Consider the following 71,199-nt stretch of genomic DNA (forward strand, 5'->3'; position numbering starts at 1 on the left):
CCACCGCTGTGCTTTGAAGGGAATCAAGAAGACAGTTAAATGTGTCATAAATACAGAGTTGTTGCTTTTTTATTCTATTCCTCAATGCTTGTCTAAACATTCTTTAGCAGCAGTAATGGCTACTGCGCTCTTTGAATCAGCAGCATTTTTGCGCATGTGCAAGTTTGCAAAACTTCAGTGCAAACCCCTTCATCAGGAATTTAAGTTGTTCACCGCTGAACTGAACAGACTTGCTGAATGGCTCACATCTGATCATCACAGTCAAAGACAGTAAGTTTGACTGTCAAACATGTGTACTGCAAAATGTGCCACAAAATGTGCAGCATCCACGCTTTCAGGTAGTTGCATCTTATGATACCCACTCCCCTGCCAAATTGCTCTTCCTCCTCTTGGACTGTTCATTTTCCTATCTTTTCATGGACCTTCTGGAGGCTCATTCCCAGCATCACGGGATCCACCTGTGTTTTCTTTTAATCACCCCATTTGCTGGTTCTCTGTTCCCTGCTTCCCATCTTCCATGAATTCACAAAGACAATCACTCACCATGATCTTTTCCTTTCTGGATACCTCCAGTGACTCCCTCTCCCAAATCTCACCCTTCCCCTGTGACACTGTCACCCTTTCCTTTGGAGGTCTCTGCATCTCCTACATGCCTCACCCTGAAGTCCACATGTCAACTTCCCAAATTTTGCCACTTGCAGGCCCTACCCTCACCCCCCATCTCACTGCTGCACAATGTATGATTTGGCCCTGAGCCACCTTCATAAACAGTCTGTCAAGAACGGCCTGTAGTGATCAATTAGATAGCCCTGAGCAATTAAGAACAGCTCAGCCCCCACAGGAGATTGCTCAGAGGCATTTTATTTCTTCATTCAGTGATGTGGAATGAGTGGCTTGGGTTGTAAATAAATAAGGACGCTGCTTTGTAGCCGTCTAATTTCTGAGAGGCTGGCCCCACTTGGTTAGGTGACATCCAGTCTGTAGGAGCTTGTTATGAAGGTTTTTTTTTTATTCTGCTTTTCACAATACATGATTTCATTTTCCTTGCCTAGTACATCATTGCGTTGAGGTCAAATTTTCCTTGTTTAAAGTCCCCTCAATTGATCAAATGTTTGTAAGTAATTTGTAGGGAATTTTTTTAAAGTTTAATTTGCATGATACTTAACTCAGGATGTGTCACTTTATAAAACAACCACAAACATCCATTCTGTAGAACTCTTCTCCCCTCTCTGCAACTGTGTGTTGCCACTGTAGATTGTCCCCTCCCTTCAATCTGCAATCTCGGGCACACCTTCTTCCTCTCTAGTACCCTTGGCCATTGCAACATCCATGTTGATAATTCTTTGGACCCAGCTGTCTCCTTCTCCTAATTATGTCCTTCAGTCTCCACTTTTACAATGACACCCACACACACTTCCTTGGGAAGTCTGTAGAACTTGTGTTGAAAAAGAACTCGTGCACAGTAACATCTATTTGACCATCATTTTATCTCCTTCAGCACTGCACACACCGCCCACCATCCCCATGCTCTGCCTCTTGCTCCTTCCACATCCATTGCTTCAATGGCTTCTTGAAAGTGTTTCTCCATATTCTGTCCTAACCGTGGCCCCTTGTCCAAAGTACAGGTTGTGCATCAAAACTATCAGATGTTGTGGCACGCCCATTTCCTTTAAAACCAGCCATAGCTTTTCGTGATCAACACAGTCAAAAGCTTTGCTGTAATCTATGAAACACAAGCTGATTTTCTTCTGAAATTCTCTCATATGCTCCAGTAACAGTCTTTGTTGTAAGATTTTGAGCATCACTTTACTTGCGTGAGAAATTAATGCAATGGTCCAATAGTTGCTGCAATCTTTGAAATCTCCTTTTTGGGGAATTGGGATGTAAATTGATTGTTTCCAGTCTGTGGGCCATTGTTTTGTTTTCCATATCTGTTGGCATATTATTTTCAAGATTTGTATGGACTCTGTTTCTGTGGCTTGGAATAGCTCTATTGATATCCCCATCTGCTCCTGGTGATTTGTTTCTCCCACTTGCTCTCATCGCAGCTTTCTCTTCACTTTCTAAAACTGTAGGTTTTTCTTCTAAAGATTCTTCTTTGAAGGAATCTGTCATCCTTTCATCTCTTCTGTATAGTTCCCATCTTTTCTTTATTTTGTCTTGTTCAGTTAATGTATTTCCATGTTGATCATTCAGCATGCCTAACCGTGCTTTAAATTTCCCTTTGATTTCTTGGATCTTGTGGAACAGATCTCTTGTTCTTCCTTTTTTGTTATTCTCTTCTATTTCTTTACACTGATTATTATAATAGTTCTCTTTGTCTCTGCGTGCGAGTTGCTGGAATGCTGCACTTAGACTTTTGATTCTGTTTCTGTCACTTTTTACTTTTGCTTCTCATCTATCGATAGCAATTTTAAGAGTTTTCTCAATCATGCTTTGAGGCTTTTCATTTCTTTTGGCTACAGGAATAGTCTTTGCACATTCTTCCTTGATAATATCTCTAGTTTCCACCCAAAGTTCTTCTGGTTTACATTCACTTGAACTTAATAATGCAAACCTGTTCTTTACATGGTCTTTAAACTTGTGAGGAATGTTGCTTAGATTGTACTTTGGTGCTATGAATGTTCTGGTATTTTTCTTCAGCTTTATCTTGATTTTCGACATTAACAATTAATGATGTGTACCGCATTCGGCTCCTGGTCTTGTTTTAGCAGAGAGATTAGAGCTTCTGCATCTTCTGCTTCCAATTATACAATCTATTTGATTTCTATACTGGCTGTCTGGTGATGTCCAAGTATACAATCGTCTATTTGGTTGCCTGAAACATGTGTTTGCAATGAACAGATTGTTGTCTTCACAGAATTCTATGAGTCGTCCTCCTACTTCATTCTGTGCTCCTAACCTAAATCTGCCAACAACATTTGATTCTGCTTTGTTTCCTGCTTTTGTATTCCAGTCACCTATGATTATCAGCACATCTTGTTTAGGTGTGTGATCAATTTCTTCCTGAATACTTGCATAAAAACTTTCAGTTTCTTCCTCATCAGCATCTGTAGTTGGGGCAAAAACTTGAATGATGATTGTGTTGATAGACTTTCCCTGAAGTTTGATTAATATTATTGTCAGACTTTGCGTTATAGTTCCTGACTGCCTTTGCTACATCTTGCCTCACTATTAACGCAACTCCGTTTCTTCTGTATTTGTCATTCCCCGAGTAAAACACTTTGTAATTTTCTGATTGAAAATGTCCTAATCCAGTCCTCTTTAGTTCACTTACTCCCAGGATTGAAATGTTTAAATGTTCCATTTCTTGTTTTAAGATTTCAAGCTTACCTTGATTCATGCTGCTCACATTCCATGTTCCTATTATATGCATTAAACAGCTTTGGACTTTCCTTTTGCAGTCACATCATTAAGAACAGCACTACTCATACTTGTCCTCCACTCTTCCCCAGTAGCTGATTGATAGGGTTGCCAACTTCCAGGTAGTAGCAGGAGATCTCTCGCTAATTCAACTGATCTCCAGCCGATAGAGATCAGATCACCTGGAGAAAAATGGCCGCTTTGGCAATTGAACTCTATGGCATTGAAGTCCCCCCTCCCCAAACCCCACCCTCCTCAGGCTCCACCCCCAAAATCTCCCACCGGTGGCGAAGAGGGACCTGGCAACCCTACTGATTGAGTGCCATCCGACCGGGGGTCCCATCTGTAAAGAAAAATAGCCTTTCTTTTATTTTAAATGACCAAAGATTGGTCTAGGCTTAGTTTTAATGTTTTAATATCAAAACTATGTTTTAATTTCAAAACTATGGGAGCTGATGACCGAAACAGCTCTCTCACAAACCATTCTCGTGGGAAGTCACTCCAGTTTGGGGGGAAGGTGTGAAGGCCGGAGGCTGCGATCTCCTCTTCAAAGCAAACCTCCCTATTGTAAAACAACTATCTGTTCTTGAGGTGACAATTCTGTCAGAAGCCTGGCATCTCTAGAGCCTGAAAGAGCCCAGATGTTTTGCATTTCTGCAGAAATGCAAATTCATCCTTAGCTTCAAAGGCATAGAGATGACATGCCAAATATTTTACAAGCTTACTGCGTTCTCAACGATTCCATTGGGTGACTGGCCATCACCTGATGAGACTGAAGAGATAAATATGAACCCTGTTCTGATTACCAACCATGGAGCTGGGACATGGAGGCATGTCCTCAACTTTCATCAACTTCTGTGACTTGTCCCCCTTCAGGGACAACCGGGCATAACTGAAACTCTGCTTGATGGAAACAATCCTTGCTTTTGGACTCTGGTAACTTTGAATCAACTAAAGTCTTTTTCTTTGTAACTTTCTGGCAAACCCTGCCTATTTTGCCTGAACTTAAGAATTACTGTGAAGTTAGAAATTATTAAAAGCTTTCTTGTTTTATGCTATCTGTTCCACGAATATTTTACTTTCTGTAATGAGCACATTTCTTTAGAATAAATCTTTGACTTTACTTTAGAGTCTGTGAAACCTTTTTTGGGGTCTCAGGGCTAAATTTAAGTGCCTGTGTGTGTGTGTGTGGAAACCACCTACCTAGTGTTTTGTGGCAACAAGCCTCCTCTGGCAGAAGCTCTACTCTGCAGGGACAGTTTTTGCCTGTTTTGACTTTTGGAAACTGGCTGTGGAAGAGTAGCTCTCAGCTCATCCCTGGAAAAGCCAGCCTTTTGGAATTGGGAGCTGGTGGCAGACTACCTTTACTGCGCCCTAGGGGGAATCCTGGAGCTCAGCAGGTGATTTTGGGTTTTCTTAGGAAAACATTTGGTGACTTTTGACCCAAAGAGGAACCGGCTTGGCGGAGGTCAGACCGGGTCTCCTCTGTACCATCTTCCAGCACTATGTCTTTTTTCACTTTGGATTGTCTCATCATATATAGATATAGATATATTTGTATGTAAGTATGTATGTATATAGATATGTCTATGCCTGTTATATTGGAGTAGCACCTAGTAGCCTATACATTTAGACCAGGGAATTATTATTGTAATGTATTAATAATATTAGACAGTTTTAGCACTTTTTTTGGTATTGTAGCAGATTCTGCTGGTCTTTGACTGTAAATTCATTTTCATTTTAATTTACCTATCCCATAATTTCCCTCCTCTATGCTCACCACTTGAGGCATTGCCTTACTCCTCAAAGAGAAAATTTAAAATGTCCACTCTGATCTCTCTATCCCACCCTCCTTTCTGAGCCTCTTCCTGCACCCCTTTCAGTCCCCTTCACCTCAACTCACTTGATAAGTGGCTACTCTGTTGACTTCATCCGACCCCTCCACAATGCCCCTTGATCCTGTCCCCTGGTGGTCCTTTCCTCTGCTGTTTGCCTTCCCATCAATTGCATAATCCATCTCTCCTCTGGCTCCTTCCCCATTGCATACAACATGCAACTATTGCTCCAGTTTTCAAAAAGGTGTACCTCTCAAAGTTCTTTTCGCTTTGTCTTTATCCTCCTTGGTCTAACTGTTGCCTTTGATACAGTCAATCATGACTTGACTCCCTTCGTATGCTAGGCTTGCATGATCCTGTCCTTTCCCCATAACTGTCCAGTCTTTCATGTATTTTCCATGGGAAGAAGCTCTTCTGTTTCCTTCCCTTCACTGGGGCCTCCACATTTCTATTCTTAGCCCTTATATTTTCTTCCTCTATAGGTGCTTTCTGGTTGTCGAGCCCAAGGAGAATAGGTGGGATAGAAATGTTGTGAATAATTAATAGGCAGAGTCCCATGATTGGCATCTCACCAATACCACAATGTCACTTTTGGCACGAATCCAGAAGTGACATCACTGCATTGAGGTGACACCTCATTTTTTTCCGTAGAGTTTCAAGTGAATCCTAGGGTGTCACCCTGATGTGGCGATGTCACTTCTAAGTTCATACCAGACATGACCATATCTACTGATTACACTACTTAAACACCCCCATAGTAATAATAATAAAAAGGCTTGAAAAATCCTCCTGGTTCAGGAAATGGCAGTTCTGGAGCTGAGGCAAGAAAAATTACAGCAATCAGGAGGGACATTTAAAAATCTTCACTTTCCTTTCCTCATAGCATACAAAAGGACTTTGATTGCAGTATTTTCAAAATGATCATATTAAGCCAGGTTTGAGAAAAATTCCAGTTTCCCCACACTTTCCTGCAAAGTGGACAATTTGGGGACAACATTGTGTGGACTGCTGGGATAGAACTCATTGAACAGAATCAAGAACAGCAAAACTCTTCTTGGTTAACTACTCCCAGTGCACATATAAAACAATTGCATTGATCAGATCCTATAATGGCAGGACCACAATCCAATGCAGAGTTGAGCAAGCAGACCGGATTCTGTGTCTGATTGTGACCTGGGAATCAGAAATGAATGTGTAAATGATAAGCCAGAGGTAGGCAAACCTTTTGACCCAAGTGCTACAAATAACTTGTCTACCTGTGAAGATGTTGGTGCATTAACCAACATAAGGGGGGAAGGGAGGATGGGAAGGCTGTACTTGGACAGACACACCAGGAGCAAATCTGGGCCATTGGTAAACTGCAAGTATCTCAGGTGTTCACCTTGGGCCCAGCTGGCTGCCTGGGTCTGGCAGGCTATGATGGACATAAGCCATCTCCATCTTGGAGCTTCTCCTGTTGTGCTGCGGTCACCTCAGGGGCTTATCTTGGTTGCTTGGGCAAAGAACAGGCCTTGCAAAATGAGCAAAACGGCTTTATGTGTTGCTGTTTGGCACACATGCAGGCTTTCCTTGCAATAATGTATTTTCATTCTTGCTATCCTCTGGACAGAACAGATTTGACTTCTGAAGTGACCTGAATTCAGCTTCTTTGAACGGCTTCCCCTATAAAATGTGAAGGCTCACTTCATGATTCATGAAGAATCATTAAGGAAGACGCTTTCTTGGGAACATTCATAGCAAATATGCATTGCTAATGTTTTAAAAGTTGCATATGTTTTTTGGGCTTTACCAGAAACGAGGTGCTTGGCTGGCTGAAGTAGACCATGGAGACCCTACATGTCCGGAGTGTTCTGGTGACCGGTTCTGATCGGGGAGTTGGGCTGGGACTGGTCACTCGGTTCCTGGAAAAGCAAGACCCACCAGAGTGGGTTTTTGCCACCAGCCTAGATCTTGACAGATATTATGGGAAGGTAAGATTGGTACTGCAAGAATAGGAATAAATGTGTGAGAGAAGGTGCCAGTCAGCGTTAGACCAGTAACAAGAGTTCTGGTTACACAGATTTTTTTTTCCAAAGTAATTTTTGTTTAAAAAACATCATCAACATATTTAGATCGATAACCCCTATGAAGGTGAACTTGGTATAAAATTAGAGGTGATGTTATCAAAGACTGAGGCCAGAAGCCGAAGAACACTGCAGCCAGTTCAGTATTCTTGGGGGGAAGGAAATTATTTTGGCCTTGTTTTCTCAAACACCAAACCATTGTTGTTTTTAATGGAGAGCAATTTCAAAAGCACTTTGTGAAAGGGTTAGCAAGAGGGTGGTGACAAAGCTGCTTTAAAAAGATTTATTTGAGTTAAAGCAGTTATTTGAATCCTGTCTAAATGAAGTAAGTTGAAAACCCGGACTTCATTTGTTCTCTCAAAGGAGATTGGGTCATTAGACCTATCTAGCATGGTCAAATTGTTTGTAATCCCAGTATTTTTTAAATTTCATTTATAGTCTATTTCTCATAGAGAAGTAAAACAGTTTCTGCTAAGCTGTGGCAGATATTTAATAGTCCAATCCTAAGCAGAGTCTTCTAAATCCATTGAAGTCAATGGGTTTAAATGGGTATAACTCTGCTTAAGATGGCGCTGCAAATCTTCCTACTTTTATGTTTTAAAGAATACTTCCCCTTCCCAGGCCCCTACCCACAATAATTTGAGGAGCAGGAGAAAAAATGGGGAAATGGCGTTAATGGTGCTGCTCTAGCAATTTCTCCCAATCTGTATGGTAAAGACCATAGAAATCAGGATAGGGGATTCCTTGAGTGTCACCCAGAAGTGACATTATGCCCATTGCCCGACCACCTGGAAGGAACATCACATAAATACACACAAGCTTGAACCTGTGACCCCTTCCCTTAGAGATCAGGCAACTTAATTCACATGTCCTAAGTGTGTATAGCCCTGACCTGCACGGCCCAGGCTAGCCTGATCTTGTCAGATCTCAGAAGCTAAGCAGGGTCAGCCCTGGTTAGTATTTGGATGGGAGACCACCAAGGAAGTCCAGGGTTGCTATACAGAGGAAGGCACTGGCAAACCACCTCTGTTAGTCTCTTGCCTTGAAAACCCCATAAGGGGTTGCCATAAGTCGGCAGCGACTTGACGGCACTTTACACACACCCAAGTCTGTGTAAGGTGGGAGTGCCCCAATCTCTTGCCCAGGTGGCTGAATCTGATTGGTGACATGGTAAACTGATCCTAGGCAGGTGACTAATGGGGAAAATAGAGGAAGAAACAGAATGGATTGCAGTATCAGCACGGTCGGGGGGGGGTTCCCCCCAAAGTGTGGGGGGCAAGAACAGTGGCCCAAGCTGGTGGTGGGAGAAACTGATGCTTTTGGAGGTGAACCACTGTGTAAGAAAGGAAAAAAACAATCACTCCAGATTTTTTTAAGGGGAGAAGAGAAAACTTAGTAGCAATGTCATGGGGTGAACAAACAAACACATTTTACAAGCAAACATCTCTTGGTTTGGATGTGTTGATTATAAAGAGTTGGAATTTTGCCTGTCCAGGCTTATGGACTGTTCTTCTCTCTGGGTTTTTAGGAGCTCCCATACACTGACACTGTTATTTCTTTCCAGAAGTTAAGGAGGCTGGCTTTGTGTCACCCAAACCTTGTTGTACTACAGCTGGGTATGTGTTTCTTTCCATCCCGATAATACTTTGAGGTGCTGCTGTATGGAAAAAAAAATGTGACAAGCTTTTCTTAGGTATTCTCTGCTTCTTCTCTTCAGTGCTGCTGTTTCGTGGTTAGCACCAAAGTAAGGGGTGACACAACATGCTCAATTGGACAGATTATTTAGCAAGACTGCAGGAGGTGGTGATGGCCAGCTGGCAATCACTTAATGGTTGCAAAACTACCACAAATTGGCTGCAAGATGAACTTGCTAACCTTTGGGAAATTGCATGTGTTTTATGAAGTAGACAGATAACAATTTCACCACCCAGTGATCAACCGCCTGCCAGAACACACCCTTCTTACACATCGATTTAATTGTATAGATTGGAAGCTCTGATGCTTCCAATCTATTGTTTTCTCTTCTCCCCTTGAACAATTCCTTTTTTCTCTTCTCCCCTTGAACAATTCCTGCTCAAAGTAGATTAAAAAAATGGAAAACAATTCTCCGGTAACATGCAAAATCAACCAAGTAACACCATGACTAATTAGAACAAACATAAATTAGTCGTTTCAAGATTTCTCAGATTGCTCCCCGCTGGCATAGGGTTGCCAACCTCCAGGTACTAGCTGGAGATCTCCTGCTATTACAACTGATCTCCAGCAGATAGAGATCAGTTCACCTGGAGAAAAATGGCCGCTTTGGCAATTGAGCTCAATGGCAATTGAACTCTCCTCCCCAAACCCTGCCCCCAAAACCTCCCGCCGGTGCCGAAGAGGGACCTGGCAACCCTGCCCCAGCAGCATCAGTTGCAAAGGCTTTGCTTCCTGGGGGGTTGGGAGAAGAGAGAGCCCCCAATTGGGTTGTAGGCCCTGCAGGCTTAGGTGACAGTGCATTTGCTAGTCTTTCAGCCTGTGAATGCCACGCTTTTGCAAGTGGGACCATGTGTCAGTTCATGTTGTTTTTAGGGCCCACCTGCAAAGCGGTTCCAGTGCTGCTTTCCCTCTCATCAAGATAAAACACAAGAAGTTCACATCAGCTAACACTGAACAAGCTTATATTTTATTTTTCACCTTTAATATTTATAGAGAGGGTCAGCGTGGTGTAGTGGTTAAGTGCGGTGGACTCTAATCTGGCAGACCGGGTTCAATTCCATGCTCCTCCACATGAAGCCTGCTGGGTGACCATGGGCCAGTCACAGTTCTCTCAGAACTCTCTTTGTCCATGGAGAGGCAGCCAATGGCAAATCACCTCTGAACGTTATCTTGCCTTGAAAACCCTATGAGGTTGCCATAAGTCAGCTGTGATTTGACGGCACTTTCCACCACCAATATTTATAGACTACATCAGTCATCAACAGATTATAATTCTTTTACTTTATTTTAGACTTATACGCCACCCCGCCCCTAGGTCACAGGGCTCGGGGCGGCTCACATCCAATAAACAATCAATCAGCAAAGATAAAAACAAACAAAATCTTAAAATACAATCTGTAAAATAATATCCTAACTCTAGCATCAAAATAAAACATAATTCAGATACATTGTATCTCTGTGGAGGAGGGGGCAAACTTTCCCACTGTTTAAAGCCTGGCTCCTCCATTGAGATACATAGCAAAGATCCCACTACAGAATCTGAATACAGCCACTTTGCTATATCTTTTCTATGGAGGAGGATGGGGTGACACCTTTCAGACCCCATAACTCTGGACCCCTGACCCAATCTTCACCAAACTTGGGGGTTCTTGCAAGGAGAGTCCCTTGGAGCCACGCTGAAAACGTGGGGGCTCTACTTGCAAAAATTCTCCCCCCAGGAGCTGCAGAAAGCCCCATAGGTTTTATTGAATCCGAATTTTTTGGGAAACCTGGAAAAAAGCCGAATTCCCACATCTACCGGTATGGGAATTCGGCTTATTTCAGGTTTACCGGGAAAAAAATTGGGACCAATAAACCCAAACCCGAATTTGACCTTTTTTTTTGTTTTTTTGCATAGCCCTAGTGTAGTGGTTGCCCTGACCTGGATGGCCCAGGCTAGCCTGATTTCGTCAGATCTCAGAAGCTAAGCAGGGTCAGCCCTGGTTAGTATTTGGATGGGAGACCACCAAGGAAGTCCAGGGTTGCTGTGCAGAGGAAGGCACTGGCAAACCACCTCTGTTAGTCTCTTGCCATGAAAACCCCAAAAAGGGTTGTCATAAGTCGGCTGCGACTTGACGGCACTTTACACAGTGTAGTGGTTAAGAGCGGTGGTTTGGAGCTGCTTCCTCATTTGCCAAAGGCATTTTGCTGGCTCATGAGGTATGATCCAGGATCCCTTGCGAAGTTGCCGGAGATTCCAGAGCCAGAATCTGGAATTGTGGGGAGCTGTGGGCCATCCAGGAGTTTGTACCCCCAGACTCCTCTGTGACAGTCGCAATAGATCCTGTGGTGCACATCTTAGCTTGCATGTGGCTTCATTGGTACCACTAGCAGTGCAGCTGCTCCTCTTACGTGTGCAGTGGCGGAAGGCTGCCTGATCTCTTTCTCTTCTCTCCAAGTAGATATCCGAGATCTGAAGAGCATAGAGGCTGCTGTGCGGAAGGTAGAACAGCACGTGAAAGAGAATGGGCTGACTCTGCTCATAAATAATGCTGGCATTTTGGTCAAATTCACCTGCTTGGCTTATGAGACAGCAGAGGACATGGCGCGCCTGTACGGCACGAACACCATTGGGACCTTGCAAGTCAGCCAGGTGAGAAGCCTTACAAGCCCAGAGGCTCACATAATGATACACAAAGCAGGGAGGGGGTGGGGATGAGTGTTTCATACTAGTGCAGGATTCAGCTACCCAAATAATAGCATAGCAGCCATAGGATGAGATGACCTGGCTGTGGGCCTGGTGCCTCTTGTGCGATTCCAGCTGAGTGACTGCTGAGAACCTTTTTCTGTCCATTTCTCTTGTACTCTTTAATTGTAGGTCATTTTTATTTTATTTTATTGAGAGCCAGTGCGTGGTGTAGTGGTTAGCGTGCTGGACTAGAAATTGGGAGAACCAAGTTCTAATTCCCACTCTTGTCATGGCAGTTTGCTGGGTGACCTTGGGTCAGTCAGCCTGGCCAACCTCGCAGGGATGATGTGAGGATAAAATGGAGGAGAAGAGAAGATGTAAGCTGCTTTGGGTCCCCATTAAATGAAGTAAATAAACAATAGAAAGGTGGTTTAAAAATGCTTTAAATAAATAAAGAACAAGTTTATTAGTGTAACCCCCTTCCCTAATTGGAGCAGCAGCAGCCAGGTAAGGTGTCTGCATCCCCACCCTGCAATGACTCCTGCCCACCAGCGGGGGCACTATGGCTGCAGCCCTGGTTGACTTTGGGCGAAAACGCATGGTCGCTTTAGCCTCCTTTATTCCCTGCTTCAGCCAGGATTCAGCCAGGATCGAACGCACGTTCGGCGAAAACACATACATTCGATCCTGGTTGAATCCTGGCTTAAACAGGGAATAAAGGAGGCTAAAGCAACCATGCGTTTTCACCCTTTGAAGCAGCAGCCAGACTTGGTGGATGGATTTAGGTTGGCTACACAAGCTGGCCACCCATCTAAGATCCTAAGCTCAGGCCTGCCTGCCCAAAAATGCCCTGGGTGGCGGGAGGGCCCAGCAGCAACTAGTTACCAAAATAATAAGACTTGCCATTCTACTACTGGAATGTTGTGAGGGCAGGAGAAGAGAAGACTTTGATATGGACACTTTTTTAAAATAAAAAAGAGGAAGTAAAGGTGATCCTTCCAACTAAACTCAGCCCTGGACATAAAGGGGTAAACTAGGGTTGCCAACCTCCAGGTAATTAGCAAAATAAGAAAAGAGCACCTCCGTGCTGATACCTTCATTAACTGCTGCCTACACTTGGGAGTATCCTACCGGAACTGGTGAACTGATTTCATGATGATACATAGAATTTAATTCAGCTTGGATACTTGTTTGGAAATGGGGCTGAAGAAATTTTCTTGAAACGGCCGTCCCCCACCCATCATGCTTAATGAAGATTTCTTGATCATTTATACATGTACCTGATGGACTTTTAAAATACTTTTCTACATACTAAGAAGATTCTACTATTTATCGACCGTACTATTCACAGACTGTATCAAACACGTTTTATATTTTGTATATATTGTTTATTGTCACTTGTTGTAGTCCATTGTACTTGTTGAAATATTTTGATACACAATATACACTTTTTGTATTATTGTACTATTTTCTTCCCGTGCCAGTTTCCAAACCTCCAGGTAATAGCTGGAGATCTCCCGCTATTACAACTGATCCCCAGGCGACAGCGATCAGTTCATCTGGAGACAATGGCTGCTTTTGCAACTGGACTCTATGGCACTGAAGTCCCTCACCTCCCCAAACCCCATCCTCCTCAGGATCTGTTGGATGTAAATATACACTTTCCTCTGTGACCAGATTTATTATCACAAAGTAGAGACGACGCCAGGTTTAAGAAGCAAAGGGAGAAAAAAGCTTTTTTTTATTTTGCCAGGCAAAAGAGGAAGACATTTCAGCCCTTTTCGGGTTCAAAAGTGAAAGTCTCCTAACAAACTCCGCCTAGTCCTCATATTTATACTTTTCCAGAGTTCTTTGTTCTAAGAGGATTTGAATATCTCCTCCTCTCAAATCCACCCTAACTCTGATCTCATTTTGTGGTCACATGTATATGATCTCATCTGTTATTTGGTAATATCCTGTACCAGATACGAAAGATCACCTGCTTTGTTCAGTTTAAGTTAAACAGGACTATTTTCTACTGACTTATATAAATAACCACAGCTTACAAATATAATAGAAAAATAACATTTTTCTAATATGCTAGAATTAAATTAATTAAAATCTTACACATCCCACAGCTCCACCCCAAAAATCTCCAGGTATTTCCCAACCTGGAGCTGGCAACCCTAGGGTAGACACACCAGACCAGACTCAGAGAACAACAGCACTGTCTTGGCACGGTTTGAGGACATGACAACACCACAGGGGTGTAAGGCTGAAGCCACGTTCCCCCGAGCACGACCATCACAAACAGAAAAGGGCTGTCATGCGTCTGGGGGGGGGCACAAAACTCCCCTTGTCCACCGAACACAAAGTCCTTGTGTCATCCAACAACAAACAAAAGGGTCTTGTAATGTGTAGCAAGGCCCTCATTAGTTTTCCAGGGCTTGCAGGCTGGCTGCTAGTTGAATGCTGCCATCTAACAGATACTGGTTGGGATTCTCCCCAGGCATTCCTGCCCTTGCTGAAGACCGCTGCCCTGGGAAGCCCCGAGGAAGGCCTGAGCTGCAGCAAAGCCGCAATCGTCAACATCTCCAGTGACTTCGGCTCTATTGAGAAAATGGCTGGCTGGTCTCTCTCGCAAGTCATCTCTTATCGTTGTAGCAAGGTATGGGAATCGGTGCCATACAGAGCAGGGCCATTTCATTAATATGTGAAATAACCTTGTATTGCACCAAATAGTAGGTTACACTAGTTTACAGGGTGCTTTATGAAGTAATTAGCTAGTTTGTGTAATATGTGGTTTTTATGTAGGATGTTGGTTGGAGCCTATTTAAGGCATACAAGAGAAAATTCAGGACTCTGTTCGTATTTTCTTTGAGATATTTATTAACTGCATTGTCCACAAGATGCTCCAAGTGCTTTATTATTTATAATTTTTTAAAAATGGAAAGCGTCACAAAACTAAAACAAATTCAGTATCGGCCATCACTAAAACCAATAAAGCAGAAAAGAATAAGGGGAGTGGTTACTTTGGATCAAAGCTGTGACCTAAGCACAGGTGACAGGTGCCCCACCCCATTTAGTGGGCATCCTGTTTCACACTGTTTGTCCTAGAACTCTTTTTCTCCCCTACGAGGAAATGAAATATGACCATGTGACTTTGTAGCCATATTGTAGGAAGTGAGGTGACCAAGTTATGGATCCTTAATGGCCTGACCCATAGGAATGGGTTAAGTCTGTGGTCTATTCTGGCACTTCCTCAAGGAATGCTTCCTCAGGATTGAGGACCATGTCACCCCTTTAAGAACTCACACCCCAGTACCCCTAACCAACTGGTGCTGGTTTCGACCCTGTGAAGGCATTGGTTGCAATCCTTTGACATAGGATGGTGCTGAGTCACATTACACAGCTCCCCAAGATTAGTCAGTCAGTCAGGCATGTGACCCCTCCCAGATAGGGTTGCCAACCTCCAGGTAGCGGCTGGAGATCTCCCGCTATTGCAACTGATCTTCAGCCGATAGAGATCAGTTCACCTGGAGAAAATGGCTGCTTTGGCAATTAGTCTCTATGGCATTGAAGTCCCTCCCCTCCCCAAACCCCTCCCTCCTCAGGCTCTGCCCCAAAAACCTCCCGCCGGCGGCAAAGAGAGACCTGGCAACACTATCCAAGAGCACACCCTGCTACCCCCTAACCAATTGTTATAAGTTTCAACCCAACAACACTGTTAGTTTCAACCGTATAGCATGGCTAGGCAAGGAGTTTACGGGAGGGGATGTGGCTCAGTGGATGAGCCTCTGTTTTGCATGCAGTTTCAATCTCCAACATCAAGGGACCAGTTTCAATCTCCAACATCTCCAGTTAAAAAGGACCAGGCAGTAGGTGATGTGAAAGACCTCAGCTTGAGACCCTGGAGAGCTGCTGCTAGTCTTGTCTACTCAGACAATACTGACCTTGATGGACCACTGGTCTGGTTCAGTATAAGGCAGCATCATGAGATATATGACACCTATCCCCAGTGTTGGTCCAAGGGTTCATGAGCACTCTAAGAACTTGCCCGGATATGCTGAGCATTAGGGTTGCCAACCTCCAGGTAGCGGCTGGAGATCTCCAGCTATTACAACTGATGTCCAGCTGATAGAGATCAGTTCACCTGGAGAAAATGGCTGCTTTGGCAATTGGACTCTATGACATTGACGTCACTCCCCTCCCTAAACCCCACCCTCCTCAGGCTCCAACCCAAAAACCTCCCACCAGTGGCAAAGGGGGACCTAGCAAACCTACTAAGAGTGTGACTTGGGGCTCCTATGTTTTTGTTCCATTCTGTTGACATTTCAGGAATAGGAGGCAGAACACCTGCTTGGCAGAAAGACACGGGGAAAGGATCTGTAGGGTGCTGGTGATCACAAGCGGAACATGAGTTAGTGGTGTGATGCAGCTGCCAAAAAAGGCTAATGCGATTTTAATTCAGTTAATGCATTAACAGAAGTGTGGCATCCAAGTCACAAGAAGTAATAGTTCCACTCCATTTCACACTAGTCAGACCCCATCCATGTCCAATTCTGAGTGCCGCAATTTAAGAAGGATATAGACAAAAGGGTTCAGGGGGGGGGGAGGGTCCACAAAACAAATCCTAGAGGGAAAGGTTGAAGGTGTGTTTAGCCTGGAGAAGGGAAGACTGAGGGGGGGACTTGGTGGTGCTGAAGAACTGTCACAAAGAAGAGGGCAAAGTCTAGAACTCACCACCAGCACCCCCATCTTCTTCTCCCATCCATGCACGCTGCTTACATTAAGTGTGCAGCCATGGCTCAGTGATAGTACACGATTGCTACATATAGAATGTCCCATGCTTCATCCTTCTAATTTCTAGAAGAGACTTGGGATATTTTCACAAGTGAACAGTCATTGTCAATCAGCAATGGCTCTTGAAGTCTCATACATTTCCCGTTCTTGCCCCCTGCAGTCCAAACTCAGGATTCTATCTCAGCCTGAGATTCTCAGGCCCTCCCAGATGTTCACTTTATATTTAATTTTATCAGCTGTTTTGATTATCTTATGCACTTAATTGCTGTATAAACATGAGACAATTGGGTGTCTGCATTTGTCTTGTTTTTTGCAATGTGCTTGTGGGCACTCACTGGCTTCAAGACCTCTGGCCGGAACATGTTTTCAGCCCTCTCACATGGTGCGTTTATCTCTTCATTACCTGACTCACCCTCAGGCAGCTCTGAACATGCTCACCAGATGCCAGTCTTTGGAGTACAAACAGTTTGGGGTTCTCAGCCTTTCCATCCACCCTGGCTGGGTGAAAACCGCCATGGGATCACTGCTGGTAAGTTACTTTGTTTAGGAGGGGGAAGAAATCAGGGTACTTGGGCAGCAGTTCTTCCCCCAAGGAAGTCTCCTGGAATGGGCCTGGTCTGTGGGATCCTCTTGCTCCAAAGCAGCAGCAGATGGTACTCATAGCAAGGGGGTTCTCAGGGCAGATAGATCTGTGCCTGTGGTAAACACAGAAGAACCCAGATGTAAGCAGTCGGACCTCTCCTCATATTAAGGGGTGCCATGGAGGCACGGGGAGGGGGCAAGACTGGTATAAGAACAAGACACTGCGATCCACAAAATGGGAGGCCCTCAGAGAGTTCTGGGATCCATCTTGTGTGTCAAACTTGTGCAGTAAGAAGGTTGGCTGCTGAATTTTCCCCTGGCCTTAAGGTGTGCCTGGCTGGACAATGGGGCTAGCTAATCTCTATTGTGTCACCCTAAGGTGATTTAATGAGCGCTCCAAGCAGACCATTACTTACCCTGTCTGCACCCATCCCTGCAATCATTCAGTATTCAAGAGAATAGCCCGGACATTCTCTTGGGTCCTGATGACTAATCAAGCCTCTCCTATCTTGTTATTGGAACCCTGGAAAAGCAATCAATTCTTTGTCTCTGGCTTTGGCTTTCCTTTGGCTTTCCTTTGGCCATTCATAGTGTGTGTGTGTGTGTGTGTGTGTGTGTGTGTGTGTTATGGATCTGTGTACGCACCCCCACTTGCATGTGGACTCTTTCTTTTGCCCCTGGAAACGCTGGCCGTTTTCCTCTTCAGCGCTGCTTTTCCTGGATGTCCCTTCAAGACTGGTAACTATCACCCATCCCTGAAACCCTATTCAACTTCCTCCCTTTTATCTTAGTCAGCTCTTGTATGCTTCTTGTGTGTATGCTCATTGCTTGAGATAGATTTCTTGATTTTATTATTTAATTCTTTAATAAAACCCATTTCAACTGTACAACCACCTGCTCATTTGAGAGTTTTCACCCAGGACTATCCTGGTATACATAGGTTATTGATCCCAGTTACCCCCTCTTATTCTCTGTCTCCAGCTAATTCCCCCAACTAACGTGGCGACTGCCTACCTAGACTGCCTACTTATGGTAACACAGAGGCTGGGCAAAACAGCCAGTCCCACCTTCTAAAATTCTTCACCAAAATGTACCCTGCAACTTGCATGCACACCTGGGACCACACAAAAACACACCTGTGTTTGCCCCCTTTGAGTGGCAATCAAAACCCCTACCTCCAGCATAAAGTGGCAGGATTCAAACCAAGGTACGCTCTGATGGGCTTTGGTAAACCAGTCTGCATCCACTGTCCTACTGTTTGTCCACAATAAAGAAGAGAATAAAATCCATAATGACCCCCAAAGAAGATTAAAATGGCTCTTTTAATAGTATTAATTCTCTGTTGCTAGGTGTTATGACTGTAATCTGCCTTCGAAACTAATAGCTGAGAATATGTGGGTATATACTTACAAATATATAATAAAATTCAACTGTTAAAAGTCTCCTGAAATAAGATGTTTCTTATCTGCCCTCTAGAGGCCAGAAAGGAAGGTGCCATGTGCGTCTTACTAGGCGCATGAGATCACATGAAAGCATCAAGCTATTTCATCCTGAGTCAGGCAATTGCTCCATCAGTCATGTTACTCTGACTGGCAGCAGCTCTCCAGGGTCTCAGGCAGAGAAGGATCTTCTCACCACCTGCAGTCCAACTGGGAGATGCCAGAGACTGAAGCTTCTAAATGAATAAGAACATAAGAAGAATCCCACTGGAGCAAACCCATGGTCCATCTAATCCAGCATCCTGTCTCACACAGTAGCCAGCCACTTACTCTGGATGGCCAACAACAGAGCACAGATACCAAGGCCTTCCCTTGATTTTGCCTCCTGGCACTGGTATTCAGAGGTTGACTGCCTCTGAATGTGGAAATTCCTCTAGTCACCTAGCTATTAGCCACTGATATCCCTGTCTTCCATGAATTTAGCTAATCCTCCTTTAAAGCAATCTATATCTGAGGCCATCACTATATCCTCTGGCAGCAAATTCCACATTTTAATCACTTATTGAGTAAAGAATTATTTTCTTTGGTCTGCCCTGAACCTACTGCCCATCAGCTGAGTTCTGGTATTTTGGGAGAGGAAGAAAATTTTCTCTCTGTCCACTCTGTCTGCCCCATGCATAATTTAATAAACCTCTGTCATGTCCCTCCTTAATCATCTCTTTTCTAAACTGAAAAGTCCCAGACTCTTTAGCCTTTCCTTGTAAGAAAGGTACTCCAACTCACTAACTCTTCTGTACTTTTGCCAGCTCTACCATGTCCTGTTGTGAGGTACAGTCTCCAGAACTGCGCACAGTATTCCAAATGAGGCCGCACCATAAGTCTATACAGGGGCATTATAATATCGGCTGTTTTATTTTAAATCCCTTTCCTGATAATTCCCAACAGGTATCAGCTCGAGTATCAGCTGATTTATGGCAACCCCAACAAGGGGTTTTCGAGGCAAGGGAGAAGCAGAGGTGGTTTGCCATTGCCTTCTCTGGCAGAGCCTTCCTTGGTGGTCTCCCTTCCAAGTACCGAACCTGCTTCGCTTCCAAGATCTGACAAGATCGGGCTATACCAGACCGCCTTCTGTCCCAATCCCCAAAATAGAGTTTGACTTTTTCACTGCTGCGGCACAATGGGTCGACATTTTCATTGAGCCATTCACTGTGACGCCAAGGCCTCTTTCCCTCTCAGTCTCAGCAGATACCATGGGCATGTACTTAAAATTGAGGGGGGGTTGTTCCGATGTACAGCACCTTACTTACATTGAACTTTGTTTGACACATTGTTGCCCACTCACTCAATTTGTGAAGATCCTCCTGAAGCTCTTCACAGTCATCCATGGTTTTTACCACCCTGGATAATTTTGTGTCATCTGCAGTCTTGGCCAGTACACTGCTCACCACAAATTCCAGTTCATTTATGAACACATTAACCGGCACTGGCTCTAATACTGATCCTTGTGGGAACCCACTGCTTACTTACCACCATTGAGAGAACTGTCTATTTGTTCCTACTCTCTGCTGGTAAATTTACTCAGGAGTCTTTGGTGAGGAACTTTTCAAAAGCCTGTTGAAAGCCCAAGTATATAATGTCTACCACATCAACATTATATAACTGTTTGTTCACTTTCTCAAAGAACTCCAAAAAAATTGGTGAGGTAGGACTTCCCTTTGCAGAAGCCATGCTGATTTTCCCTCAGCAGGCTTTGTTCCTCTCTTGACTGGCCCACGAGCCAGCCAAGGCAGGCCACCCTCCCTCAGTCTCAATCTGGGCTGGCGAGGCCTGGACTGACGAAGTGACATTTATGTCATATCTGGCCCTTGTAACAAATGAGTTTGACACCCCTGCAATATACTTTCAGGGCAATCTTAAGAATGATTTGCTGGGAGTAAGCCCGTGAAATAGACCCGAGTAGGATTCTGAGTAGACCAGCTTATGATTGCTGTCGTGGAGATACCTTGGATCAGTGCATCAGACAAAATCTATGGCATTTCTAACCGATCTCCCTCACTATTTTATAGCTTCCAACTACAGTGGAGGATAGCACCACGGGGATATTGAAAGTACTCTCTGCTGTCACCGAGAGAGACACGGGATCGTTCCTTGACTGGGAAGGGAACACTGTTCCTTGGTGAACAACCAGATCGCCTGTAATGAATCTGTTCTACAGACAATAAACAGACTGCTCTCCTGCCTCTTTGTTGTCCAGTATTTTGAATGTCTGACATGGGATACAAACCTGGTCACTTGATATCTTCCATTGAACTAGTTTCTATTGGCAAAAGTGTTGCAAGCTTTTGATTTACACAGAGCTCATTAGAAAAAAAAAGGGGGGGGGAATGCACAGTGCAGGCTTCTTTCCAGTTTCCTTTCCTGAAACCAATGGGGTGAATTCAGTCATCATGTGGATCCTTGCTAGGAACTGGAGGAGAAAGTGTATCCCTTCTGGCCCTTCCCTATCCTTGCATGTTTTGCTGCTGATAAAGAGCTTGCACTCATAATGACCACCACCAGCATCAGCAGCCTACTCATGAGTCAAGAGTGCAGGCTGAGCTGTTTGCTTATACAGGGAACTACTGGAAAGGAAGGATCCTGTCTCCTGCTTTTGCTTTCTGGTTTCCAAGCTGTGCAACAGATGTTCCCTGCAGAGGGCTTAAAAGGAATATGGGAGGTTGGCCTCCTCTCTCCAGAGACCTTCTGCTTGTGGATGAAACTGACCAAAATCTGTCTTCGGTAACTGTTCGGTATATTAAAACCCACCCACCCCCCGCCTTCTTAGGGAGCCTTTTTAGCTAGCATGCTTTTTGTGGTTCTTTCTGCATGCTTAAAATGTTCCAGCTGGGCAGCTCACTGTCTAGTAATGAGAAAATACAAAGAGAAAGGGGGAAAGTAGGGAAGAGTTAAATGCAAACTTTAGTAAAGAGGGGTAAAAATCATGAGATCCACCAATTTAAAAAATAGAAGGGAGGAGAATGAAACACGTTCAGTTGAGGAGGAGGAGGAGAAGGGGGAGGAGGAGGAGGAGGAGAGGTTTTAAAATGCTGACTTTCTCTACCACTTAAAGAAGAATCAAACCCCCTTACAATCACCTTCCCTTTCCCTCCCCACAACAGACACCCTGTGAGATAGGTGAGGCTGAGAGAGTGTGACTAGCCCAAGGTCACCCAGCAAGTTTCCATGGCAGAGGGGGGATTCGAACCTGGGTTTCTGTTGTGGGGAGGGGAAGGGAAGGGAAGGTGGTTGTAATCCACTTTGAGACTCCTTAAAGGTAGAGAAAAGTGGGGTATAAAAACCAATTCTTCTTCATTCTGTATAATCATGGGCTTCCCACCAATAGAAATAAAATCAAATATCTAAAATACTAGTTTGAAAAAAACTAATTTAATGAAAGTGACGCAGGGTTTTTTGCACAGGTAATAGGGTTTCACTGTACAAAATGGTTTACAAGGGACTGAAGTTTATATTACTATGTATAAAGGTAAAGGTATAGGTCCCCTGTGCAAGCACCGGGTCATTCCTGACCCATGGGGTGACGTCACATCCCGACGTTTTACGAGGCAGACTTTGTTTATGGGGTGGTTTGCCGTTGCCTTCCCCAGTCATCTTCCCTTTACCCCCAGCAAGCTGGGTACTCATTTCACCGACCTCGGAAGGATGGAAGGCTGAGTCAACCTTGAGCCGGCTACCTGAAACCGACTTCCATCGGGATCGAACTCAGGTCGTGAGCAGAGCTTTTGACTGCAGTACTGCAGCTAGCTTGCTCTAAATAGGACCCTCTTGAACTATGTGGTGATGCTAAAAGGAAATGTGCACCCTCTTTCTGGGGAGAGAGCACCCCATCTTTTCCAGTGCTTCCAGATTATCTAGAATTCTTAACCATTCAAACCTTTCGAAGAATTTTAGTCTTGGCCAGACTTAATGCCTCACCCCTCAACGAATTATTTGGCAGATTCTTAGATAGTCCAGTCAAACAGAAAGTCTGCCCTTGCGGAAAGGCAAAGACAGAAACACCTATCTATTTTTTCAGTTGTGATTTATATTCTTCTATAAGATCTTCTCTTATTGCTCCATTGTTTTCACACTTCCCTGTATGTTCTCACAACTATTATTTAATCTATCTGCTGTCTGGTAAAGATAAGCTTGTTACTCGATCCGTAGTTTATTATTGAACGGCCACTTGCTGAATAGATGCTCAGCTCTGTAAATTCCAATTTTCTGTTTGGCGGAGGGGAGAGAAAGAATGATGCATTGGTACTGACAACATTTCACACACACACACACACACAATTTTGGGCACACCCAGTTAAATACATTGGTCTTTAACATCTGCAAAGATTTAGGATCCTTGTTGCGCTTCAGTATATTTGGCCAGGGGCATGCAGCAAACATACAAACATCTTCAGTGGACAAATTGAAGGAAGATGAGGCCTATAGCAGTCCTTGATGGTTTGTGATCCCCAAATCACAAAGGTCTCTTTATCCACTCGCTTGGCAGTTCAACTTGGAAAATGCAAGTTCCACCCTCCGTGCAAGAGAGCGCTCCGGGCTGTTTATTCTGAGCTGCCAATCTCCCTGGCTGCTTCCTAGCAAGGGTGGACTGAGCTTTCATAACAAAGAACATGATATTTCTATGCCGCAAGTGGAAAAGAGGGCGGGAGCTTTAGCAGAGCGAGGAAGTGACTGCAGCCCCACTTGAAAGAAATCTCAGTGCGAGAGACAGCGGGATCGGCAAGAGCAGCAGCAAAGCAGTGGTTTCAAAGGAGTCATGGCGGGACCTCAGTGCTGCAGCGTCCTGTTGACAGGGGCCAACCGTGGCATTGGCCTGGAGATTGTGAAACGACTCCTTGAGAAAGCAAATCCCCCCAAGATGGTGTTCGCAACCTGCCGTGACCCAGAAGGGGCAAGAGGACAGGTGAGTTTCAGCTCTTGCTTAATAAACCTGGAAGGCAGAAAGTGCAGCAAGACCTCCCTGGGCACTGCTGGGATATCAGTTCCCCACGCCGCCTCCCTCCTTCCTATCACAGCAGCAAACTACTTCCAACTGCACAAAGATCTCCTAAGGCGAAGGCCCAGGACTTAAACTTATGTAACTCTGGCTTCTGTACTAAAAGATGATTGTGGTGGATCTTTAAAGAATGTATGCTAAAGGATTCCTGCCTACAAAGCTGGAGCAAACCAGTGGTCCTATTTCTCATGGCCTGCCACCACTTCCAGGAAGCCTACAAGTAAGGCAAAATGTCAACAGCCCTCCCCTGCTATTCCCCACCTCCGAAATGTCTATTCATTGGCATGGATAAGGAGGTACAATTTAACCATCGTGGATATCCTGCTCCATTAATATATCAAATCCCCTTTTAAAGCCTGAACGTCTCATTGCAATGAATTCTGAAGGTATATCATGTGTTGTATGAAAGATAATTGTGTTTTCTTTGGCCTGTGCTGAAGCTACTGGCCTGGATCCAACCACATTAAGAAAACTGAAATGCCCTTAAGTTTTCTTAAAGAGGGGCAGCAGTTTTTGCTTATTCCCCCCTCCCACTGGAGATCTCCACTATATTGTCACTGGCTCCCTAGAATAAAATTTCAGGGGTCTAAGAAGGCTGCAGTGGCAGGAAATAAGCTGCAATATTTGGACCCCCTCTTAAGAAAACTGAAGAATGCTTAAGTTTCTTAGCTGGTGGTTAGATTTTGGTGACTATCAATTTCCTTGTATGATCCCAAGGTCTGACTGGAGCAGGGGAGGGAGGGATCTGTGATACTTCGCACTGTTTTACAAAACCTTCTAAATTGAAAAGCACCAAATATTTTAGTATCTCCTGTGGTTGCTTCCACACGGTACTCATGGCTTTTGCCTGCCAAATTGCTGTGGGGTTTTGAAAGGGGGTTCTGCATTACATCATTGTTCGGGCGGGGGGGGGGTGCTCCCAGATTTGCTCCAGCCCTGCCGCAACTTTTCCCAAACCATCTTCGGTATGATCTTTCTTAAATGATCATATCCAAAGCAGGTTTGGAGAAACTGTGGAAGGGACCACAAATCTAGCACCACATCTCCAACTGCAATCCCCACCCCCAGTGAAACTTTTTGCCTTTTCATAAAATTATTGGTAGTTGGGATATTGCTATAGTGATAACTCATTGTAGTCATATCCTAACTATTGATAACAAAGAGATCTGGCCAAAAGCCCACTGGTGGTGGTGGTGGTGGTGGAGAATGGCACGTGGGAGGGGAAAGCATGGGGCAAACCTCTGTGTAGAAGTTGCTTTGCTGCTGTGAATATTTGTTGCATTGAGTTACACTGATGTATTTTTGCCTTTCACCTGCACAGGGCTAAATTTCTATCTGATTCAGTTTACTGACTAGCCTTAAGACTGCGCTGGAGAGTAGTCACCATTTTGTATTGGCAAGCTCTTCTGGTTGCTTTCACAAGATTTTGCTCTGGTTTGGCATGCAAACTGTATCAGGTTTGTTGTTATTTTGAAGCCCACCACACAACGTCATCCCCTAATCAGCCACTATCTGGGATTCCCCTGCTTTTCTGTGCTCTATCCCAGACCTAGTTAGATACAATCTTTTTGCAAAGATTGCAAACATAGCACCTTTGCATGCTGTGTGGACACAAAGGCGCACATTTTTGGAGGTCCCACCCACATCAACACCATTTTTCTTGCTTCAGCCCTGATAGCCACCATTCCACCTACCCAACCTGTGATACTTGGTATATCTCTATATCATTACAACAATCCATCTCTCCGTTATTTCTTCTGAATTGCCAGCTATCATTTTTTAAAAGAGTAAGTTTCTAGCACATTTTGTTGTGTAGCATCTTGTCAACAAAAAAAACATATACTCTAAAAAATATGAAAACTTGAAATTCAAAGGAACTAGTAGATAGATCATTATAACGCTGTAGCAATATACCAAGTACTAATTCTAGGGGTGGGGATCCCAAAAAAGCTCTCCAGTGGTGGTGGTGGTGGTGGTGGTGGTGGTGGAGAAAAGGCAAGCTCTGGCAGCTGAAACAAGGAAACTGCAGGAATCTGCCATGTTGATGCTCTGTTGCCACTGCAAATGTCTAGCACCAATAAGAGCTACACAGAAAATAATTGCCAAATGGAAGCAGCCTCTCCCCACATCTGCAATATGAGGATAATGATTCTGACCGACCTGAAAGGATTGCTTTAAAGATTATGAGAAGATAATGCATGTGAGCTGCACTGAACACTATAAAGCACTTTATAAATTATGACTACTTTCTTGCAGGAATTGAAATCTCTGGCTTCCAAACACCCCAACCTGAAAATTCTGCAACTTGGTAGGTCCTCTTGTTCTCCCTTCTCTCCTTTATATCAAAAGATCCTTTATTCCCATCAAAGATTCTCATTCACTATCCTTATTTTCTGTCTTTGCACCCAATTCCCCACCAACAGATATCCATCCACTTCTGAAGGCAGTCTGTGGAATGCCTTCTAGGAAAGTACAAGTAGGGTTGTTGCTCTCTACAGGTTTTACTTGACTGCCAATATACCTCACAGTTTGGAGAAGGCAGATATTTATTTGTTTGCTTAATAATGTATAGGCCATTTATGCAGGGGTATTTAGCTCACAGCCTGACCTGGATGGCCCAGGCTAGCCTGATCTCGTCAGCTAAGCAGGGTCAGCCCTGGTTAATATTTGGATGGGAGACCACCAAGGAAATCCAGGGTTGCTCTACAGAGGAAGGCACTGGCAAACCACCTGTGTTAGTCTCTTGCCTTGAAAACCTCATAAGGGGTCGCCATAAGTTGGCTGCGACTTGACGGCACTTTACACACACACATTTAGCTTGCAATCCCCTGCACTGTTTTCCAAGGCTGACATGGCCCTGGTGAATCACCATTTGCACAGTCCAGATCATGTATGTTGGGCTTTATAGAACCATCTCAAAACCCAGAACACATTCCACATAATGCCTTTTATTAACCATCCCAAAACCCAGAACACAATCCACATAATACCTTTTAACTAGCTAAAAAACCAGAACATAATCCATATAATACCTTTTATTAACCATCCAAAAACCCAAAACAAAATCCATATAATTTTTTTTGCCATTAAGTCACAGCTGAATTGGCCCCATAGGGTTTTCAAGGCAATAGATATTTAGAGGTGGTTTGCCGTTGTCTGCCTCCGCATCATGACCCTAGTATTCCTTGGGGGTCTCCCATCAAATATTAGCTAGGGTCAGGGCTGAGAGTGTATGAATGGCACGAGTTGAGATTTGAACCAGGGTTTCTGAGGTCCTAGCCCAACACTTCAACCACTACACCACACTGCACTCTCAATCCATATAGTACCTTTTATTAAGACCACCCAAATGACACATAACAGTGTACAATCGTTCCAGTTCTCCAGAACTCTTCTTCAGGTTGGATGTTACAATAAAAAAAAAAAAAATAGGGAAAGGAAAATGCCCCCAAATGAAAATGCCCTGAAGAATTTTCTTTCACCTGTTGTATTTCATTTTACTCCAACCAGAAGAAGAGTTCTGGAGAACCTGAAAGCTTGCACAGGGTTACATTTCATTTTTTTTGGGGGGGGGGTCCCATTAAAAACTTATGTAGGTGGTGTTCTGGTTTTGCTTTCTTGTTTGGACCAGCACTGCCGATTTCTTTATAGAACCAGCACTTGGAATTGTTTTCTGGGAAGCACAGCTCTTAGAAATCCGAGCCTCCTCCTAACAATGCTGTTCCATCCTAAAGTATACTTAACCATTTCACCTCAGAAACAAACAAAAGCAGAATTGGATTAAAGCCATGTTAGGAGAGAGGAGAAAGGCAGTCTGGCAGTCAACCAACCTTCTCTGAGGACTGTTTGAACATCGCACTCTGATGCTTATGGCCTTGGGTATCTTTCTTACCTCATGCTCAAAAGGGTGGGGTGTGGCTTCGATGGCAACGGTGTACTGTTGGCTCTCTGGAAGGCTGGGCCTTGCAAGGGATCAATCAACAGAGATTAGCAGTTCAATGGATTTAGAAGGGTGTAACTCTGGGTAACTCTGCAGTGAGTCAGTTTACACATACACAGCTCTGCTCAAGACCGCGCTGCAGGAAGCTGGGCAATTCAGGGGCCCTCCTTCCCAAGTCCTGACAAGTCCCCAATGCTTTTAAAAACTTAATTAAGCTTGTATTATTCTCTGATTTTTTAAAACGCGAACAGCACATCGTGATAGCCTCGTCAATGTAATCCCTTCTTATCCTTTCCCCCATTCACTCTCGCACACCTGGTTGAACAAAGTGACATTTGCAAAGACTTGCCAACATGACCCTTTCACCTGCACGGATCAGAAGGTAACAGCAGAGACGATGAACGTAGGCCGAGCACGCCGAGTCAAGGATGAGGGGACTGGGAAAGGATCTGTTTTTTCCAGAAAGCAGGACAACATTCCTTTGTACTTTTTAAAAAATACCTGTATTTACTCAAAGCCCTGACCTGGATAGCCCAGGCTAGCCTGATCTGGTCAGATCTCAGAAGCTAAGCAAGGTTGGCCCTGGCAAGTACTTGGATGGGAGATCTCCAAGGAATACCAGGGTTGTGACGTGGGGGCAGGCAATGGCAAACCACCTCTGAACCGTCTCTTGCCTTGAAAACCCCACTGGGGTCGCCATAAATCCGCTGTGACTTGACATTAAAAAAAAGTACCTGAAAGGAAGGCAACCCTAAATGTAAGACAACCTGCCCACTTTAAAAAAGTATACACCAAAAATTGTTTTACCAGACCTGTCCCTTGTAAATGGATGTAAGTTGATCTCTCCTCTACTTTTCTTCTTACAATTTTTTTGATGGCAAACTTGGAGGGAAAAAAAGCTAGTCTTGCATTGGAGTCAATACTGTCAAAAGTCAGTTGTAACCAAGCCAACTGCAAACTTGGCTAGCCCTGTGGATTCCTAATCAAGTTGGTATTCAGGGAGGATTAGCTGTGTGCCAGCAGCAAGGAGGATATCAGCTTTTCAGCTTCTAAGAACAGCCTGCAACTTCAAACAGTACCAGGGAGTGCCCTTAGGGCTGGCAAACTGCCCACAACGACATTGACTGAAGAGAACACGCAAACCCATCCCAGACCCCCCAAGCTCCGAAATAAAAGTCCTTTGTGTTTTCCAGCTCTGATTCTGACCAACTGGTGTTATAAGAAGTTCTGCTTAGAGATGGCTCCAGTAATGTGCTCCCCTCTTCTCAAAGCAGAAAGAAGTTCAGGAGCTGCCCATGTTGGTTCCTTTGGGAGGAGAGAGAGCTCTGGAAACTAGCCGTGGTGTCTTTGTAATGCTTGCTTTGTTTAAAGTGTTGCCACATTTGGTTAGCTTTTCTCTTTCCCCCTCTGTACTGGCACCAAGACCAGCTCTTCTTGGCCAGTGACATAAGACCCAGAAAATGAGTTTTTGCCACCCATGGTACAAAAACTGAGACCCAAACCAGCCCATCTCATCTCTGCATAGGGTTGCCAACTCTAGGTTGGGAAATTCTTGGAGATTTGGGGGTGGAGCCTAAGGAAGGGGGACAGGATGGACCAAAATGGGGTATAATCATAGAATAGAATCATAGAATCATAGATTTGGAAGAGACCACCAGGGTCATCTAGTCCAACCCCTTGCACAATGCAGGACATTCACAACTATCACCCCCACATACCCCCAGTGACCCCTACTCCATGCCCAGAAGATGGCCAAGATGCCCTCCCTCTCATGCAGGACATTCACAATTATCTCACCCCCACACACACCCAGTGACCCCTACTCCATGCCCAGAAGATGGCCAAGATGCCCTCCCTCTCATGAACTGCCTAAGGTCATAGAATGCTACACAGTCCACCCTCCAAAGCAGCCATTTCTCCCCGCCGCCCCCCAAAAAAAGAATGGATATCTGTAGTCTGGAGATCAGCTGTAATTCCAAGAGATCCCCAGATCCTACCTGGAGGTTGGCAACCCTACCTCTGCATCCAGACAGCAGTTGTTAGGAACTTTATACATCATTGCGGATGGCCAAAATTACTGCTACTTTACATTGTAAAGATATGGAGGAATTTAAATCAACATGGTTAAAGGCTACCGCATATTGGGATAAGGTGGCAAAAACGGATTTTAAAAGTATAGTTAACGAATTATAGTACAATATGATTTTAAATATGATATAATTATAGATATTTTATTTTGTAATGTCATAACACTCCATCGGAAGTCCAATGGTGAAGGGCACTGTGGTGGGGGGGGTGGGATTTGGATTCAGGGCACGATGGAATTTAGTGAATTGTATACTGTATTAATGGATATGTAGTGCGGTGAACATGTATTTCTTTTTTCTTTTTATATGTATTATTATTTTTCTTTTCTTTTTTTTTCTTTTTTGTGTGTGTTTACGTTTTATTATAAAAACAATAAAAAAATTATATATATATATAAAAAGGAACTTTATACATCAGGACCAGAGCCCATGGAAAAAAAGGGTTTCAGTCTTCTCCCCCTGTGCCATTTTCCTGAGCTGAAACAGCCACAGAGCTGTTATTTCCCCCTTGGTGGGATGGCTGTATGTGTAGCTTTTGAGGAAATGGCAGGGGGGTGGGAGTTCCCCACAGCTACCATTTGGCTGCAGGGAAGGTGAGTTGGGTTAGGAGAAGCCCCTAACCAACTAGATTGGGCCACGGAGCCTGCAAAGAAGGGGTGGCACAGGCAGAATTCCACCTAATCTCATCCATGTTCACTGGAGACAATGATGGTTCGGGAGAGAAACAAGCTTCTTTCCCTTTAGAACTCAAACCTAGCAAATTCATTACAAAATACAATAAAACCAGACATAAGTTTCTCGTCACATGGTGGCAACCAGCCGTGTGAGGGCTGAAGCAACATCTCCTTTTAATCCAGTCGTGCCTTACTCAGAAGAAAGTCACTTTTTCCTTTCTAGAAACCACGGACCCAGCGAGTGTTGAGGCAGCTGCCAAGAAGGTCAAGGCCCACCTGGGAGACTGTGGCCTGAACCTGCTCATCAACAATGCCGGCGTCATGCCACCTTGTACCCTGGAGTCGGCCACCGCTAAAGACATGCTGGACGTCTACAACACCAACACTGTTGGGCCGATGTTAGTCACCAAGGTCAGTGGCTCCACTCTTACTTAAATGTTGTGGGAAAGGAATACCTAGTAGGGAGGCAGTAGTTTTTCTTTTCTTCAGCCCCATAACTTTATATTGATGCCAGGAGCAGGACATCTTCAAGTACTTGGAGGGCTGTCATATAGAGGATGGTGCCAAGTTGTTTTCTGTTGTCCCAGAAGGTCGGACCAGAACCAACGGGTTGACATTAAATCAAAAGAGTTTCCGTCTAGACCAGTAGGTCCCAACCTTTTTTTGGGCCATGCCCCACCTAACCATCTCTAAAATCCTGATGCCCCCCCTGTGACATATAATTCTTAGAGGGCTTTCCCCCTCTCCATTGTCACTAGCTGACCACCGTGTACATTCTGATTTTAATTTTAAAAATATGTATGTCACAATATATATTTATATACTGTATATGAGGCCCCTAGTGTTGGAAGAGTTGCAATGTCTGGTGTGCAAAGGAACTGAGAAGATGACCCAGCAGGGGGCGGGCAAGTAGTCAGCTAGATAGGGCCGTGAGGTTAGACACCTTTCCACCCCTCTTTCCACCCCTCTTGCCTGTCCTTAGACTGATATTCTTAGGGCAATTTCCTCCTTCTTCTCGGACGTCACTCTCTCTCTCTCCCTCCTTAGTCAGTTAACAAGCTAGAGGCTCTGTCTCTTAGCTTTCCTATCCTAAATGTAGTTCCTTCAATAAAAGCAACTTTAACTTTAATCAGTGAGACTGCTCTTCACTGCGCACTTAGCATACACTGCCAACACCTAGAACCATAAGAAATGCAAAAAATTCACTGTTAATAACTTATTCTCGAATTGCCCCCCTTAAAAATCAAATTGCCCCCCTGTGGGGCGTGTGCCCCACATTGGGAACCACTGGTCTAGACATTAGGAAGAATTTTCTAACTGTTAGAGCGGTTCCTCAGTGGAACAGGCTTCCTCAGGAGGTGGTAAGCTCTCCTTCCCTGGAGGTTTTTAAGAAGAGGCTAGATGGCCATCTGTCAGCAATGCTGATTCTATGACCTTAAGCAGATGATGAGAGGGAGGGCATCTTGGCCACCTTCTGGGCATGGAGTAGGGGTCACTGGGTGTGTGTGTGTGTGTGTGGGGTGAGGTAGTTGTGAATGTCCTGCATTGTGTAGGGGGTTGGACTAGATGACCCTGGTGGTCCAACTCTATGATTCTATGGAGTGAGGGGGTTTGAGGCACTGATTAAGCCCAGTTCCTCTCCTGGCATGCCAGTAAGGTTGCCAGCCTCCAGGTGGTAGCTGGAAATCATCCTCCGATCTCCAGGCAATAGAAATAAGTTCTCCTGGAGAAACTGGCCACTTTGGCAATTGGGCTCTATGGCATTGAAGTCCCTACCCTCTCCAAACCCCTCCCTCCTCAGGCTACTCCCCCAAAATCTCCAGGTATTTCCCAGCCCGGGGCTGGAAATCCTACATGCCAGTGGAGCTGCCCATTTCTGACTCTAGGCCAGTGCTCCTGTGTGGTGCCAGCAGGGGTGGGGCTCTGTGCTGGCATATCTCCCAGTGACCCTGGCACGAGGCTTGATTGTTATCCTAAGCATTTCATAGGTTGGCATTGGGGCTGTGCCCCCAGTGTCTTCTGATCTTTGGCCAATATAATAGAGCTGCAGCATCTAGATCCCTTCTCTTTCAAAGTAGCCAACAAAGACACTGCAGTGAATAAAGTGAGGTGTGTAAAAAGCAGGGCTGCCAACCTCTAGGATTACAACTCCTCTCCCGGCTACAGAGATTAGTTCCCCTGGAGAAAATGGAAACTTGAGAGAGTAGACTCTATGGAATTATACCCACACTGTGTTACCCCCACCACATACTCCTCTCTCCCCCAGGTATTGTCCCCAATCTCCTAGAGTTGGTAACCCTAAGGACGAGCAGGGCCAGGGTGTTTGGTTTTCTTCTTAAGAGTCTGTGTAATTTTTAAGATGCAGATTCCTGTCCAAAGCACCTTCACATCCCACATTTATTGTAGTCCAATGGAAAGCTCAGATGGATATGATATGGAAAACACATATGTGTATGGAAATGCTACCAGTGGTTCTTCCTCCTCCCTCTAGGCCTTCTTGCCTTTACTGAAGAAGGCTGCACATGCATCCAAACAGAAAGGCATGAGCTGTGGGAAAGCTGCCATCGTCAATATGTCCACCATCCTGGCATCTATTGAGAAGACCCCTGAAACCTATTTCTTCATCCCTGTGGTCTCCTATCGCTGCAGCAAGGTAAGCATCCCTGTTGCTTCAAGAAAAGGGGAATTCTTCATGCCAGGAACCAGAAGGATGTTATGGGTGGTGCTGCAATTTCAAGCTGTGGCAGGGGAAAGCCAACTTATTTTCCACAGTCCTCCAGTCTTGCCCAATTCCGCTGCTTATTACAGTCTCTGTCTCACTTGGCTTTTGACCCTGCAAGCCCTGTGATCCCCAGAGTAATCAAAGGTGACCCTTCCTTCTTTTTCACCAGCAAAAAAGTTGGTTTGATCCACCCCCATGGCTTAGTCCTCAGATTCAGTTCCTAGGAGGCAAAGCTGAGAAATGTATTTAACTCAGACATAGCTTAGAGATAGGGTTGCCGACCTCCAGGTACTAGCTGGAGATCTCCTGCTGTTACAACTTATCCCCAGCCGATAGAGATCAGTTCACCTGGAGAAAATGGCTGCTCTGGCAATTGGACTCTATGGCATTGAAGTCCCTCTCCTTTCCAAACTCTGCCCCCTCAGGCTCCGCCCCAAAAATCTCCAGGTATTTTCCAGCCTGGAGCTAGCAACCCTACTTAGAGAGCTATGCTGAGCAGCTGTTGAACATACAGTGCTGGCTAGTGGTGGAAGGGAACAGTTGAGTCCATGTCCTAGGCAATGTCAACCTTACAATCCTAAACCAGGGTCAGCTGACCCCTTCCTGCTGTATGATTTGATCTCTTACTTAATGTTGCATTTATTCATGTGTTTGTCTCTTTTCAGACTGCTCTGAATATGCTCACCAAGTGCCAGTCAATGGGTTACAAAGATGAAGGGATCCTCTGCACTGCACTGCATCCCGGCTGGGTGAAAACTGAGCTGGGAAGTGATCAGGTAGATTTCCCCACGGCGCACTGGGAATTACAGGCCTCCTGCATGCAACGGGACCTTGGCCTCTGCCGTGCCACAATCGCTAGCATCAGTTTGTGCAGAATTCCATCTCCTTTTCTGATGGCATTTATTCCAGTTCAGCTCATTTCCGTTCCAGTCCAACCACCACAGTGCACAAATCAGACAGGATAGACCTTAGAACAGGGATGTCAAACATACGGCCTGCGGACCGCATCTGGCCCCTTGAGAGCTCTTATCCAGCCCGTGAGCCAGCCAAGGCAGCCACACACACCCACACTTGATCTGGGGTGAGGCATGGCCCTACCAAGTGACATTTATATCATATCATTTCCTTTTATTTCAAGCTCATCTGACCAAAGATCTTCAGTGCAACATACATAAGACAAAAACAAAATTTACAACATCATAGAATGTTAAAATATTAAAAAGATACAAAAGATAAAAACAAAATTTACAACATCATAGAGTTATGTCATATCCGGCCCTCGTAACAAATTAGTTCGACTCTGAGTTAGAACAAATGAGTTAGAACATAAGGATACCCTCTTACATAGACTTGACCCTTTTAAAATCGCACTGCAACTGCAGTAGATAGCCATTTTGCCACTAGTAATACAACCTTTTCATTTGTACCAAAAAGAAAATTTGAAATCACACATTTGGTTGATCTACTGGAAAGTTTAGAAATCCAAGGCACCAGCAAATTAGACTGAGGCTCAGAATAAAGACTGCCAGGCAATAAAACATGCAGAATTGACCCTACAACATCACTCCCACTATAGATGTACCCTTTCAGATTGAGGAATTTTCTTAAATCTGCCCTCCAACAAAGCTAATAGTTTCTGATGGCATTAGTGCTTCCTCACATCTGTAAATACTAGGCTCAAAAGAAAGAGGAGCTATTGTTTCCACAGGAAATAAGGAACATCATGGGTTTTACACTGCCTGTCTTAAAAGGGTAGATTATTTTCTGATGTTTGAATAATGCTGTAACATCTGCATGGTTGACACTGAACTCTAGGGGAAAGTAGGTGATTCAGCAGCAGGCTAGGTACTACACTGGCATGTCTTTAGCCAGACAGCTGTCAATCAAGTCACTCTCCCACACTTACAGATGTGCCTCTTTTGCTACCTTTCCTATTTTATGACAACCTTCTGAACGTTGCAGGCTGACCTTACTGTGGAGGAGAGTGTGGACGGCATCATGAAAGTACTTTGCAACCTCTCCGAAAAAGAACACGGAGTCCTGGTGTCTTGGGAAGGGAAGGTTCTGCCATGGTGAGAGCCCAGAGTGAAGCAGGAAGGACCAAACATGCAGCTATCCACAGGAGAGGACCTTTGCACTTGTCTATGTGGGTGCAATGAGGCTTTTTAAAAATAAAATCTTAATGAGCAACTTGTCTTCGGTCCCTCTGTTCTGTGTCCCAGTGTAACACTGAAGGTGTTCGCTGCAGGATCTGTCAACAAATCATGGTGTTCTCAGTCCTGCCTGCCTCTACTTATCAGCACTGCATCCTCACCCCACCCCCACCCCCCGCATCCTGGTAAGAAAACACGCATATATATGATTTAATGTGCTTATACTTGTTTGTGATGTCCTGTTAAAATAAAAATTTAAAATAAAAAATAAAGAAAACACACACACACACACACTGAAATCTATACCCTTCAGGCCTGCTCACTGGGGACCTGGGGTCAGAGCATGGCAGCAGACTCACTTTCGTAATAACATTGTGAGGTAATTAATTAAATGTAAAAAAATCTGCCCTGTCCTGGGTGGCCCAAGCTAGCCTGATCTTGGAAGCTAAGCAGGATCAACCCTGGTTAGTATTTGGATGGGAGATCACCAATGAAGTCCAGGGTTGCCATGCAGAGGAAGGCAATAGCAAGCCACCTATGTTATTCTTGGCTGCGACTTGACAGCACTTTGTACAGACACAGACACACACACACACTAAACAGCCAAACCCAATTAAAGTTACGAGGGAAGCTACATGGAGAGGCATTTTCACCCATCACACTGAATCTTTGAAAGTCAGGTGGCCTGGACTTCCTGTTAGTTGCAGAATTGCTTGCATCTGAAGGTTTCTTTGGCATTGTGAGGGCAATTTGGATACTCCAAGGAGGCTTGTGTAACATGTTGTAGTATGGGTTAGGCCTGGCAACTAGGCACCAGAGCCAGTATTCCAGCAGAAGCCCCTTTGGGTTTTATCAACTGCTGTCCAAGACATCTTAACAGTGGAGTGTTATGGTAGGAAGGGGGAAATGGTGTCTTCCTTGGAAAATATACTGGTCACCTGCCACTACTACTCAGGACCTCTTGAGAGCATCTAGACTGACTGACCCACTGACAAGGCACCCTTCCAGCACAGTACGAGAACAATAATAAAGTGACAGGGTAGATACCCTAGAAAATACCTTATAGCCAACCCAGTAGCACCCATGCAGTCTAGGGGAAGAGATTACGAGAAATATCTCGACAGAGTGCCGACCAAGTGGGCAGAACAGAACAGACAGCTGCTCACTGTCCTGTGCAGGATTCTCTTTGTTCCAAACAGAGGGTGGTCTTATTTGTGGCAGTGTTCAGGACTCCATGCTTCCAAATGGCACTTAAGAAACTTCCAAACAGGACCCAGCCTGCAAACGGGGTCCTGGCTTAGCACACAACTGCAACCACTGCATGGCAAAGTGGTGAAGAGCAGTGGCTTGGAGCGGTGGACTCTAATCTGGAGAACCGGGTTTGATTCCCCACTCCTCTACACGAGTGGAGGACACTATTCTGGTGAAATGTGTTGGTTTCCCCACTCCTTCACGTGAAGCCAGCTGGGTGACCTCGGCCTAGTCACAGCTCTCTTAGAGCTCTCTCAGCCCCACCTACCTCACCAGGTGTCTGTAGTGGGGAGGGGAAGGTGATTGTAAGATAGCTTGATTCTTCCATAAGTGGTAGAGAAGGTCAGCATATAAAAACCAACTCTTCTTCTTCCTCCTCCTCCTTAGGATTTGGGTCTTGAAAGGTGAGCTTGTGGTGTGTTACTTATTGTTTCTCAGCCTGTCCTGTCTTGGCAAGGCAATGCCTTTAAACCATGGTTGCGTGTGTGCTGAACAGATCGCTCATTCAGGAAAACACTCTTCAGCCGTATCAGTCCATATAGAAAAGTGTTTCTTGGGGAGGGGGAAAGAAACCAAGCCCTCACAGGTTGAAAAATGGCTTTATTTATTATATATATAAAAAACAAAGTTTTTAATTATCAGAATGGACAGTTAATGTAACTTTTACAATTTTCCTCATCGTTAATGATTGTCACTTGATGCTTGAAAGAAAAAATTGGAAGTTGTAAAAAACAAAAAGGGAATTTTCGGCAGCCAGTATGTAGTGGTTAGTGTGTTGGACTTAGGAGATCTGGGTTCAAATCTGTTCCTCCAAGAAACTCACAGGGTGACTTTGGGCCTGTCCATTTCCCTCAGCCTATCCTACCTTCAGTGTCGTTTTGAGGCTAACAGGAGGAGAACCATTTATGATGCCCTGAATCCTTTGGCGAAAGGGCAGATAGTAATTTGATAATTAACTTTTGAAGGCAGGCAGGCAGAACATATTATAAATGGATACCCTCAAAGAGCAAGTAGATGTGTTCTTGTGTGTTGCACTTTTTTTGTGCCGGGTAGCGGTTTCACAGTATTTGCAGTTCACGGACTCGTATGTGTTACTGCTGACATACGAGTCCGTGAACTGCAAATATTGCGGTCTGATGGATCATGTATATAATATTCTGAAGAAGACAGCGAAACAAGTATTACCGGTGCTTGTCAATTTCACTCTCAACATACGGAAGTATTGCCAATCCCACTTGAGGCAATTTCAGCCTTGCATACTCAGTGACCTTCGGGTCTATTGGAAGGATGGCATCTACAATTTGCTCTCTACTCAATTCTTACATAGAATCATCTTACACCATTCTACCAGCAAGTTTTGTTCTAAACGCATAATCAGTGTTCGCTTCAGCCTTTTGTTTTCAACACTGCGAATGTTCATTGCTTTTCTCTCCGAGAAGCGGCACTTTGGACCCTGCTGCTTGAGGCACTTTTTAGCCTTGCTTAGTACATTACTGTAGATTTATTACTTTGAGTGTATAATGGTTCTCAGATATGGGGAGAAATTTTGTACTTATCTTGTTTATGTCATGATGTATTTAATCGTGAGATTTTGATGCTAATTACAGTATATATCCACTGCTATTTTAAATAGACTTAGATTTCAATCACAAATTTTGTTGTGGCTTGTGTGCTTATTACTTACCTTCTGCTCAATACAGTAACAGCACACGCCTTACTTAATTATAACATAGCCTCCAGGTATGTTACATACCTGCTATTACAACTGATCTCCAGGCGATAGAGGTCAGTTCCCCTGGAGAAAATTGATGCTTTGGCAATTGGACTCTACAGCATTGGAGTCCCTCCTCACGCCAAACCCCACTCTCCTCAGGCTCCGTCCCCAAAATCCCAACCCAGAGATGGCAACCCTATGTTCTCACCCTGATTCTGCTGAACTCCAGATGGGAGCTGGGCAGAGCTTTGGTGGAGGAGCAGTCATGCAGATGGAAAGGCAGGAAAGATCCTATTCCCTGCTTGCCATTCACTGCTCTTTTGCTGGGGGAGGCTCTTTCTCCCTGCTGCTGCCATTCCTGTCTTGGGGGGAGGGGGATCTTTGATCTTCCTGCTGCTTTGGCCAGCCTTGTACACAAGGGGAAGAAGGGAGGGAAAGACCAGTACTAAAATGCCCAGACTAGTTGCCAATCTGATCCCATTATAGAACCCTGGGATGAACTAATTTGGACTTTCGGAAAGCTGGACTGCAGAGAACACACACAAGATAAATACAGAAATGTGGGCTGAACTTAAGTATACTGGAAAATTGAGACCAGTTCTGGTGGAGGAGGTGGAGTCTCTTCTTTCCTTAATGTGTTGGGATCGAACCAGGTTTAACAACTCCTTCTGCCCTCAGAGTGGGAGGTTTGGAGGATCCACCGGGCCCTCCCTCTGCTCCGAATTAATGCCAGGTCAAAGAAATCGCATCAATAAAAGCCGCAAACTGCAGACACATCATTTCATGCTATACTTATGTGAAATGAAGCATAATTCATGAGATATTCAGCACGGGAAGGTGACGAAGCATAATTGATGAGATATTCAGCACGGGAAGGTGATTCTGCGCTCCGTCAGAGAGGACAGCCGCTGAGCTGCTGTGAACTGTACAGTTGACTGGAGCCAAAGGCAGAGGAGGATGGAGCGTGGTGCGATGTTCTCTCAAAGAAAGGTGCCCTGGCGGAAGCTGTGATCTTCTCGGAAAGAGTTCCTTTGGCTGAGGAAGGGCCCTGTTCTCTGTTCAGCTGCTGCAGAAGAAAGCTGTTTGTGGAAACGAGAGACCTGGGCAAGATGGGCAGAAGGGGGTTAAATGATATCACTTTTGACTGAAGGAGCCTGGCTGTCTGAACCAGGAGGGACCCTTCCTTTCATTTCTGAAGCAAACAAATGGACACAGAAGGACTAGACTTCATAGAACTTTCTTGCCATTCTAAGTTTTGTATCCTCAAGTTGTCTTTTCCCCCTTAGGGTGTCAGTGATTAAAACAGTATTAACTACAACTGTAAATTACATACAATAATAACATAACGGAAAGCTTAACTGTAGATGAAGTTCCCCAAATTGGGGGAATTACTAGAAACCTCCCTTTGTATATGATGCTAACCTCTTTCTTGGTTTGAATTAGATCATGATGGGTAGCCGTGTAAGTCTGTCACCAGCAGTAGAAAAGTAGTACCTTAAAGACTGACAAAATTTCTGGCAGGGTATGAGCTTTGGATTGTGATTTAAAAATAAAACAAAACAAGAATTGCTCCAGCCATGCAAAAGACTTTACTACAGACACAAAAGTCTGAACCAGGACTTGATCTGTGAGCAGGGACTGGGCTGCACAAGTGTGCTGAGCTGGCAATAAGGTCTCGGGTGAACGGAACTCTTCCATGCCATTATCTTCCTCATTTGGGAGGGGCCGTGGCTCAGTGGTAGAGCATCTACTTGGCATGCAGACAGTCCCAGGTTCAATCCCCGGCATCTCCAGTTAAAGGGACTAGGTAAGGAGGTGATGTGAAAGACCTGTCTGAGACCCTGGAGAGCTGCTGCAGGTCTGAGTACACCAAGGGTCTGATTCAGTATAAGGCAACTTCATGTGTTCATGTGAAACAGCCAGTCTGAACTTACTTTTGACTCTCCCGCAGTAAACTGATGGCATCCTGTTGATTTTTAAGTTGGTTTAATTCTGAAGTTAAGATATCCACTTGGGCACTCAGCTGCTCATTCCTACTTAGCAACTCATCTACAAGGAAAGATCAATGGATAAGCAAAGCTAGAGCTTGTTTGATCAAACATGGAGAACAAAGGGCATTATGATATTACAGCTATTAAAACAATCTCTCTCCTGTGTGAGAAATACTTTATTTTCTGATGAAGTGGGGCTCTGGCTCGTGGACATTTCTGCCACACAAAAAAGCCTCTGTTAATTAGAGCACAGCTGGCTAACACATAGTGTCAGTGTTGGAATGTGCCATCAAGTTGTAGCTGACTTACAGTGATCCTTCAGGGTTTGCAAGGCAAGAGGCCTTAAGATAGGGTTTGCCATTGCCTTCCTCTGCATAGCAACCCTGGACTTCCTTGGTGGTCTCCCATCCAAGTACTAACCAGGGCCGACCCTGCTTATCTTCTGAGATCTGACAAGATTGGGTTAGCCTGGGCCATCCAGGTCAGGGCAACACACAGTGACCCCTCTGGAATTCCAACCTTTGTTATTTAAAGTGTATTTTCCCTCTCCTTCCCTAGTGCCTGACCCCTCTGCTGATACTTACCATAAGAGAATGAATGTTTTCCCTGGGGACTGTAATTGCTTGCTTCCCCGCTTAGTTCCTTGAAGGTTGCTACTTTGCTCTCCTCTGGCTTCTGCTGGGGAGGGAGAAGCACCAAGAGAGTTAGGGCTGGACTAGGATGTTCATAGCAGTAGTTGTGACAGAAAGGGCCTTCCTTTGGAAGGATTAAAGGTACAGGTAGTCCTGTGTGCAAGCACTGGGTCATTACTGACCCAAGGGGTGATGACACATCACGACATTTGCTAGGCAGACTATGTTTACGGGGTAGTTTGCTATTGCCTTCCCCAGCCATCTACACTTTACCCCCAGCAAGCTGGGTTCTCATTTTACCGACCTCGGAAGGATGGAAGGCTGAGTCAACCTTGAGCAGGCTACCTAAAACCGACCTAGGAAAGGCAGTGATGCTTGCAATACAGAAAACAAACAGGAATCGGGGGGGGGGAGGAAATTGCACCCTCTGGCCAGCCCCCACTGCCTCCTTTCTTCTTCTGCCTCTGTTCCCCCCCAGCCCTACATCCATTTCCAGCTTCCCCCAATCACCTGATTTCTCCTTCTCACCCACAGGTATTTTCTCCCTCCTGGTTAACCCAACTTTTTAAAAAAGCCTTTCTTTACTTTTTAAAGTGGCACCCCCATTTGCTGGCAACCCAAAATGTCAGCTGGGATTTTGTTTTGCAGCATAAGCACATGTACAGACTTCACTAACTACTTGGCGGGGGCTAGCTGACAGATTTTAAAATACATTTTATGTTTGTGCATGGCACCCCTTTGTGAATTTTTTGATCTGCACATTGGGACCACCCATTACGATTAGATACCCAACGTTCAATTCCCTTAACTAATCTTGCGATATCTATATGTTTTCCCCATTGAGGCGAACAGCTTGGGGAGGGGCATTAGAAAATCAGCAGTGGGAAAGCAGAAGAAAAAAGCACTCCTCCGGTGCCGCAATCCTGCTTCAACTTGTCCCCTCTCTGCAGGGTTTTTATATTGAAAGAATTTTAAAGAGATGACAGATCTAAGAATGAATCAGTGTCAGCCTGCAAAGGACATCATTCCCCCAGTTCTGTTCTTCAGCAAATCCACCTGATTTTGGCAGCTTCCACATGGCAACAATTCTCTGTGCCGCTCTGGCTGCAATGGGGCATCCAACCACACTGCGGTTTACTCTGTCATTTCCTTGCCTTAGTCCCCCCTGCCCCCCGCAGCCATCTCTTCCATTGGAGGGTTTTTCAAACAAGGAAACTGTTACCTATCCGCAACAAAAACAGTTATAGGCTTGTTTAAAAAGAAAAGAAAAGCAAGCAAGCTGGGAACTAGCAAATCATGGCAATAGAACAGTTATAAGATTATAACACTGTAGTGTGTGTGTGTGTGTGTGCCGTCAAGCCATAGCTAACTTATGGCGACCCCCTCTTGGGGTTTTCAAGGCAAGAGATGTTCGGGGTGTTTTGCCATTGCCTGCCTCCATGTGGGCTGAGAGAGTTCTGGAGAACTGGCTCAAGGTCACCCAGCAGGCTGCATGTGGAGGAGTGGGGGAATCGAACCCGGTTCTCCAGATTAGAGTCCGCCACTCTTAACCACTAGACCCCGCTGGCTCTCAGTCTAGCTTACTGGATGATTTAGGGCCAGTCACTTGAGCTCTGATCAAGTTACAGTAAATTTTGTGAACAATTCATGTACACTTGATTTTTATTTATACATGCATTAAGAAATTTTCTTGTTGGCACCTTCAACACATGTACTGTCTGAATGTGTGATTAAACCCCACATTTACCCAAGGACTGATCTCCTGTTTCATTTGTACATGAAAAACACCTTTCTTACAAACAGGTGTACCTGCAGGCTTTACATGCGTTCACTGTAACATGGGAACAGGGCTTCCCTTTCTCAGCTTATCCACCTCACAGGGTTATCGTGGGAACAAAAGGGCAAAGGAAGAAGGTGTCTGCAGACTGCCCTGAACTCCTTGGAAGAAGGGTGGGATAAAAACATAACCAGCAGATGACAGACGTTGCTTCTGTTTTATCAGAGGGGGAAAGCACACACCATCGGCTTGTCTACACCCAGAAAGTTCTGAGAATACTTCGGCTGGTCCTCAGGAATCCTGTAACTTGGTGTGGCTACGGCAGTGGAGGAAGTGTCCTGTGGTGAAGGGGCGGAAAGCTTCAGACACAGCAGTAAGTCACGGGCGGGAACTACGGGACAACAAATACAAACAGGGTCAGATACCTGAACCGGCACATTTTAGGAATCTGGGAAATACTGATGGTAAGTGTAGAGTTTAATCAGGGCCCAATGGATCATGGTTGTGGTTAGAAAGAATCAAGTCAAGCACACAATAAAACAGAGTCAAGACTTTTCTCTTAATCAAACAAAAATCCTTTACTTTCCTAAAAATAGGGAGGGTTACATGGGTGAAAACAAATAACAATCTTTCTATCTAGTTCCCTATAAATCTTGCTAGAAATGCTAGCAGGTACTAAGGCTTAAATCCCTTTTGTCTGTGTCCCAGCTCAGGAGAGCTAAGAACAGGCATCTTGCTTCTGTGAGATTCAAAAAGCAACTGGCACATCCTGCCCCAAAGTTTCACACCTTTAACAAAGGAACAGGGTGATAAACAATTCTGACCGTGCCTTTCTGCACGTTTGCAATGGTGATTCCCTAGCCAATAGAATACTAACATCTGTCATTTCATCATCACCTTGAGACTATCTAAATTGTTGATGTAAACAAGTTAACTCTTTAACTGCCCTGACAGAAATGGAACTCGCATTGAATCCTCAACAAATACTGATGGTAAGTGCCTGTGCTTGAACTTGCTCAGGAGACCCCTGGAAACTCTTCCCCCGAGGCCAGTGGGTGTTGACCTGGGGCAAGGGAAGGACATGTTCCATATCCTCAGAGGTTCCTTCCTAGGGGGAGGCCTGGTGAAGCCCATCAGAAATGAAGCTGTGCAAAAAAAAGCCAGCAAGTGCGGCAGACAAGTCATTCCACAACAGGCAAAGGCAAGGAAAGCTGTTTGTCCCTGACTCCCAAAGGTAAGAACTAGCGGGAGTTCTAGACCAACCGCCTACCAAGAAAATCCTTATTGACGAGAAGAGAGCCGGCACCACTCCAATACCGATCCACAAGTTCCAGGAGACGTTGCAGGACGGCAATGACGGGAACAGTTTTCTCAGCCCCAAGGGGACTTTCTGCCCAGATACAGCCGCTCTTCTGCTCGCTGCGCTGATGCTAGAGAGAGAAAAGTAAAGGCAAACATTTGCCCTGTCTTTGCAAGCATGTAACTTAAATTAATGTCAAGCAGAAAACAATAACCACCATGGATTTTTGAAGTTTTTTTTAAATTGGTAACCGACACATCAATATGCTGATAAAATGGTATATATCTGTACATCAATTACCAGTTTAAAAAATTGGAAAAAACAAGCCCCCCAGTGGCACTGGGCGGGGGGAGGGCCAATCAGGGATCAGGGGGTGGGAAATGAAGGGACACGTGCCCAGCTGCTGCTGCGTACCATCAGCAGCTATTGTGACATCAGGCAAACCCCAGTGACCTATCATCACGTGGAACAGCCAATAAGGCATGGTCCATTTTCCACCGATCTGCTCCATTGTAGAGCAAAACACTTGCCTCCTTATTTGCCTCTTTAAAGCCACGCGAAGGGCTTCTGCTGTGCCTGCACTCCACTCTCAAAGGGCTGAGAGAGCGGCTGACTGGAAGTTCTCGCCCTTTCCTGGCCACAGATATCAGCGCTGAAGCTGGCTGTGAATCCTCATGTGGGATCTCAGCCGATAAAGGTCTGCGCTTTGACTGGAAATCCCCAAAGTTTGAAGACGTCAGGTTGGAGGATGGAAGAAAGTGACTGTTCAGCTTTGCATCTAGGGAAAGGGGACATCAGAAGAACAAGTTACCCTTTGCACGAGGCATCTGTAATTCCCAGTTCAGTCCTGGGTACAGAGAAAGAATGGAATGAAGAAACCATAAGCACAGGCCTTACAACCTTCAAAAGACAGGCAGATTAATCGCTGCCATAAAGAGCGATGTTGCTGGGGAAATGGCTTTTGTCCTCAAGCCCTAGACTTTCCAGAGGAAAAGCAATAAGGAGAAAACAAGGGCCAGGCCCCAGAAGCTGATGGGAAAGGAAATATTGCATCAATTATTGAATCATTTGCAGTACAAGACTCAGCCATACTGTGGTATTCAGCCAGCACTAACTCCAACCTAGAGGAATTTTGGAATCCTCAAACAATACGCTACATGTAACTCAGCCGCAATGCTGTCATGAGGGGGGGGGGAGGCATGGGAGGTATAGTGGGGGAGGGAGGAGGTGCTTAACTCTTTCCTCACCCATCATTGCTATGTTCCAAATTGCCTTCTCAACAGCTTCCCTCCACCCCAAAAGATTCCAAACCTGTGTTTGCAAACACCCCTTTTCCTTCTGCTTCTCCACTCCAAATCCCTTCCTTCCTAAACAGCTTTTCAATTTCAAAAACATATAACCGTTTTACGCAATGGCACATCATTAGCTAGTCTTCTAATCACAATTCAGGGAGGAAATGGGGCCACGGAGTGGGGAAACTGTTGAGGGTGAGAGCTGGGAGGGTAGAGGGGCTCAGAGATGTCAGCTACAGGCCCTTTGCTCTGGTGTTTTGATCAGCAAAATACTTCAAGACCAAATTTATTTGAGAGCCCAGTGCGATGCAGTGTCAGTGGGCTGGAATAGGATCTAGGAGACCCAGGTTCAAATCTCCTGTCACTGAAGCTCAGTGGATGACCTTTGGCCAGTCAAACATTCTCAGCCTAGCCTACCTTGTGGGTTTATTCTGACAAAATGCAGGAGAATGATGTAAACCACTTTGGAGCCCCACTGGGGAGAAAGGTGGGATATAAAATAAGTGAATAAATTTAAATATCCTGTTCAGCACAAATAGCAGCATGTAATTTATTTTATTATTAGGATAATCTGGTCTGGTAAATCAGTGATTGTACCCCACACATTCTATTATGCTAACTAGGATACAGGCAGGCTCATAGTATACTTCCCAGCTCAATCAAAATGCAATTGGGCCACTGCTCTCTATCAATCTTTAGGCTCCTTTTCCAGCACACCTACATGGAAGGAGCACACTTGGAGGTACTGAAAGGCTAGTGACAGTATCAAGGAAAAACCTATAAGCTGGCAGGAGGAGGAGGACATTTGGGTAGATGAAGAGAAGCAAGAAGCCCATTGCTGTTCTTCTTTCACCCAAAGGTGAGGGGCGTTTGCCCTTCAGCCCTAAATTCACTCCAGGGGTTAGAATGCCCTGGACTCAGGGATCAGCCCAATTTGCTATATTCATTCTTTATGTCCAAGACAAGCTGCTACAATCATCTCAGAGGTAAAGAAACATGCTTCCCTCTTGTTGTCTCCCTGAAGCCATTGCAAAGGCTGGACCAAGGGATTGTGAGGAGGACTCAAGAGCTCACAGCTTCCCCAGGGTCTTCTGGGCCTCCAGATTCCATGAAACCCTGGATGAGGGAACTCTCAGGAGGAGAACTCATGGAACATGTCAGCCAGTCCAAAGTCTCTTGCAGGTCAAATAATTTGAGGCGTACTGAGAAAGGAAAGGCAAAACCAGTATTTCCTTTCCTCTTTGTTCACCTGCTCTCACCCCACCCTGTGTCTTCCTCATGGATCCCCATGCTATTTGCATCAAAATTCAGATGACAAGGAAAGTATTGCAAGACATGTAGGGAAGAAAGGGCAGATGAGGCAGCTCAAACTTAACATTTTCTAACAGCAACTAACAGAAAACTTTCCTGAATGAGCATCCCTTCACAGACGGTTGTTTTTGTATCTCAAGAGTGCATAATTTATTTTATGCAAGGATGGTCATTGCGATTTGGGCACTTACAAGAAGCTCATTCACGTGCTGTACGTTTAAATGCTTTCCAGAAAGCCAGTGCTTATTATTTTGATGATGCAAAAGGCAGCATAAATGGACTTTTGTCTACAACTTTAGAGCAGCAAAATAGCCTTTTGACTGCTCTGACATGTATCAAGATCAAAATTACCCCCTTGAGGAAAGCTTCTGAGGAGTAAGCTCAGCCAAGACACGGGGAGCTGCAATCTCCCCTCCTGTTGCAGCAAGTCAGGAAGACATTTTGCCATGCCAGAATTGTGGAGGGAAAGAAAATCCCTGTTAAGTCTGGCCCATGTAAATTGACCATCACATCCAAACTGGTTGCAAGCATTGGTTCTAGTCTTCTTCTAATTGTTTTGAGGGATTTTCCCCTTCAACAGCATCTTTGTGCACTCATTTATTTATTTGCCTTCATGTCTCCCCTCCTGTCTCTGTGCCTGAAATTTATTAGCAGCAGCTAGCTGTTGTACTGTTGAAAAAAGTCATAATCAGCCATGTCGGTCCACGTAAAATCCAGAAACAAGAAAAAAACTAGTGTAGCACCTTTTACTAGGATGAACCAAATTGACACCAAACATTGTGTGAGTTTAACCAGAACTCTCATTGGGTTGGATGTTAGAAAATTTAAAAAGAGAGAAGGGAGGGAAGCAGATTTTTCAGGTCATGACGTTAAAGTCTGCTCTTACAAGCATTTTGAAAAGGAGAGGACTGAGACTCTCTCAGTATTGGTAGGAGGAAGAAATGTTAGACTGCTTGGAGAGCCATCTTCCCTTCCCTGCAGTAGAGCCATAAAGAAGAGTCTTGGCAGAGAAGGAATTGTTTGACTACCCAGCACTTACAGGAAGTGGTGCATGTCCCACACAGGTATGTAGAACCTCAAGAAGTTAAGCAACAAGAAATAAGACCACTAAACAAACAAACAAGTTTTCACCTGAACTGTGTTTCAAGGAATTTTCAGGATCTGAGTCTGTTTCCAAGTACTGGCCCAGGAAATCCCCACACGAGGGTCGGGTAGCAGCCAGGGCTTCCTTAGCAACCCTGGAGCTATAACTATGGGCTTCGGCTGCTGCTGCTTTCCGGTCGTCTGCAAGTCTCTTAAGCAGCTCCCTGTGAGCAGTGGAAGATGTGAGGTGTAGACAGTCATAATTATCCAGCCTCAGATCTCTGGCCAACCCATGGGAGTTAGGCTTCCCTATATCATTTGAATTCACTCTCCTGGTTGGAGAAACATCCCGGCCATGGTCCAGCGTGTGCAGTTTCCGTCCTGTTTCTTTTTCTCCATTAGAGAAGTCTGAAGAGGAGCCTTCGTAAAAGGACACATGACACCTTCCCTTACCAGACCCGGATCTGCTTCTTCCTTGGGAGCGCAAGGAAGTTCGGGCTTGAGGGGATGAGGGAAGGGGCTTGTGCTCTGCAAACAACAATATAAAATGTAAAACATTGCTAAATGTGTAACTCCTTTCTCACAGGGGTGTCCTGTCTAAGGGGATAACCAGATCCACTCCTACTTCGCTTTAGCAGTGCTACGCATCAGAGACTCATACATTGCATTTGAGAATAAATTACATTAAACTACAAATTCATTCATTAGCCCCACCCCATCTCTACAAGTTTTTTCTGGTCGATAAACTTTTCTGAGAAAAACAGAGGAGCTAATTGTAAAGAAGCAGATGCTTAATCCATTTACATTCATAAATGTAACTATATGTGTGACCAATGTTCATTTGACAGCCTGAAGCATAAGCTGAGAGGGTATCATGCGCAGCAGGGACAAATGGCCACAGAATTGGCTCATTAGTGGTAATGTGACGAATACTACAACAGCTGGAACAGGAAACCACTCAAAATTTATCACAGAGGAGGTGCTGTTGGTATCAAGATATGGTTATGGCAAAACAAAACCTTAGGAGAAATATCCAGTAATTAGAAATTTTACATGAGAAGAAAAGGCTGTGCAAGTGGTCATCCTTTAGCATTTAGCATGTCCTTCCTGGATTTTGTTGTGAGCTTTGTTCTTAGATATATTTTCTTAAATCAACACCGTAACCAGCTACACCTTCTTATACCAATTCCTGATTCAAATCAGTGTTTTCAATTGTCATGCTTTTAATGTGTACATTCTAACAACCCTAATCAAATTAATTCTCCACCATCATTTCCAACATGATTTTTTAAACAAATCCTGATCAGGATACCTTGGGTTCTAAGGTGCTTTTCTAAAGAAAGTGAGCCACAGTTCAGCAGCTGAGGGGAGGAGGGACTGCTAGGCCATTGAGGGGGGGGGCTTCTTGTTGGGTTGGTGCTTCTACACCAATGCAATAAGGATGAGAGAGGTGGGGAAGGGAAGTGCACGCAGCAAGTGAAAACACCATTCCCACATGCCTCCATCACACCTGGTACTACTTGAGCTGGGAGTGGCTTTTCCCACCCCCTTGTGGAACCAGACCAGGGCTTCCAGGTGGAGGATGCAGCATCTGTATCTAAGAATACCTGTCTAAACCAGCCCCACACTTTTTATTTTGCTCTTTCCAAGCTGCTTTTCATTATTTCTAGAGAGGGCGCTTTAAGCCAACCATTGGACATCTGTGCAAAACATGATCTGCTCCTAACAGATGACAAAGTCTTAGTAAGAAAAGCATGCATTCCTAAACTCTAAGTGGCTATTGGCCAAGAACATTCATGGAAGGTCAGTCCATTTCTTTTTCCTGAAGGCACCCTTTCCCGCTTCCCTCTCCCAAATTGGGCATGGGGAATCCTATGGGATCTGCTGGGATGTTCAGATTTTTCATGTTCCATAAGTGAATCACGAGTTGTGTGACATGAGTAAGAACCAAAATCATTTGTTTCAACTGTGATTGCATAAGAACAGCTCCCCCGCTCGATCATACCAATGACCTTAATTCCTACCGTTATGCATTCTAATGGATTCTTTATCCAAGTTGGACATTGCAATCATCTCTTGGTCTAGCATTTGACTCCTCACTGTATGTTCTCTAGACAAATTTACAACAGGACATCATTAGAATTCACGTATCTATGAGTACTGGGCACTCTTTCTTTATCCAAATATACATCCTCAGCTGACTGTGACAATTCAAGATCTGAGTTCAGCAGCACCTTAGAACTCAGTAAAACCCACCACAGCTCTCCCAAGCACTACAGAAATTCCAAGATGACAGGGTGTCAGGCATGGGATGGGGCCCCTTATGGATTAAACATTGGTTAAATGACAGGAAACAGAGCATAAATAGTTCACCCAATGGAGAGGAGTGAGCAGTGGACTCAAACAAGTAACAGTATTGGGACTGGCACTATTTAATTTGAGTATAAATGATTTGGAATTGGGGGTAAGTAGTGTAGCAGTGCACTTGCCAAAATACCACATTTTTCAAGATGGTGAAAACAAAAGTGGATTGTGAAGAGCTATAGGATGCTCTCTCTAAACTGGATGAGTGTGACAAATGTTCAAGGTGGTGCGTATTGAAATAAAAAATCCTAATTTAAGATATATGCCAATGGGGTCTGAACTGGCTAAGACTGAAAGGGAATGAGATCTTGGGATTGTAGTAGAAAGCTTGATGAAAATGTCAACTCTTGTTTTTTTATGTTTTATTTATTTTATATTAAGGATACAAGGGAATGGGTAAACAGGGTATCCGTCAAAAGAAGAAAAAGACCATAAACACTTCCTCTTGAGAGATTAATCGAGCAAACTACATTATAACTTTTATAACTATTGAGTTAGCTGTTATCCAGGCAAAAATATAAGTACATTCAAAGAATAAACATCCTGAAAATGTCAACTCTTGTGAGAGCAATCTCTCTGGCCTCAAGTTGGGCACAGTGGCAGACACAGACACACACATCCTGGAGGGGTTTTTGGCAATGGGAATTCTAAAGAAGTGTCACTTTGCACAAAAAAGGGGAGTGAGAGGGCACCCAGCTGCCGATGCAAGGGCCCGGCCCAGGTAAGCAAGGGAGCGGGACCCTGCCTCAATCTTGGATCACTGCACCTATCTCTCTATCCCCCAACACATACCTACTGTATTGTCAGTTCAACTCTCCTTCCTCCTCAAGAGCTGCTAGCAGGGCCTCCCTCCCAGGGGAAATAGGAGAAGTAACCATAGCACAGACAAGGTGGCCCCTTTGGACAGATGAAAGCAGGACACCATTGTGATGTTATACATGTGTCATCCTATTGCTGGTGACTGCCAGCCACCTCAACCACTGCTGTTGCTGCACAGCCTCTTAGGATTCCTGTTGCCTTGCAGGAGCAAAACCCCAATACACAGCGCAAAGAGCATTTTCAGACAGGGTTTCTTCGCAGCTCTTGACAAGAAAGGGGAAAGTATGGGCCCAATGACTGCATGGTGTTCCCCCAGCTCAAGCCCAGTAGACACATCACAGACAATTTGCACACAAGCTGTGTACACAGTATTTTTACTGTAGGCACACTGAATGATTCTTCCTTGCATTCAACAAATGATGGTTGTATATACTATTTTAGCCATGCCTTTATGTGGGTGCTGATCCTGTTTTATTTTTTAAATGAAATTGGGTGTTGACTTTTCCTTATACATGTTGAAGAAGAAGAAGAGTTGGTTTTTATATGCCGACTTTCTCCACCACTTAAGGAAGAATCAAACCTTCCCTCCCACTCCCCACAACAGACACCCTGTGAGGTAGATGGTACTGAGAGAGCTCTAAGAGAGCTGTGACTACCCCAAGGTCACCCAGCTGGTTTCATGTGAAGGAGTGGGGAAACCAACCCAGTTCACCAGATTAGCCTCTGCCGCTCATGTGGAGGAGTGGGGAATCGAACCTGATTCTCCAGATTAGAGTCCACCAAACCACTGCTCTTTACCACTACACCACGCTGACTGCTGCATGTACAGGGCTACACTCTTCCCAGCTGGACAAAGGCCATAGCACCAGTCTAGCTTTCAGCCTGCCTTAGTGGGGAAGATTCCCACAGGTAGACAATGGAACAAAACAAGTTTCTTTCTGCAGCATCAGACTGTCAGCTAAGCCGAGAAACTTAGAAACTTTCCACTTGCAGAAGGGATCTATTTGTGTTTAAAGGGAACTTTTTGTGTTGCACAATGCACAGACCTGTACTGCTACATAAGTAACAGAGGTGGGCCAATTACAGGATTCTTGTGTGTTTTGCATCTCTTGTAATGGAGGGTATATACCAAGCACAATCCACAACCCGGAAACAAAAGGTAAGCCTAACAACGTCCTTACCTTGACTTTTCTTTGTGAGACAAATTCTCTTTGTTCTTGAGGCTGAAATGCAGGTGGGCAGTTTTTCTTTCATTCTCCCCAATAGTTCTGTCATCTAAAGGAAACAGGAACCAATTCACCATTTGAAAGCGCTGCAGAGAAAGGTACCATTCACATTCTCTGCAAACTGGAAAGGACTAAAAAGATCCCTTCAGTGATGATACTGTCACATGCAGGTATTCACCCCTGGGAGTTATTGGGGAGTCTTCCCTCTGCAAGACCTAAACCCTTGTGTGGGCTTTCCAGATGGGTTTTCTCTGCCAAGGGTTCATCCATGCTCCTTCTCCAAATGCCCCCCGGTCAAAAGGGTGCACATTTGCAAGACAGGACTTGAATCCACATCTGCAGAGCTCCTAGGGGTTAAAATTTATAAGATTCCCACTGGGCATATTTTTTCATGTCTCTGTGTGGGTGGGAGCAGCGTGATCTCAGGGAGGCATGCCAGTGTGATGTGTGAATTGGTTGCCCACTTCCCGAGGAGGCTGGCATAGAGGAGTCAACGGCATGCCACTCCATGAGAAATTATAGGGTTGAAAATGGGTTTTTAAAGGGGTCTCAAAATAGCAAGCGCCACTCCCACAGCAATTTGGCCCAACAGGAAGCTTGTGGTTAAACCGAATGGCAGGTGCAAACACCCACTTTAAGACAAGGACCCCATAAGCTGTGTGGAACTATACATATCCTTTGCTCTTTCTTTCACCTAGTTTTTCCAGAGCTTGTAATCTGCACACTGTGGACTGCCGATAATCAGGCTCCTTCCTGGTTACCGGGTTGAGGCGAAGGTCCAGCTCTCTCAGGCGAGGCAAAGTTTGGAGGCGGTCTATCTCCCGCAAGGATGAAATGCAGTTATAATACAAATTCAGGCACTCTAATGACTGTAAAGACTCAAGACCCTGCACAGAGAAAAAAGGCAGCAATGCAGTTTTCAAAGGGAATAGTGCTTTAAGCAACAAATTAAAAGACAAATTTATCCTGATTTCCTCTCACCCACTCAGCACTGCCTAGATCTTCTTCACTGTCCTACTCCCAAGGGTAAAGAATAAATGTGATAATCTAGTCCCTTGCTTCTGTAATTCACATAAACATCCACCAGGGATTTTTTTTAAATGCAAACACAGTGTCTTATAGAGTTTTTAACAGTTTCTTACCATGCTTGAAACAGCTGAACCAGTTCTTTCAGTGCTTGGACTGTACACACATAAGTCAAGACAGAGAATGCAGAACTCACCTCTAAGCTCACAAGCAGGTTCTTTGACAAATCTAATGACTGGAGGTTTTTAAAAGATTTCAGAGCATCTCTTAGGGAGACTATTTTGCCTGCATACGTTCCCTGAAGGGAGAGAGAATCCACCTGTTCTGGAAAAAAACAAGGGCTTGTAAAGTGTTTAAGTCTTGTATAGTTGTCGAGCTGAACATATTTCATTACGGTACCTTTCATTTTGACAAGGTTTAGATATTTTAATAAATAAATCAGGAGAGGGAATGTGACACATATGGATCTCATATGAATGACTTTGCTGGATCAGGCCAGTGGTCCATCTAGTCCAGCACCCTGTTTTATGTAGCAGTCAACCTTTTGTCCCAGAGAGCCAACAAAATAGGGCACAGACTGTGCATCTTAGACATTGGTATTCAGAGGTTTACTGCTGCTGAATGTGGAGGGTTATCTTCAGTTACCATGGCTGGTAGCTATTGATGGACCTCTCCTCCATGAATCTGTCTAACCTCCCTTTTAAAGCCATCTAAATTCCACAATTTAATCACTCATTGAGTAAAGGAAGTATTTCCTTTTATCCATCTTGACTCTCAATGCTCACCAACTTCATTGCCCACCCCAAGTTGTAGCATTATGGGAGAGGGAGAAAAAGTTCTCTATACATATTTTCTCCACCCTATGCGTAATCTTACAAACTTCTAACTTCCTTCCTTTGCTTTTCCTCCCCCGTTGTATTTTAGGGATCCTTTGGATTTCTGGGACCTGCTTTTATATGGTAGACTGCAGGTGGCATGAAAAGGAGGAAACAACATTTAACTCATGGTGATGGTGAATGTGGCACCCATGCTTTCCACTCCAGGCAAGGTGGGTGAATCACAACCAGGAGGGGGGGGATCCCTAGTTAGCCTCCCCAAGGGAAAAAAGGCTTATATACTTGGCAGAGAAGCTTCGCTTCCCAGAGACATGTACACTCAAACACACATGGAACTACACACGTGCCCATATCTTTTCTCCACAGTTGCCTTTGAACAAGCAAAGGGTTATTACTATTATGTGTGTTTGGAAACCATTCCTCAAACTTGAACCAGCCATGACCGGTTGTGTTGCCAGCCCCAGGTTGGGAATTACCTGGAGTTTTTGGGGATGGACCCTGAGGAGGGGAGGGACTTCAATGCTGTAGAGTCCAATTGCCAAAGGGGCCATTTTCTCCAGAGGAACTGATCTCTATCACCTGGAGATCAGTTGTAACAGCAAGTCCCAGGTTCAATCCCCGGCATCTCCAGTTCAAGGGAGCAGGCAAGTAGGTGATGGGAAAGACCTCTGCCTGAGACCCCGGAGAGCTGCTGCAGGTCTGAGGAGACAATACTGACTCTGATGGACCATGGTTCTGATTCAGTATAAGGCAGCTTCAGGTATTATTCTTGGGAGGGGCTGTGGCTCAGTGGTTGAGCATCTGTTTGGCATGCAGAAGGTCCCAGGTTCAATCCCCGGCATCTCCCGTTCAAGGGAGCAGGCAAGTAGGTGATGGGAAAGACCTCAGCCTGAGACCCCGGAGAGCCGCTGCTGGTCTGAGTAGACAATACTGACTTTGATGGACCAGGGGTCTGATTCAGTATAAGGGCAGCTTCATGTGTATGCGAGACCTCCAGCCACCACCCGGGCCAGTAGGGTTGCCAGGTCCCTCTTCACCACTGGCAGGAGGTTTTTGGGGGTGGAGCCTGAGGAGGGCGGGGTTTGGAGAGGGGAAGGACCTCAATGCCATAGAGTCCAATGGCCAAAGTGGCCATTTTCTCCAGGTGATCTGAACTCTATCAGCTGGAGATCAGTTGTAACAGCAGGAGATCTCCAGCTTTTACATGGAGGCTGGCAACCCTAGCGAGCAGCAGCACCTCCTGGCGGCTTCTCTCTCCCTCCCGGGGGTGGGGGGAAGCACAGACAAGCCCGCGAGGGGCCGCCCAAACCTCTTGCCCGCAGGATTGTCTCTGAGCGCATGCAGAGAGTCCCTCCCCGCCTCCGGCCTTTCTCTCTCGGCTTCGCCCCCCTCCCCTCCGCCGGCCCGGCTACCTGGCTGGAGCCCTTGCAGGGCCGGCTGCCCGCGTACCCAGGCCTCGCTCAGCTCTAGCTCCAGCGCCATCGGGCCGCGCGTTGCCAGGCAACCGGCCCAACGGCCGCCCGGAAGGGGGCGGGGCCGGTCGCGGGGGGGGGAGGGGAGGCCGTTGAGCCGTTGCCCGGCCGCCCCTCCCCCCGCAGAATGGACCCCCGGCCGTCCGCTTGCCCAGCATGGTAATGGCCGTGCTGAGAGGGCGATGGGGGGGGGGGGAGAGAGGCCCCGCCCTGGCCAGGAGAAGCCAGAAGGGCAGGGAAGGAGGGAGAGGCAACCCACCCCTATCATGGCGTGGGGGGCAGCAAAAAGTCCCCTAGGGGTGATGGGAAAAGAGCGCCTCTGAGCATAAGAACATAAGACAGGCCCTGCTGGATCAGAGCAAGGCCCATCAAGTCCAGCCGTCTGTTCACACAGGGGCCAACCAGGTGCCTCTAGGAAGCCACTAACAACAAAAAGCATGTAGTGTGGCTAGGTGGCCAGCCTCCAGGTGAGGCCCAAAGATCTCTTGGAATCACAGGGCGAAAGCTTTATCCTCCCTTAATGACCTGGATGGCCCAGGCTAGCCTGATCTCGTCAGATCTCAGAAGCTAAGCTGGGTCAGCCCTGGTTAGTATTTGGATGGGAGACCACCAAGGAAGTCCAGGGTGGCTGTGCAGAGGAAGGCACTGGCAAACCACCTCTCTGTTAGTCTCTGGCCATGAAAACCCCCAAAAGGGGTCGCCATAACGTCGGCTGCGACTTGAAGGCACTTTATACACACACAGACAGTCAGCCATACCACATACGTATATCTTCTTGGCTGCAGGGAATAAAAGGTAAAGGGATAATGAGTCTTCTGGCCTCATGCTAGCCTGATCTGGTCAGATCTCAGAAGCTAAGCAGGGTCAGCCCTGATTAGTATTTGGATGGGAGACCACCAAGGAAGACCAGGGTTGCTGTGTGGAGGAAGGCACTGGCAAACCACCTCTGATAGGGTGAAAACGCATGGTTGCTTTATCCTCCTTTAATCCCTGTTTTAGCCAGGATCGAACGCACATTAGGGTTGCCACCTCCCGGTTGGGAAACACCTGGAGATTTTGGGGGTGGAGTCTGAGTAGGGCAGGGTTTGGAGAGGGGAGGGGCTTCAATGTAGGCTGACCACATTTCCTTGAGACAAAAACTGGACATTGGGATGGCAAAAACGGGGCAGGGGCTCTGTAATATTAGTGTAACCCAATCAGAGCACTTTTTCCTATGAGAATTGCCCCAGCCATGCCTGCACACAGCATCAGAAGTGTCAGAAGAGAGGGAAACAAACGTTGGAAGTGTAATGAGGTGCAAAACGTGGCGAAATGCGCTGCCTCGGAGGGTGGTGGAGTCGCCGCCTTTGGAGGTCTTTAAGCAGAGGCTGGATGGCCATCTGTCTGGAGTGCTTTGATTGTGGGATCCTGCATGGCGGGGGGAGGGTTGGGGTCACTGGGGATGTGGGGGGGGGAGGTAGTTGTTAGTTTCCTGCATTGGGCAGGGGGTTGGACTAGATGACCCTGGTGGTCCCAACTCTATGATTCTATGAAAATTGATATTTTAATTAAAAAGTCGGGAACGCTGGGAAATATGATTAAAAAAATGGGACTGTCCCTTTCGAAACCGTAGGTAGGGTCAGCCTACTTCAATGGGGTATCACCCGCCTTCCAAAGCAGCCATTCTCTGCAGGTGAACTGATCTCAGTGGCCTAGAGCAGAGCTTCTTCAAGTGTGGGTCGCCACCCCAAGTGGGGTCGCGGAATTGATTCTGGGGGGGTCGCCCAGCGCTGCACGTGTGCTTGCGGGGACGGAAAGCAAGCCTGCCTTTCTGCCCCCGTTGCCCGTGGCCGCAGCTCGGCGCTGCTTGCAGGCTCCCAAGCGCACGGGCTGGGGGGCTTGCAAGCAGCGCCGAGCTGCGGCCACGGGGGCAGAAAGGCAGGCTGCCCCTCCGTTTCCCAGGGAAGTGTCCTTAGGACTGCAGCTAAAAGGTACGATCCTGTGCACATTTCCTTGGAAGTAAGCCCTCTTGTGCCCAATGGGATTTACTTCTGAGGAGGCCAGCTTCGGCTTGCTCCCATAAAAGGCATTCTCAGCATGTTGTGCAGCAAGTCTGCGCGTTGCTGTTTTGATTATCCATTGCAGGATGAAATGGGCGAAATGGTTTCTGTTTTATTACTTAGCATGGAGTTTTGCCCCCTTGTGTGTTATCGAAAGTTAATTGCTTGCTACGTTTTTAGAAGTTATTTATTCAGTTACATTTCCCCCCCTTTCTCTCCAATAAGGTTATAATTGATTGGAAAAGATCCTTGGAAATATTTTTGTTTTTATTTTCTCTGAGGATTTAACGTGTGTCATTACCGTCCAATGTGGTTTTTAAAATATCCTATACAATACCTTGTAAAAGTATCCTGAAAAAAATTAACTAACAAAATTATAAAATATTTCTACATTGAAGTAAGCTTTTTAAACCTTGCTGAAATATGAAAAAGGATTGCTATCTGGTGACATATGAAAGTGCTCTGCACCAAAGCAGTTTAATACACATTTCTCCTCCGTATGCATTAACTCTGCTCATATTCATTTATCTACTTAGTGATTTTGATAATCTGTGCCCTGTGTAGCCACCCCTGCCTGGGGCTCTTTGTTTCATGTCTGAACATGTATGAGCTCTTCCTTTTTTCACATGTGGGTTTATAGTTTTTCTTGTACCATATTAATATAGCTAGTAATTTCAGCTGGTATCTTGTGAGTACAGATACTTTACCGGCTCCTGTTGGGAATTCCCACCTTGTCCAGCCTGTTTAAATCTGTGGCACAAACTACTGGAGCTCTTTGATTTTCTCATGGAAGGAAGGAAGGGGCTGATTAACCCTTTGCCCCCTTGTCATATTGCAGCTCAAAATCACCCTCCCCAAGTCCCTTTTTCCGTTCACAGAAGGGGGAAAAATTAAAAAGATATTGTGATTCCACATTTTTCTTTCATAGGGATGAAAAAAAAGGAGCTTTGGGGAGGGTGATTTTGTGATCGAAAAGGAATGGAGGGGAAAGGTAAATCAGCCTCTCCCCACCCACTCTTCTTGTATTCCTAAATAATCTGTCCCAGGCAGGTTGGGATTGAAAAAGATGCCACAGGAGGAAATAATTAAGGAATGTGTGATTTCAGCCTGTAAAGAAGAAAATCCCCATTCTTCTGCCTGTTATCAGAGTTGTGGCTGGGGTTGCCTGCCACTACTGTGAGGAAGACTTAGGGTTGCCAACTTCCAGGTTTCTATCTACTTAAAATAGCCTGGGCTATTCAGGTCAGGGCTTGTAGTGGTAATGGGCCTTAAGCATAGTTTATTGCTAGATACAACTAACAGAATCCTCAGCCACTCTTGAAATGTGTATGTGTGTGCACGTGCAAATGGGTTTGTTGGGACTGTATAGTGTTCGAATGTTTGATTTTAACAATTGCTGTTATCTCCTTCTTTTACAGAAACATACGTGTTTAATTGCAACAAGTATCAGTAAATGTTTGATTTGTATACCTATTTTATATACCTATATACCCGGGGTCCCCTAAAAATTTCTTGGCCAAAAAGGGGTTGCGAGTGGAAAAAGTTTAAGAAGCTCTGGCCTAGAGATCAGTTGTAATAGCGGGAGATCTCCAGCTACCACCTGGATGTTGGCAAGCCTAGTTTGTATCCAGATTACAGAGATTAGTTCCCCTGGAGAAAATGGCTTTTTTTTGGGGGGGAGTGTGTGGTATTATATGATACTGAAGTAGGATTGCCAACCTCCAGGTGGTGGCTGGAGATCTCCCACTATTACGTTTAATCTCCAGGCAACAAAGGTCAGTTCCCCTGGAGGAAATGGCTACTTTGGAAGGTGGACTCTATGGCATTATACCCCATCAAAGTCCCTCCCCTCCTCAATCCCCACCCTCCTCAGGCTCCACCCCCCAAATCTCCAGATATTTCCCAACCCAGTTGGCAACCCTATGTTGAAGTCCCTCTGCCTCAGATCTCCAGGAATTTCCCAATCTGAAATTAGGCAGTCCTAATATCTACAGAGAACGAGGAGGATACGGCAATACTGGCACAATCTAATTGACATTCAGCAATGGGCATTGTTACTAGAGTGTCAGGTTAGGCTCTAGGGGTCCCAGATTCCAATTACTACTCTGCCAAGGAAACTCACTGGGTGACCTTGTTCTACCTAACCTACCTTGCAAGACTGTTGTGAGAATAAAATGGAGAAGGAGAGGACAATGTAAGCCACTTTGGGTCCCCAGTGGGGAGAAAAGCACGGTGTAAATAAATAAAATAAATATACACGCCACATAGATTGCTGGTCTGCCTGCTATCAATCTAGGTGCCTACTATGGACTTTTCCAGGTCCCTCCTGCTCTCCATGCTTATAATAGTCTTCTTTAGTTCACCACAAACATCCTGGTTAGCATGAGCAGCCCTTCTTCCAACTGCAGGCAGCTGCTCAGGAATTGAGCCTCTGTAACCCATTTTTCTGGCCAGGAGTAGAACCTGGACATTGAAGGCTTCAAAAAAAGAGGACTGAAAAAGAGGAGAATTGGCTGTCCCCTAGGAACAGAATGTGGTGCACGTTAGCTTTTGCCTGCACTGGTGCTCTACTGGACTACCTATGGAAAGGGCTCCTGAAAAGGAAAGAGGAAAAAATGCACCCCCACTCACACTGTAATAGGGCTCACTAGCGTTTTTTTAAAGGTAATCTCTGCTCTACACATCGACTTAATTTTTTTCCTCCTTTTCCCAACTAGGAAGAGCCAGAAACCATCAATGGATTCTCTGAAGAAGAGATGGTTCATTTTAATGTTGGTGGCTGGTGCTTCTCAGTTCCTAAAAGCAAAGTGGCCCAGTTTCCAGATTCCCTGCTCTGGAAAGAGGCTTCAGCCCTGACTGAGAACGAAAACCCGAGATTATTTATTGACCGAGATGGATACACCTTCAGACACGTCCACTATTACTTGCACACATCCAAACTTTCTTTCTCTAGCTGTGCTGAACTGAACCTCCTATATGAGCAGGCGCTGTTCTTGCAGCTGATTCCTCTCTTGCAGGTACCGACCCGCCTTGTTGCTGCTCTCCAATAATATGTACAAAGTATAGAAAGGTGGCAGAGTCTAGTGAAATCCAGTGGGGACTATGCTGATGTCAAGATACAAATGGCCGAATTCAGCAGTACCTTCTTCCCTGACCCCTGGCAAGTGAGGGACAAGAATCTTCTTTAGTGAGCTTCAGGACCACAGGCTGTCTTTCCCTGTTAGTGTGGCCAACGTTTAGCTGTCTGTTCAACTGCAAATATGATCTCCAGCAGAAAGATCTCCATGCCCTGAGAAAGTTACACCGTCTAAGCAAGCCTCTGGCGATTTCCGCACAGGTTATCTGCTCCAGGTTCAGTGCTCTTGGGAAGTGGGTTATTTTCCCCTGCTTCCCCACAGCATCAAAGTCCATTCATGTACTTCCTGGGGTTTCCATGGCTTCTCTTTGATCTTTCCCAAACCTGCTTTACTCTGAAGCTTTGGGGGAAATTTCAACAATGCCTGGATGGCTGCCACGTGGACAGGAAAGTTTGGACAGCCCAAACAGCAGCCATTTACCCTAAAGCAGCCATTTCTTCTCTCGAGGTGCAGAGTTTACTAGGCAACTGAATATCATACCTGTTAAAGGGACAACTCTATTCCCGCACAGAGGTCCTACTTGGGGCCATTATCTCAGGAGCAAAGACTAGATTTGGCTGAGAAAGGAAGCCAGGCACGGAGCAGATTAGGAGAAAACACAGGCCAAATTGGACACCAATGCTCAGTTCTGACACAGCCATGGTGCAGTGATCAGGAGCATGTAAGGGCATGTGCTCCCCCCTTTCCTTCCTTCCCCCATCACAGAAGGATTCCCTCGTCCACTTCCTAGTGTTAGCTAACAATAATTTCTGATTTGGAAAATGATGATTAGTGCATGTTTTCAAACCACAGAACAACCACAGCTTGTCAGCCATGGTTTGGAAGTAAGTACTATCCATAGTTTGGCAGTTCCTCTTCACATATTACAGAGTATACAAGGCTGGGTCTGGGGTCCCAACACTGTGTCAGATGGAACACAATCACATGCGAGTTGTGATTTTTCCTCAATTCCCATATGTGTAGTGACTGATTAGGATCAAGAGTTCCAAAAGTTCAAGCACATTGTCAAATTACAAAACTGAAGGTTTTGAACTCAGAATATTCATTTATTCTGTGATTACCAATATTTTATTTAATTGCTGTATAGGATGCCTCTTCTTTCAGGGATTCTGTGTTGTATTCGTAGGACAAAAGCACTGTTACACAGCATATGTTTTAATGTTCTGTTAAGAGCATTATGCACACTAAAGAAATGTTTATGTGTCCTAACAGACTTTAGACAATTTGAAGGAAGGAAAACACAATTTGCGCATCCGACCTGCTGATATACCAATAGCTGAAAGAGCATCTATGAATTACTGGAGAACACGGAAATGTATCAACAAGCCATCCGAATTTCCTCTTAAAAGTCTGGCATTTACTGGTAAATGTATTGTAAGCAACTACCTATGCTCAGGACGAAAATGGCAAGCCACGTTTCCTATCATGAGTGAAAATGTCCACCAGCTTTTGAAAACTGCCATTGGCTCCATTCAGCCAATCTGATCCAATGAACAAAGTAGTGAGGTTAAGTTCCAATCCAGTCTCACCCTGCTAGTGGCTTTTTGAACGGACCAGGGCCATTTACTTTCCTTAAGCCTCAGGTTCCTCTCCACCCCATACAAATGTCAACTATAGTTACAATCACAGATCTCACAGGGTAAAATCATAAAACATTTTGCATATTCAATAATCTGTATGCATTGCAAATTACCAGTAAATTTCCCCTTGCAGTGATTTCAGTGTATTTCTTTTGCACCTGCCCTGCTCTTAACTTGAGGCCCATGTGCATTTTTTTCATTTGCTTGCAATATATCAGCATAATTGGTTTATGTTTTAGATTGGTATAGTTCTTCCACACTCTCTGGAGAGAAATTAGCAGTCTTGACGCTGAATCTGACCAATCTCTAATGAAAATTTGCATGATTATGCTTCTGAACCACATGAATCCCTCCCCCTGAAAACGCTGCTTTGTAATTGGCTGTGGTGTATTTTTTTAAATATGTCTCCAGCCCCTGCCAGCCCTGTAGCTGGATTCTTTCATTAGATCTGAACGGAGTTGCCATTTTACAGCCAAAGCAGAGAAGGGTCCAGACAAACCCCCCCCCCCACAAACCAATTTGTTTCTGGTAGTCTTGCACTTGCAAACAACAACAACAAAGGCTTTCATGTCTATAAAACCATGCATATAAGTGGAGGGCAGCAAATCTGCCCAGCTCTGTTCCATCCTGCCCAGAACTGAAACTGACCCACACTTGCTGTGAAACTGACCAAATAAGCAGCCTCATGGTATTCCAGCATTACTCTCTCACTAGTGCACTGGCAAATGGCTTCCAGGGGAGGGGTTGGATGAGGGGGACAGACACATAGGAGGGAGAAGCAAGAATGGGCGTGGAGAGAAAAACCCTAAGTGATGAGTTTGCACAGGACCAGCTTTCGATTTGGGATTGAGGCAGACTTTAAACTCAGGGTAAAACAGCATCCTGAAAAGACAGGGAAAATGCGAGGGGAGAGCAAGGCGACTTCTGAAGGTTGGGAAATACATGCATAATTAAAACAAAGCCCCGAAATAGTACAGGGGTGACCACAACGGGAACAACCTGTGCATAAAAGGCCTATAAGACAGGTCAAGAGAAACAAAGGGATCAGCTCTCACTCACACATGTACACAAAAGTAAAGTCTTTAACTTATGATTACCATGTATATGAGTATTAGGAGTTAGAAGTTATTATTTTACTGCAACTACTTGCTTGAACTAAGTTTGTACCTGAACCTTTTATATTACATTTAAATAAAGCCTAAAGCTTTTGCTGGAGTGGTTTACTGTATGCAAGAGTCTTACCCAGGCTTGGTCAAGGGTACCACAAATGGTATTGATTCCAGGGTCCCAGCAGAGGGACGGGAATTAAATAACCTGGGCTCGTTGGAATAACTGCCAGGAACCAGACATTAATTACCTTCTTAATTTCTTTGAAATTGCTTTCCCATGTTGTTGCTAGAAGAATTTTATATAATCGTGTGCTTTTGTGGAAAGGCACTGTATAATGAATGGTATAATGAAATATGGGCATCTTGAAAGGGTCTCCCACCACAGACCTATGCCAGCTGAGTGGTGTTTTCCCTGCAACCATTAGATCTTCAACAGACTAATCCTATCTCACAATAATAAGATAACTCCAAAACATACAATTCAGACTTCTGGTCATCTATCCATTCAAGCTAACATTTTATTTTTCTTCATGTTAGGTTTACATGAGAAAGCTCCTCTTGGATTAATGGACACTCCGTTATTAGATACTGAAGAAGAAGTGCATTACTGTTTTCTGCCACTCGGCTTGGTTGAAAAATACCCTTCCCTGGTTAATGATGACAATTTATTGTGGCTGTCTGACAATTCCGTCCTGATAGAATGTGAAGGCAGCGAGTTCCGCTTCATAGGTAAACCTTTTCTTGGGAAAGCGCATGGGATATTGAAGAATGCAGAATGCAGTGAAAGAAGACACATTGTGATCAAGCTCTCTCATTTTTAAATCATGTTAGTCTTACTACCCTGACCTGGATAGCCCAGGCTAGCCCCATCTCATCAGAGTTCAGAAGCTAAACAGGGTAGACTCTGGTTAGTACTTGAATGGGAGATCACCAAGGAAGTCCAGGGTTGCTACACAGAGGCAGGCCTCTGTTCATCTCTTTCCTTGAAAACCGCATGAGGGGTTGTCATAAATTGGCTGTGTCTTCATGGCACTTTCCACCAGTCTTGCTACCCATCTTTAGTCTGCAGAAGCAATCTTGACATTGTTAAGGTCTCAGGCACTCAGATGTTTGAGGGGTTGGAAACCGCAGGATATGTTGGAGCAGGCCTGGTTTAGCATGCAAGATTAGCCTTGCCAGATGTTTGAGGGGTTGGAAACCGCAGGATATGTTGGAGCAGGCCTGGTTTAGCATGCAAGATTAGCCTTGCTACAGACTCTTCTTGACAACGTTCAACCGGGGGCTCCAGTTAAGGTCGCACCAAGACATGATGCCTCCTGCTGTTGGCTCGAAGCACCTGGTAATGAGAGGTCTGCAGGTACTACCTCTTAACATGGATTGGATTTATGCAGCTTTTAGCTTTAATTCCAAAGGTCAGTTCAAGAGCAGTATAACACACATTGGTCTAGGAAGCAGAGCAGTAGAAGTGCCGCATTCTGGTCAGACAGTCAAATGCACAGAGACTTAAAAGAAGGAGTGCTATCAAGTCCAGTAGTGGAATGCTTCATCTGAGCCTGAACAAGAAGGTACTGCAAAGCTGTGGCATGTATTTGTTAGCAGAAGGGCCAGGAGTATCACAGCAGAAATTAAGCTTGTCAGTATTTCCAGTTTACTTGAAGTATCCATATTTTCAAACATATACTTTTTAAAAAATTTTTATATATATATATATATATATATATATATATATATATATATATATATATATATATATATATATATATATATATATATATATATAAATTTTTTAAAAAAGATTTTAAAATATTTAAAAAATATAGCATTAGAGAAATGAAAAGTAGAAAGACTTCCCCCTTCCCTGGTAAAGAATGCATTTAGTGTGTGTGTGTGTGTGTGTGTGAGAGAGAGAGAGAGAGAATTAGGGGTGGGAATTAGGTTTTTAGGAAAAATAAATCCAGTGCATGAACCAAACAAACATCCTACAGAAGCCAAAGCTGGACATTGGGGTAACACACAAGAAAGCCATTGTACACTGCCACCAAAAACTCCACCTCCTGGTTTCGGATAATCTCCACCTCCTGGTTTCAGAGAACCATTATATTGCACCAAATGTGAAGTGGAGACTGGTTTAATGCGAAGTTCTCTGAGGTATCATGCCCAGGTAGAAACTATGTGATTTGTATATGCATTGAAATACAGTTATGATATAACATGCAGCCCATGGAAAGGGACCTCAGTGAGTTACTCTTTCACTGCTTGAGACCCTGCTGTTTGAGAAAACAGGACCACCTCCACCTGCTGCCACCTTGGTCTTAAACTCTCAGGATTGAGAAAGATTGTTGCTTATTAGAAACAAAGACAGCATCTGCTGTGTCTTCTGTTACTATCTGGTGGTTGTATTATGTGGCACTGGAAATGAACATATTTGCCTTGGTTGTTATTCATAATTTCTATGGCAGCATTTTCAGGGTATAGAGTGCTTTATGGTTTGCTGCCCACATCTTCCCAGCAGAGTTTTCACTGTGCCATGTAACTATTCAGTTGCAAGTGTGTTTCTAGGAATCTCTGGTGGTTTTTTTCGCTGAAACTATCTGAGATCAATATGTTAACATGAAACAAAATGGCAAGAACCACAATATCTTGTTTCATTATGTTTTCTTTCTCTCTCTCTCTAACCCCCCCAGCTAATTTTCTACGGTCAGGAAAGATTTTTTTGCCTGAAAACTTCTCCAGCATGGATGTTCTGGAAGCTGAAGCTGAAGAATTGGGAATTCCTGAGCTTACAGAAGCAGTGAAGATCTATAGGAGCCAGCCTGGTGCAGTTCTTTTTGCATTTTCAGTGTAAACCACCTTTCCAAGTAAAAAGGGATCTCTTTAAGAGCCAAGCTACATAATAGGTCTGATGCACTGGGGCCTGGGTGTGTAGGGTTGCCAACCTCCAGGTGGTGGCTGGAGATCTCCCGCTATTACAACTAATCTCCAGGTGATAAAGATCAGTTCCCCTGGAGAAAATGGCCACTTTGGCCATTGGATTCTATGGCATTGGTCCCTCCCCTCTCCAAACCCCACCTTCCTCAGGCCCCACCCCCAAAATCTCCCAGTAATTCCCAAACCAGGGCTGGCAACCCTATGGGTTTGTGACTGGACTCAGACATACATTGGGGGAAGTCACCTTAAAAATTCTCAGTCACTCAGCCCTGCAAGAGAGCACTGTGAGAGGGGAGAAGGGGCTTCCAGTGCCCCCTCACACCCTGGTTCTGCAGCGGAAAATGCAGTGGGGGGGGGGGCTTTTCACCTCATTTCTCTGGCTGCACGTGCCCTAGGGACTCTCTTTCCCCAGTCACAGCAACTGCAGGAAAGGCATTTTTACAAACTCCAGGAGCCCTACTGGGCTACGGACTACTGTGTGGGGGAAGGAAGGCAGGAGCGCCCCCCCATCATCTAGAGCCTAGTTGGGAACCTGGACCCAATGCATCAAAAAACATCACATATAGTAGGCACTTAGGTCTAGCAGATTATAAGATACATTGCAAAATGAATATGCAAAAATGTGCAATAAAGTGTTATTGAAGAGGAAGAATTACATTTAAAATATTATCATTAGCCTGTTTGGAAATTTTATAATTTTGCTTCTTATACGATATCATCTTTAAAGGTTGGTTTTAAAGTTTAGTCTTAGAGGCCTTGACTTTACAGGGTATGGTTTTTAAAAAACAATAATTTGGGCCGTGGGCTTTTTCCCTGGATTCATTCCAGTAAAGATAATGTAACAGGTGACCAGAATTCTTCTTTATTTGTTGTTAATGATTCATCCATACCTTTGTTTTCTAGAGGCCTACCGTGAGGGCTCGTCTGGTCTGCAAGGTTTTGTGAAAACCACAATACGAAAGCACCAGGAAGCAGCCAGCCTCCCCTTGTACCCGATGGTGCTCGGTCTCTTAGTCAAATATCCTGATTCAGCTTTGGGGCAGCTCCATATGGAGAGCACCCTGGATGGGAACAAGCTCTACATATCAGGAAACGGAGTTCTTTTTCAACATGTCATGTATGTCTTTATTTGCAAATTAGGTTGCCCTGATTTTTAGGAAGAGCACTCTTTAGATATTAGTCCCCTTCCCTCTGGGATGGAAAAGCTCTTCTTCTGTTGGTAGGAAACAACATTTCATAAAGACAATATGTGCACAAATGTGTGTGTATTTTTCCAGGAGCAAGTGCTTGTCTGCTTGTAGACTCTGACAAACTGGTTAAGAGCAGCGCACCAGGAGACTGTTTTCATTAGGTGTTTCAACAAGTACCTTGCCCTGAAAGAGAACCCGAGACTGCTTCAAAACTTGTTGGGGCTTATTGTGACTCCTTGGTTGAATGCAATTCTTTTGGGTTTCACTATTATATCTTCTCTGGTCAGTCTCTTTCCCATGCTTGTATTCCATTAAAGAGCCCATGGCTATTCTTTAAAGAACTCTGCAAAAGTCTTATATCTAAAGGCTGCACTGTGACTTTGGTTAAAAACTGAAATTAGTGATTAAATTGTGGAATTCACTGCCAAAATGCAGCGATGGCCACAGGCATAGATGGTTTTAAGAAGGGGACAAGACAGATTCATGGTGGGGAGGTTTATCAGTGGCGGCTAGCCATGGAGACTGAAGGGAGCCACCATCAACGGAGGCAATAAACTGTTGAATCCCAGTTCCAGGAGGCAACATTGGGAGGGCCTTGGCCTCTATGCCATTGTTGGCCCTCCAGAAGAACTGGGTAGCCATTGTGTGAGACAGGATTCTGGACTAGATGGACCACTGGTCTGATCCAGCAAGGCTCTTCTTAGAAACAGTCCCAGTATAGCTTTGACAGTAGGAAAGGATGCTTTCAGAAGGGATACGCAATAAATATCTGAAGTAACCAATTTCTGATAAATTCTTTTCTATTTGCGTGCAAAAGGAATTGGTTAGGCACTTCCAGGCTTCCTCTGACAAGAAGTATGTGTGAGCTTCCTGAACTCTGTGCCTATTTGGATCAAATGGACATCACTTATCAGCCCATGAAGGATGCTTTGAAAACATATTTAAAGCAAAAGACACCTACGGATGCCATGGGAAAAGGTAAGCCAGTTGCTCTGAGCCTTTTTTCTTGGTTTTTAACAGGATGAGCTCTGTGCCACGAGTCATGAACAATATTGAATAGTGACTGCCAACCTCAACGAAAAAGTTAAGTAAAGACCTATCTGTTTGAATTGGGCTGCCAGTAAGAATGCAAAGCATTCTGTTTGGTTAGAGAATGGCTATGCACTAGAAACACACAGATACAGCCTGCTAAGAACCCACATATCTGGGGACTGCACCTCTCTTTTGCTTACCCAGCTTACCATGGATTCAGCTTGTATGAACTTGCAGCTTTTGAGCTGAATCTGCTGCTGTACCCTCAACTTCAGCCTAGGTTGGATGTTGGCCTGGCATTGCAAATGTCACTTTTTTGAGCAGTTATAGTTGTGGTTTCAAAGGGTTAAATTCTTCAGCAGGTGGTGGCAGCATGCACACGAACATGTACATCTTCTCAAGCCTTGTGTGGATGGAATTCCTCATGGACTGATTGAACATTGGTGACTGTCATGACCTAAGCTCTGATAGTGAAAAGGCCAAATGGCGGCGGGGGGAGGAGGAGAGGCAAGAGTAGGAAGTGGTGGTGTACTTCCTGTAGCTTCTCTGTTGCCCCTTGCGTGGGCAAAAGCATTGTGCAATAAACTCCAGCAGCAAGAAGTTCTTTGGATCAGGCTGTGCTCCTCTGCCCTGGCCCATGAACCCACACCTTAATATTGTAAAAGCACCAACACATGTCATATTCTGTTCTATACAATTTGGAATTGTGTCTTTTAGATGCAGACTGGACAGCAGAAATTACGGCCTTTTCGCTCCATCACATTGTCAAAGTGTATGTGGGAAGCCACTGGTATGCAACATACTTGCAAACGTTATTGAAGGTACAATTCGTCAGTTAAGTTCGCAGAATCTTTTTGCGGCTTGCCTCATGCGCATGAATCTGATGGCCAATTCACTTGTTTAGAAAAATATTGTTTCTCACATCCAAAATTTCATGTGCTCTGAAAATTGGCATATTGCAGAGGAGCACTCTACTTCTCAATTTGCAGGGATGGTATTTTTTTGTGGTATCTGAAGAAGGGAGCTTTGACTTTCAAAAGCTTGTATCTTGAAAGTCTTATTGGTCTCTAAGGTGCTACTGGACTCAAATCTTCTAATGCAAATCAACACGGACAGCCTCTGAAACATTTTTTGTTGTCGCTTAGGTGAGAGACAATCAAATATCCCATTCCTACTATACATTCTGAGGAACATCTGAAGTTGCCTTATCCTGGATCATGAGCCCCGTGGCGCAGAGTGGTAAGCTGCAGTACTGCAGTCCAAGCTCTGCTCACGACCTGAGTTCGATCCCAACAGAAGTTGGGTTCAGGTAGCCGGCTCAAGGTTGACTCAGCCTTCCATCCTTCTGAGGTTGGTAAAATGAGTACCCAGCTTGCTGGGGGTAAAGGAAAGATGACTTGGGTAGGCACTGGCAAACCACCCCGTAAACAAAGTCTGCCTAGTAAATGTCAGGATGTGACGTCACCCCATGGGTCAGGAATGACCTGGTGCTTGCACAGGGGACCTTTACCTTTACTTTTTATCCTGGATCAGGCCATTGATCCTTATAGCTTTCCTTGCAGCCCTTGGTGCCTAAATGAATCCAAGGATATCTGTGTAAAAAATACTGTAGTTTGGCCTGATAAATGCCTATTAATCACTCCCTGAATGCTAAGAGCTTAAGCTAAAACAACCTTGAAGGATGGGCAAAAGATTGCAGATCAACTTTTTTTAAAAAATCTGGCCTTCAGTCTGCCAGTCTAGCAGGATTATGGTGTGTGTGTTGATGTAGTAGGCAAGAGAGCAAAAGGGTTTCTCCTGCGACACCAGGCGCATTGTGGAATCAATGAAGACTCAGGGCCAAAAGACACGTTTGTTACTACATGACTGGGTTTCCTGAACCCAGCTTGTTTCCCCTGCAATCACAGGTCAGCTGCAGGGATTTGGGGCTTGAACTACTGCTTGGGGGGAAGAGGGTGGGAGCCCTTCTTCCCCCCAACCTATTTTCAGACACTGAATCTGCCGGCAGGGGAATTATTTACAACTGGAGCAGCACATGGGTTATTCCAAGCACTGCTGTTATGTACATAACTCCCGGGTGGGATCAGTGTGTCTGAAAAGTGCATGGGGGAAGACAGGAGCCCCTCCTCCTTCCCCCTAAGCAGCAGTTCAAGCCAAAAAAAAGCTCCCTTTGATCTTGAAAATGACATTCCAGCATGTGTGACTGCAGGGAGAACAAGCTGGGTTCAGCTACCATTAATTTCCCTTGGCTAACAGAATAATTGCTTCATTGTGGGGGGAGAGTTGGTGGGAAGGCAGCTGATTTGAAAGAACTCTGCTTTCCAACAGTTTCTTCCTCAAGGTCTTGTTTTTGTTTACCACCAGTTTCCAGAGCTGTTGTCGAATTACAATAAAGTATATTGGATTGTTCATGGTCAGAGTCTCTTCATCCATGGAGACGGACAAATGTTTCGGCACATCCTCAACTTCCTTAGGCTTGGCAAGCTCTTCTTGCCTTCAGAATTTAAGTGAGTGGAAAAGATCCCTGGGGTGACTTTCCGAGATGTTGATAGAGCATTACTTTGCTCAGGAGGACCAAGAATACATTGCCCTGAACCAGATCAGGAGATCATTCCAGGAACACACAGGCCAAGATTACAAAACAAGAGTTGCTGCTGGATTTTGTGGGGTCAAGCAATTCATCAGCCTTAGCCTCAGTGGCTCTGACCTTCACAATTTTTGCCTGCCATCATCAGAAAAATTATTGATCAAACACACAAGATCATCTAGGTGGTGAGATCAGGCATTTGCTGGGGCTGCCAAATCCAGCCAAAGGTCACCTGTAGGGTTGCTAGGTCCCTCTTTGCCACTGGCGGGAGGTTTTTTGGGTGGAGCCTGAAGAGGGTGGGATTTGGGGAGGGAAGGAACTTCAATGCCATTGGGTCCAATTGCCAAAGTGGCCATTTTCTCCAGGTGAACTGATCTTTATCGGCTGGAGATCAGTTGTAATAGCAGGAGATCTCCAGCTAGTACCTGGAGGTTTAGCAAAAAAGAACTA

The 71,199-nt window shown here is 44.9% G+C and overlaps 3 protein-coding genes across 3 annotated transcripts in view; all 3 read left to right on the forward strand.

Annotated features, from left to right (window-relative positions):
• Positions 1–7,021: 7,021 nt before the first annotated feature.
• Positions 7,022–20,607, forward strand: LOC130489091 (C-factor-like). Its single transcript, XM_056862804.1, has 6 exons — positions 7,022–7,168; positions 8,826–8,877; positions 11,398–11,588; positions 14,113–14,271; positions 16,825–16,935; positions 20,494–20,607. The coding sequence occupies exons 1-6, from the start codon at positions 7,022–7,024 to the stop codon at positions 20,605–20,607; spliced, it is 774 nt and encodes a 257-aa protein (XP_056718782.1).
• A 2,621-nt stretch (positions 20,608–23,228) lies between these two features.
• On the forward strand, positions 23,229–35,007 carry LOC130488861 (C-factor-like). Its single transcript, XM_056862530.1, has 6 exons — positions 23,229–23,384; positions 25,734–25,785; positions 30,402–30,589; positions 32,670–32,831; positions 33,566–33,676; positions 34,863–35,007. Exons 1-6 carry the CDS (start codon positions 23,238–23,240, stop codon positions 34,974–34,976), a joined length of 774 nt encoding a protein of 257 aa, XP_056718508.1. The 5' UTR covers positions 23,229–23,237; the 3' UTR covers positions 34,977–35,007.
• Positions 35,008–55,274: 20,267 nt separating this feature from the next.
• KCTD19 (potassium channel tetramerization domain containing 19) overlaps positions 55,275–71,199 on the forward strand; it is a 29,315-nt gene continuing 13,390 nt past the window's right edge. The window contains exons 1-10 of the mRNA XM_056862324.1: positions 55,275–55,306; positions 56,983–57,145; positions 59,904–60,203; positions 61,536–61,686; positions 63,550–63,741; positions 65,697–65,828; positions 66,844–67,057; positions 67,948–68,108; positions 68,886–68,983; positions 70,527–70,669. Coding sequence (XP_056718302.1) covers positions 55,275–55,306; positions 56,983–57,145; positions 59,904–60,203; positions 61,536–61,686; positions 63,550–63,741; positions 65,697–65,828; positions 66,844–67,057; positions 67,948–68,108; positions 68,886–68,983; positions 70,527–70,669 — 1,586 coding nt within the window. The remainder of the gene's footprint in view (positions 55,307–56,982; positions 57,146–59,903; positions 60,204–61,535; positions 61,687–63,549; positions 63,742–65,696; positions 65,829–66,843; positions 67,058–67,947; positions 68,109–68,885; positions 68,984–70,526; positions 70,670–71,199) is intronic.

This window comes from Euleptes europaea, chromosome 17, assembly GCF_029931775.1.
Source record: "Euleptes europaea isolate rEulEur1 chromosome 17, rEulEur1.hap1, whole genome shotgun sequence".
In the NCBI taxonomy this organism is placed as follows: domain Eukaryota; kingdom Metazoa; phylum Chordata; class Lepidosauria; order Squamata; family Sphaerodactylidae; genus Euleptes; species Euleptes europaea.

Bases quoted from the DNA above. Each gene is read 5' to 3' on its own strand.
- LOC130489091 (XM_056862804.1), top strand. From the start codon at position 7,022: ATGGAGACCCTACATGTCCGGAGTGTTCTGGTGACCGGTTCTGATCGG. The intron at 7,169-8,825 runs GTAAGATTGGTA...ATTTCTTTCCAG, and splicing joins TTGACAGATATTATGGGAAG to AAGTTAAGGAGGCTGGCTTT. The intron at 11,589-14,112 runs GTGAGAAGCCTT...GATTCTCCCCAG, and splicing joins GGACCTTGCAAGTCAGCCAG to GCATTCCTGCCCTTGCTGAA.
- LOC130488861 (XM_056862530.1), top strand. From the start codon at position 23,238: ATGGCGGGACCTCAGTGCTGCAGCGTCCTGTTGACAGGGGCCAACCGT. The intron at 30,590-32,669 runs GTCAGTGGCTCC...TCCTCCCTCTAG, and splicing joins GGCCGATGTTAGTCACCAAG to GCCTTCTTGCCTTTACTGAA. The intron at 32,832-33,565 runs GTAAGCATCCCT...GTCTCTTTTCAG, and splicing joins TCTCCTATCGCTGCAGCAAG to ACTGCTCTGAATATGCTCAC.